Genomic DNA, 72089 nt, shown 5'->3' on the forward strand with positions numbered 1-72089 from the left:
TGCCATAATACACAATATGTTTGGAGGTCAAATGGCACTGCACATCACCCCAAAAACACCATACCAACAGTGAAGTTTGGAGGTGGGAACATCATGGTGTGGGGCTGTTTTTCAGCATACGGCACTGGCAAACTTCATATCATTGAAGGAAGGATGAATGGAAAAATGTACCGAGACATTCTTGATAAAAATCTGCTGCCATCTAGCAGGATGATGAAGATGAAACGAGGGTGGACATTTCAGCAAGACAATGATCCCAAACACACAGATAAGGAAACTCTCAATTGGTTTCAGAGAAAGAAAATAAAGCTGCTAGAATGGCCCAGCCAATGACCTGACTTGAATCCAATAGAAAATCTATGGAAAGAACTAAAGATCAGAGTTCATAGAAGAGGCCCACGGAACCTTCAAGATTTGAAGACTGTTTGTGTGTAAGAATGGGCCAAAATCACACCTGAGCAATGCATGCGACTAGTTTCTCCATACAGGAGGCGTCTTGAAGCTGTCATTACCAACAAAGGCTTTTGTACGAAGTATTAAATAAATTTCAGTAAGCGTGTTCAATACTTTTTCCCTGTGTCATTCCATTTTATTACACATAACTTAATTTCTGAAGTTATTTGTTTTGTTTTCTTTGTATGTATGGATTACTTGGGTTGTTACCGACATTTGATTTACTGAGAAAAATAGTGACGTGTTCAATACTTATTTTACCCGCTGTATATAAATTCTTACACTATGGCATACAATGATGAACGTTTGAGAAAAAAAAAACTCTGGCCTTGAAAAGTAAAATAAATAAATGTATTATCAAGATACGTATTTATGAGCAGTTTTTTGTCAGAATTCTTCCCTAACTTATTTGCTGCAAAAGTGTTGCTTTTTGCTGTAGTCATGTTTTAATATTCTGTTCCTCTTGACTGACCATGAATTGCCATGCCTTTCTGTCCTCACTTCCTGTTCTCTCCCCACAGTTGACTTTGTAGTCAAGTTATATAATTCTTAAAAAAAGAGACACAATCCAAAGTTACTGGCACAATAATGATAGTTATAAGTAAACCACTGCCCTCAATACAACACAGGGACTTATTGTATCCATAACTCACTTATGCAATTTTAAAAAATATATATATTCTGTTTTGATTGAATCAGTCATTTTGACTGCCTTACAGATGCATCTGCTGCAGCAGTGACTAAACTCAGATTAATGACAGCAAAGTCTATGAATACACATATAAAAACAGATCAACAAGTACACAGGACTAGCACATTTTCAGTATTTTGTTTAATCTATTTTGTGCAAAGTTGGATCAATCTGACTGGGAACAGTCAAGAGGACTACCCACCAACGTACATTTAAATCTCTGCAAGAACATTCATGGCCCGAATAAAATTGGTTTGCCTAATTTGTTTGACAAAATTAGTTGCCTGGATTTCTCCTTCCTTGTATGTCTTTCTCACGTTAGTGGGACGAGCTGAGGAGCAAGAGGTGACTGAAGGGAATGAGGACACATGTCTACATGTGAGAGATCAACCCAGGATCTGTCTAATGTTAATAATCATACACAGTTTGAACATGTATTCAAACATTCCACAGCCGTTGTGTGTCAAAGTGGTACATGGTTTGGGCCAAATCCCGAAAATGTTGGTGCAGCCCAAGAAAAGCATTTGATCAATGAGGAAGCCGTTTGTTTAGATATGTCTTCTATATTTACTTATTTGGAAACTGTACAGTATTTTGTGCCAAAAGATTTGTTTTCACTTGAGTCATGTTACATGAAAAAAAAATTAGGACTGGGACTTCACAAAACCCATCCATTTAATTTATTAACAGTCCTACTTGTCGTTTTTCTTAAAGAATCAAAATTGGTTTTAAGAAAACCTGACAGCCAATAAAGTTATTTACAAATTGTTTGCAGTGAGTTTCTATGACATTTCTGGAGATAACTGGTTACAGGTACATGCAATTTTGCGTAAGAGACAAATGCATTTGACTAACATAACATACAATCAACATAACAGACACCAACCTATATAATAGATACTAACTCGCAACCTTTACATGAAATTCCACTGGAGTAAAAATATAAAAATGTAGGCCTACTTCACTTATAATTCACAGTAAGAGTGGCCTGTCAATCATGACTTATGTGTTTTGATATGAACCCATGGAAGGTGCGATAGAGATAAAATAGGGTGTTTTTAGAAGGAAGAATATATTTGTTAAAAATATTCACAAAGCTTTTAAAAGGGTACACTGATCTTTTTATGTCAAACATTTGGCTATTTGCACTGAACAGAAAAGAAAAGTGTCAAATATTAGCATTAGAAACTGACATTTCAAATGACAATTACTAAAGTGACATTCAGTCTTCCATCTACTTTTGTTACAAAATGAAAAATAATCTCATCAAAAAACAGCATTGTTTCGTCTTTCAAGTACTAAACTTCGAAACATTTCCAAACAAAGGTACTTTTGAGTTTGCATTGAGTCATAACCACTCCTGGTACACCAGTAATGGCTTTTCAATGTGTTTTTTCAATTGTTTTTAAAGCCACAATTTGGAGAATTTGGAAACTTACAACTATGGCACCCTCTTGACATTGGTGTATACACATTCCAGTTTACCTAGGAGTTGTGTCAACACATCACCTGATTTACAATGAATTTTAATGCTCAGTGCCAGAAGTAGTGTTTCCTTTATGCAGCTATTCAAAAGTTAGGGCTACAGCAGGGTGATGGATGGCAGGTGTGTGACTGTCTAAGACATAGGAAATTCTATCCCATTCCCTATTCAATTGACATGTGCCTATTAACTAACGTTATTCTGCCACATGTAATAATACATTATTAATTATCTTGCGATGAGGGCTGACATGGAGATATAACACACAAAAACTACTGTCGCCTGTTGGCCACAGGAAGCTCAATGGCTCGTAACTGCAGACTCTTGGCTGTGTATGTTAGGACCTTTTTGATGTTGTGCACAATTTCTGCAGCTTGCTCACACTTTAACGCTAATACAATAAAAGGGTGAAGTTACTAAAAAAATAACACACTGTATGGGATGAATGTGTAATAGTCCGTATAAACTACTGCTCTCCTGAATTTATTACAGCCAAACATAATTTCAGATTAGTTGAGTTAACATATTAACAGCCTTGTTGAAATCCTGCAGCCTGAAGGACAACAATCCCATTAGGCTACACTGTCAACATGAAGCACAATCTCTCATCTCCAATCCATGTCATGAAGATTTCAGGCTCCTCTGGGTGGCTTCCCAGAACTAGAAAGGTGTGCCCAATAAAGTGGTCACTGAATGTTTTTTATGACTGCATACATTTGTTATCAGTAATACTGTTAACAGTGGTTTGTCACAGGACCCCACCAAATCTAATATCTCATGTTAATCCACCTCAGTACATTTCAGACTACTCTGTAAAAGTAATATTCTGCCACTAGAAGCATATCATTGTTCTAGATATGCACACTGAATTGTATATGACTACCATGCTATATACCCAACTATGTTGGTGCAGACAGCGCTAGCTTAATCTGTTTTGAAAACCTTAATAAAATAATCGCCACTTTGGTCTGTGAATAAAATGCAATAATCCTTTATTAGTCCCACAGCAGGGAATGCCTTTGGAGACGCCAAACCTATTGACGGAGAAGGACGTAACAGCCCCTATCCTTTCCAGGGAGATACCTGGTTGTTTCTCCCACATGTCCAACAGCCCCCCCAAGCGACTGGATGAGGAAGTGAGTGCAACTCCTGCTCATGCCGCCTTTTGAGCACGTGGACTGACCTACATCCTGATCTACCAGGAGACATGACATATTCACAGAAAAGACTGCTGAGGATTTAATCTCATATGAGATGACTCCACACACACTAGCAACAATTTTCACCAGCTGTTGAGTTGTAATGGAGTGTTATTTCAAATAAAAAATGTTTTAAGTGTTATACGGGAGAGGACATGAGTGAGACGGAGAGTGAAGTACAAGCTGAAAATAAAACTGGCACTGTTTTGCTAATCCAAACAAATCTAAAACACCAGTGAATGACGCAATGTTTCACTGGATAGGATTCAACACATTGAAACAATCCACAAAGGTTTAACTATTGGCAGTGATTTGACATTGAAATTTCCTATTTGGCCAGAATCACAGCTGCTGGTAATAGGCCATATTGCAAAAGACAAGGGAACTATGGAAGTCTTGAGAAAGTATGATAGGCTGAAAGAAATAGAAAAACAAATTGTAACCTAAAGGCCTTTACACACATTGGGCTTTTTTTGTGCAATTAATTGCACACCAGTGACATTTTCCCAACTGTTGTTTTTGTCATGAAAACTTTCACACAGCAAATATTATGCAGCAAGAAAGCAGTATACTTTTTGGGGAAAATAAGGTTGATTTTTCTGAGCTTCGGCGCTGCAAATAAAGGCATCAACCAATTAAATTGTCGAAACAATTCAGGAAACAACAACATGGAGGCTCCTTATTCTGAACCAAGATGGCAAACTTTATTACTCCTTTCAACCTTGACAAAGGCAGCGCAGAGCAGATCTACAATATTCCCAGGCAAGTATTCTGAATTTTTGTGTTGTTAACCCTGGTGTGTAAAAGCCTTAAGTCCTACGGTCTGTGCTTTTCTATGACATACAAACCACTCTCATCATTGGGTTAATCCAATCAATCTGTAATGTACCTGAAAACCTGGGGAAAAAAATTAACCAGTTTGACAATAAGGTACAACTCCCACTGGGAGTAACTTTTCAGCATTTTTCCTGTATTGAAAAAAACTGGACTTTGAACAGGGTGTGAAGATCATCTATCATTAGAACTAACAAAAGTGTTACAATGAGCAAATATACCAGAAATAAGAAATTAGTTAAATTATATGCACGCATTAATCAGCATTCTCCTCCGTGAAGAAAATTAGATACCCTCGCATGCTACGCTTCAGGGTGCCAAGTCAATATCCTATGACTTTAGCTTTCAAGGAATCAATGCGGTGTCTAGAAGTGATTCAGTTCCTTTCAGGCACACACTCCAGCACTTTAAACGATATAACCACATCTAATCCTATATCCTGTGGGGGAGGCACAGCAGTTCTGTCTAAGATACAGAGTCTTTGGTAGCTCCTGGTGGGCTCCCTCCACTTGTGACCAAATTACGGAGCAGTTTACGTCGACCAGCCTGATAGTCCTCCTCGTCAACATTGACCAACAGTTTTATAGCTTCATGGCCCACAGCCTGTTTTAAGGAATCTGTGATAAAGACCCCTTTAAGGGCTTCCAGCAATGATCCATTGATGTAGTCCCTCCAGAAGGCATCCAAGTAGGTGAGCTCAGAGAACTTGATGTCACAGATGATGGAGCCCAAGTCTCTGGATTTGAGGATAGTGTTTGCCTGGTTGAAGCGTTCAAACTGTCTCTCCACTGCCTCTTGCTTATTGGAGAACACGTTGCCCTGAAGTGCAGACTCATGTTGACAGTATTCAGCACGAACCCGGAGGCGGATATCTAAAGAGGAGAGCACAAAGTGAGAGAGAAAAGATCAGCAAAGTATAAATCAGCAAACAAATAACACCAACATTTTAAGATAGAAATTATTCCAATCATAGTTGAGCAATAGGCTGCACGGTGGTGTAGTGGTTAGCACTGTCGCCTCACAGCAAGAGGGGCCCGGGTTCAATTCCCGGGCTGGACAACCTTCTGTGTGGAGTTCGCATGTTCTCCCCGTGTCAGTGTGGGTTCTCTCCGGGTTCTCCGGCTTCCTCCCACAGTCCAAAGACATGCAGCTTAGGTGAATTGAAGACTCTAAATTACCCGTAGGTGTGGATGTGAGTGTGAGTGGTTGTTTGTCTCTATATGCCAGCCCTGTGATAGACTGGCGACCTGTCCAGGGTGTATCGTACCCTGCCTTCGCCCATTGACAACTGAGATCGGCTCCAGCACCCCTGCGACCCTTAACTGGATAAGCAGGTTACGGAAAATGGAATGGATAGTTGAGCAATAGCTGGCAACCAGCAAGCCATTGGACAATTGCCTAGTGTATGTACAAGCCTTAAGACCCAAGGCTTGGGCATGCTCGAAATAAGCTAGTTGTACCAATTGTCATCTGATTTTGTTTGAAGGCTGTTCAGAACTGTCACAGTATCACACAACAGCACACACTTTTAGACACTGAAAATGTAAGAATGGCTAAACTGGCACATATGCTGACCTTTTTATGGATTGTTTAGCAGTCAAATGTGGTGAGTAAAGCTCAGTTATGGAACATACAATGAAAAAAAAGCCATTAATGTAGACTTCCTTTTACGTTAAATCTGATTACTTTAAAATGTCAGTATTAATTAATTAATGAAAATGTTGGTATGGCTCCCGCCCTTTGAGACCATTTTTAGTGTTATGTTTGTATGCCAAGTAGGATAGGTGGTTCCCCAAGTGAGATGGGTCCCAGATGTCCATGCTATTTCCTGTTTGGCATCAAAAGATTCTGGTTGGCACAGTACCCGGTCCAGCTCTCCCATTTTGGTGATGAAATTCAGGAGACAAGCTGCATAAACACAGTTGAAGCGCTGCTGTGATTTACTGCGAACAGCATACCACTATGCCTCTCCATTTGGTTGTATTTGATTTGATAGAACGGTGTAGGCTTGTGTTGCGAGTTAGAACTGAGGCAATCACTTAAATACCTTGGGGACTAAGCTAGATAAAGCGTTGTTAACGAAAGGAGTAAACTTGTATAGAGACTCCGAGCAAGGGTGCTTTTTGGAATGTTGTTGGTGTTTTGACAGATCAGGTCAGTTAGTTGAGGTTTTATTTCCCTTCTGGTTTTTCCTGTGCCAATGTGAGGGAAGAACAGAGGATGTCGCATGTGCACAGATTGTAAAGCCCTCTGAGGCAAATTTGTAATTTGTGATTCTGGGCTATACAAAATAAACTGAATTGAATTTAATTGAAAGTTCTTTCATTAAGTTGGTTCTTTTTGTTTGGTGATCTGGTTTTAGAGTCCTTTTTGAGCAGCATCCACAGGTGCTCTTCCTCTGATATTTTGCACCTTTAGCTTTTGGCTGATTTGTAAATCCAAGTCCCTTGCCTTTTTGATTTTTGCTCCATTTTCCTTAGAGCTTGGTTGTTATAGAGTGGAGCTAAGAGAGTTCATGAAACAACACCCTGCTGACAAGCTTTCCCATTGCTCAGGGCAGGTTGCAGGCCCGGAGGATGAACCAGCAGCTGCTGCTCCTGCTCTCTCTCTGTCCACCTTGCACACCTTCTCTTCCACCTAGTCTCTCTCCCCTCTCAAACACACACACAGTGCTCAATCCTTGTCTCCGCCCTCTGTCGTCTCGACAATTGTGTTACTTAAATGCATAAAGTTGGCAAATTCTGGTCGGCTGTCATTACTGGTCGGATTGGTGCAGGTATTAAAGAACCCTGACCCCTGAATCATTAGTAGATCATGTAAAATAAACATGACACGAGAGTGAAAAGTAGTACTGCAAAAAAAAAAAAAAAAAAAAAAAAAAAAAAAAAGAGAGAAAGAAAGAAAGAGAAAGAAAGAAAGATACATATATATACATATATATATATATATATATATAGATACATATGAATATACATAAATGCACATACAGTGGGGGAAATAATTATTTGATCCCTTGCCGATTTTGTAAGCCCACTGACAAAGAAATGAACGATCTATAATTGTTATGGTAGGTTTATTTTAACATTGAGAGACAGAATATCAAAAAAAAAAAAAAAAAATCCCCTAACAAAACATGACTCAGTACTTGGTGGAGAAACCGTTGTTGGCAAGCACAGAGGTCAGACGCTTCTTGTAGTTGGTCACCAGGTTTGCGCACATCTCAGGAGGGATTTTGGTCCACTCCTCTCTGCAGATCTTCTCCAAATCCTGAAGGTTTCGAGGCTGTCGCTTGGCAACTCTAAGCTTCAGCTCCCTCCACAGATTTTCTATGGGATTAAGGTCCGGAGACTGGCTAGGCCACTCCATGACCTTAATGTGCTTCTTCTTGAGCCACTCCTTTGTTACCTTGGCCGTATGTTTTGGGTCATTGTCGTGCTGGAAGACCCATCCACGACCCATTTTCAGTGTCCTGGCTGAGGGAAGGAGGTTGTCGCCCAAGATATAACGGTACATGGCCCAGTCCATCCTCCCCTCGATGTGGTGAAGTCGTCCTGTCCCCTTAGCAGAGAAACACCCCCAAAGCATAATGTTTCTACCTCCATGCTTGACGGTGGGGATGGTGTTCTTGGGGTTATAATCAGCATTTCTCTTCCTCCAAACACGGCGAGTCGAGTTGATGCCAAATAGCTTGATTTTGGTCTCATCTGACCACATGACCTTCTCCCAAGCCTTCTCTGAATCATTCAGGTGTTCATTGGCAGACTTCAGATGGGCCTGTACATGTGCCTTCTTGAGCAGGGGGACCTTGCGGGGCTGCAGGATTTTAATCCATTACGGCGTAGTGTGTTACCAATGATTTTCTTGGTGACTGTGGTCCCAGCTGTCTTGAGATCATTAACAAGTTCCTCCCGTGTAGTTCTGGGCTGATCCCTCACCTTTCTCATGATCATTGATACCCCACGAGATCTTGCGTGGAACCCCAGACCGAGGGCGATTGATGGTCATTTTGTGTTTCTTCCATTTCCGAATAATCGCACCAACAGTTGTCTCCTTCTCACCAAGCTGCTTGCCGATGGTCTTGTAGCCCATTCCAGCCTTGTGCAGGTCTACAATCTTTGCCCCGACGTCCTTAGACTGCTCTTTGGTCTTGCCCATGGTGGAGAGGTTGGAAACTGATTGATTGATTCTATGGACAGGTGTCTTTTATACAGGTAATGAATTGAGACAGATGTCTTTCATACAGGTAACGAGTTGAGATTCGGAGTACTTTCTTAAAGTGAGAGGACTAATCTAACCGGTCTGTGGGAGCCAGAATTCTTGCTGGTTGTTAGGGTCTCAAATACTTATTTCACTCAATCAAATGCAAATCAATTTATAACTTTTATATGATGTGATTTTCTGGAATTTTTTTTTGATATTCTGTCTCTCAATGTTAAAACATAACAATTATAGACTGTTCATTTCTTTGTCAGTGGGCAAACTTACAAAATCAACAAGGGATCAAATAATTATTTCCCCCACTGTATACACACACACACACACACACACACACACACACACACACACACACACACACACACACACACACACACACACACACACACACACACACACACACACACACACACACACACACACACACACACACACACACACACACACACATTCAGACCCCTTTAAATTTTTCACTCTTTGTTTCATTGCAGCCATTTGCTAAAATCGAAAAAGTTCATTTTTTTTCGCATTAATGTACACTCAGCAACCCATCTTGACAGAAAAAAACAGAAATGTAGAAATTTTTGCAAATTTATTAAAAAAGAAAAACTGAAATATCACATGGTCATAAGTATTCAGACCCTTTGCTGTGACACTCATATTTAACTCACATGCTGTCCATTTCTTCTGATCCTCCTTGAGATGGTTCTACTCCTTCATTGGAGTCCAGCTGTGTTTAATTAAACTGATTGGACTTGATTAGGAAAGGCACACACCTGTCTATATAAGACCTTACAGCTCACAGTGCATGTCAGAACAAATGAGAATCATGAGGTCGAAGGAACTGCCCAAGGAGCTCAGAGACAGAATTGTGGCAAGGCACAGATCTGGCCAAGGTTACAAAAGAATTTCTGCAGCACTCAAGGTTCCTAAGAGCACAGTGGCCTCCATAATCCTTAAATGGAAGAAGTATGGGATGACCAGAACTCTTCCTAGACCTGGCCGTCCAGCCAAACTGAGCAATCGTGGGAGAAGAGCCTTGGTGAGAGAGGTAAAGAAGAACCCAAAGATCACTGTGGCTGAGCTCCAGAGATGCAGTAGGGAGATGGGAGAAAGTTCCACAAAGTCAACTATCACTGCAGCCCTCCACCAGTCGGGGCTTTATGGCAGAGTGGCCCGACGGAAGCCTCTCCTCAGTGCAAGACATATGAAAGCCCGCATAGAGTTTGCCAAAAAACACACGGAGGACTCCCAAACTATGAGAAATAAGATTCTCTGGTCTGATGAGACCAAGATTGAACTTTTTGGCGTTAATTCTAAGCGGTGTGTGTGGAGAAAACCAGGCACTGCTCATCACCTGCCCAATACAATCCCAACAGTGAAACATGGTGGTGGCAGCATCATGCTATGGGGGTGTTTTTCAGCTGCAGGGACAGGACGACTGGTTGCAATTGAAGGAAAGATGAATGCGGCCAAGTACAGAGATATCCTGGAAGAAAACCTCCTCCAGAGTGCTCAGGACCTCAGACTGGGCCGAAGGTTCACCTTCCAACAAGACAATGACCCGAAGCACACAGCTTCAAGTCTGTGACCATTCTTGACTGGCCCAGCCAGAGCCCTGACCTAAACCCAATTGAGCATCTCTGGAGAGACCTGAAAATGGCTGTTCACCATCCAACCTGACAGAACTGGAGAGGATCTGCAAGGAAGAATGGCAGAGGATCCCCAAATCCAGGTGTGAGAAACTTGTTGCATCATTCCCAAGAAGACTCATGGCTGTACTAGCTCAAAAGGGTGCTTCTACTCAATACTGAGCAAAGGGTCTGAATACTTATGACCATGTGATATTTCAGTTTTTCTTTTTTAATAAATTTGCAAAAATTTCTACATTTCTGTTTTTTTCTGTCAAGATGGGTTGCTGAGTGTACATTAATGCGAAAAAAAATGAACTTTTTCGATTTTTAGCAAATGGCTGCAATGAAACAAAGGGTGAAAAATTTAAAGGGGTCTGAATACTTTCCGTACCCACTGTATATATACACACACACATATATATACACACATATATATATATATACACATATATATATATATACATATACACACATATACATATATTGGTTGTAAAATATTATACAATTATATAATACATACACATATATATATACACACATATGTATATATACACATATATATACACACATATGTATATATACACATATATATACACACATATGTATATATACACATATGTACACATATATACACACATATATACACACATATATATATATACACATATATATACACACATATATACACACATATGTATATATACACATATATATATATACACACACATATATATACACACACATATGGCTCAGTGGAGAGCAGGGTAATCACATCCCTGGCTCCGGCATATGTCGATGTGTCCTTGGGCAAGACACTTAACCCCAAATTGCTCACATATATAATACCTGATGGTCAGGTGGCACCTTGCATGGTATCCTGTGATTGGGTGAATATTAGTAATGTAAAAGCGCTTTGAGTGGTCGGAAGACTACATATATATATACACATATATATACACATATATATATATACACATATATATATACACACATATATATATATACACATATATATATACACATATATGTATACACACATATATGTATATATACATATATATATATACATATGTATATATATACATATATATGTATACACACATATATGTATATATATGTATATATACACACATATATATATATACACACATATATATATACACATATATATATATATACACATATATATATACACACATATATATACACATATATATATATGTATATATACACATATATATATATACACATATATACATATATGTATATATACACATATATACATATATATATATATACATACATATATGTATATATACACATATATACATATATATACATACATATATGTATATATACACATATATACATATATATATATATATATATATATATATATATATATATATATATATATACATACATATATATATATATACATACATACATATATACATACATATATGTATATATACATACATATATGTATATATACACATATATATATATATATATATATATATACATACATACATACATACATATATATATATACATATATACACACACACACACATATATATTATATAATTATATAATATTTTATGATAAATAGTTAACTGCAGGGCACTTTAACATTAACTACACTGATGGAAGGCTAACATGGAAGGCGTCCACCATCCATCAGGGCTACTTAACCCTAAATCACACACCGAGGCAGGGAGCAATTTTGGGTTAAGTATCTTGCCCAAGGACACACGACCCGCCATACATCTGATTCACAGCCGCCTTAAGTAATACTTTGTAGCATATATTTACATAGTAGTAGTATACATGTAGTTCCAGTTGTGTGTCGTGCGTCTTTTATATGTCACGGGTGCTGAAAAGCCAACACCTGTGTATACTCGCTTACAGCTCATCTGGCAAGCCTCCTTTCCCCTCGCTCTTCGAGATACATTTGAGGAGTTAGAGTTGGAATGTCCATTAAGATGGAGCAATGAGATTAATTCACATCTCACAAACTTGAGTATTGAGTGAGGAGGCACAAAATTGAGAAAATTCTGAAACAAGTTATGTGATTGCATCTTACACAAATTTGACACTATTGCAGTGACATAATCTGTCCACAGACAGACGTATAAACACCTGGTAACTCACACACAGACAAACTAGGTGATAACAGTGTTGCTTTGGCAGCTGATAAATTCACTTCTACGTTTGCACTCAGGTAGTTTCAGTAGTAAGACAATTTATGTGGACTGGGTCAGGATCGGTCATTCAGTGCGATTATAGGCACTGTTAACCAGGTTACGTGTACTGTAGGAGCCTGATCTCCTTTGTTACTTTCAGTGTTAGTTGGAATTTGGGTGTAAACATATTATTATGAGGGTGCATCACTACAATGTGATCTTTGCATCCACCTGCTCCTGTTACTTTCCCATTCTGAAGACATGGTCATACACATGCATACTTGTAAAAAGACAGTTACACATGTGTCCAGGATTAATCTAGCTGGAGAAATCACTTTTCCCTAAACCCTTAACTACAATTACTGAAACCAGGTTTCTCATTAAAATGGTATTTTAAAGTCAGCCTACTAAAACAAACCACTGTAACCTGGTTACTTGTAATTTGTTCCTGGATTGGTCCAAGCCAATGTCACTGGACTGGTCAAATTTTTTTTGCAATGATTCTCTTTCAGGCCAGACAAAAATGATGATCCCTCTTCATGTTGCGTTTGTTTTTACCACATGTTTGCTTCTCTCTGCAGTCAGCTGAGGAATGACTTCTCCGTTTGCGGTTTTGTACAAGAGGAGCTGGCTTTGCTCGAGGAGGTCCAACATGGGGTCCTGATGGGGAACAGCAAATGATTGGCTGATGACCTGGAAAGTGACATTAGTTTAAATGTTAATCAAGCTTCTGTATCACGGTGTGCAGTTACTTATGAGGACATTTAATTGGCTGCAGTTATCAATATTCTTAGTCTTATCCTGTTGAAATTAAATATTGTAAAAGAACTTGAACACACACAATTACACAAACACACACCTGTTCTTCTATGAGGCACAGTATCCTTGCTCTGCACTGCTCCTCTTGGAGAAATGTAGCGCACTGATGTTTCTTCCAGGTACTTGTCAACGGGATCTGGGCAAACTGAAAACAATAGTCGATTTATTTTGGTATCATTAATTACAGTGATAATCATCACATTCAAACCACTGGAATACATCATACTGAAATGCAGAGATGATGTTGCGACAGTCAGTTTTTGTGCACTGCCATAGTAAATACATGAGCGTTAACCTCCTTCAAGTACAAACCATGTTTATCAATTATTATTTATATAAATGTTATTTATATTATTACTATTTTTACAGCAGAGTAAGATCGGCATAAGTCATCGGGTGACAACAGGTGGACTAGGACAAGAATCATCTTCAATATGTCACTATCTTAACGTAGGGAGGCTGACTGCTACACGGTAAACTAAATATTGAGTTAGTGTACTTTAGTGTGACACTAAGTTAGACTCCTGTTGGACCTATTTAGAATAATTAATGACAGACCGTTTCTCCTTTTTTGATAAGCATGTACAAGGCTAGGAAAAAAAATAACATGCTGTTGGACTAATGGATTTGTATCTAAAACTCAGGAACTGCATTGTTTAGAAAGGGGGCAGGCCTTTCAAAATCGCTGTGACACCATTTCTCTTCTCCTGTCCTCCCACTGCTGGAAAGGTTCAGTTGGTAAACAGAGGGGGTCTGGTTGGTCTCAGCCCCACTGTCTATGACAATTCAACATATTTCAAGGTACTTAGCTAATTATGCTATAGGATTTACATATCACACAAGATATTCAGTGTGGGTGTTTGTACATTCTGGGCAGTTGTGCCATAGAGTTGTTTTACCATACATATGCAGGAATACATCCTAAAACTCAGAAATGAGTGAGCATTTTTGCACTTCTGGTTACCTTGTCTCAAATGTTTTTTTGGTTAGCTCCCTTAAATAGATCTTTGGTTAACACAACCTTAAGAAAGTTTAATGTTGGTTCTAAGACACAAAATACATCAGTGAATACCCCACTCACTGACCAGAAGTCGTGCGACCTTGGATCGGATTGTTTATAGGTTATAGATTACACTTTAGCTTGTTACTTCTGGCAATTGCATTTAAGCTTCAACAATCATAAAAGTTGTGTTTACTTGTGAAGATTATCTTGCTGAAAATGTGTAAGTATCATACATTGCCACAGAGCTTCTTTTCTGCATATTCCAAAATTCATTGGAAAAATCTTATTGGCTTTTTGGCAAGGGAACCAGGGGTTTCCAACCTTCAGGGTTGGCGTTCAAAAATACTTCATCCCTGCAGCACTTTATATGCTGCACAAAATAAAACTAAATTACCTTCCTTCATGAGTTCTAAGAACAGAGTGACTCCCAAAATATCTAGACTATAATTTAAAAACGTAAAACATTTAAACCGAACTGTCCATTAACTTTATTTTTAAAGCCTAATGTGACCATAGTGATGAGAATGCATTACTCACCAGCCTGCCGTTTCCTGAGTGTGACATAAGGCAATAGGTCGTGGCGGGTGATAATCCTTAGAAGCTGAAGAACATGTCGGAAGTTGGTCTCATCACAGCGACCTTGGCGCTCTAGGGCTAGCAGGAAATCCCGTCCACTCCTGATGCCACCACGCTCATATTCGTCAATCACGTCAACAAACAGGAATGACAGTACCCTGACATCTCGATGGGTTAGCTGGGCTCCAACGATGTCAAACATGCGATGAAGTGAGTAAAGCCCATGGGAATTGTCCACTGCTTCCTCAGGCCATGGCTCGAAGCCCCCATCTCTTTTAGACAAGCTGGAGTTGGTGCAGGAGGCAGGAACGTTCCTGTTGGCCACTTCCCCGCTTGCTGCTGCCACACCTGAGCAGCCTGGCCTACCCGTCAGCGCTCTATGATCGAGAGGCCCAGGCGCTGCACTACTCTGACTCGAGTCCAGCTGATTGGCCTGAATGTGAGGTCGGGCCTGCTGAGCAGAGGAGTTCTGGGCAAGCGGGGGAGGAATAACAGCATTGGGAAGTTGTGGCTGCTGTGATGTCATCGCAGGGCCAGATGATAAGGAATGCTTGAATCCCCGCAACTCCTGCTGTCTTCGTCTGCTCCAACCGATGAGCTATGTACGGAGAATGGGGGGGGGGGGGTAACATATGATTTACAATCATCCTAGTAGCCATCATCATGGATCAATTACTAACAACATGATACAACTGCAAACATTTTTATTTCCATAGCTTATTATAGAGGAAGTGAGCCACCTCTGCTAACATCAGAATTTTAAACATTAACGGAAAGACAACAGAGCCTCAATACAAAACAGTAAATTACACCTATTTTAGGTAATTGTGTAGACTAAGGTTGGGCGATATCACAATGTATACTGTGAGATACTTTTATCAACTGGCAGTTATATGTTTTATTTTGTGGTATACCTTTTATATATATATCTGGCTGTACAAGGCTATTGTGGGCAAGGACAAATCAATGAGCAGGACTTTTTGATGTGAGATTTTTAAATGACTTTGCATCACCTATTTACAGTAGCAGGATTAGCCAAAAACACTTTTATCAGTGTAATACAAATGTTTATGATTCATATTGTATGAAATTAAGTCTGTCTCCCTACAGTCCATCGCAGTGTATTTCACTCACACGCACACGGTGGAAGAAGTTCTATTTTTTTAGTTACAAGGCTGCAGGTCTTGCTTTTACACTCAGAACACATCAAATTTACTTTAAAAATGAGCACTTTCATATCAAAGTTTAACCAGATTTGAATATTAAGAAATTTGGTCAACACGTTTCTCACTCGTTCCCCCTTGATTTTGCGGTTTCTCACTCCTAGCTCTGCCGGGTGGCTGTAAGTCCCTGTCTTACTGGAGAGCAATTATACTTGTGTTCATGTAACTTCTTTGTGAACTTCAACAGAGTTGTGGAGATCAAATTAAGCATTGATAAGAAAAAGAAAATCTTCCATATTATCTCCATCGCCCTCTTCAAAGCCGCAAACCGTTCAGTGCGGACGAGTGATGTAGTGAGGCTGTATACAGATCTGGTAGAGGCAGCGACCTGTCATTTACAGTAAGCCCGCCCTAATGCATACTCTGCTTTATGGTCTATTTTACTGGAATCAGGGAATGACACGTCATGACTGCTAAGACCCAATTAATAGCGAACCACCTTTTCAAAGTCCCCGTAATAGAGTAGTGTGGGTGCTAGGTTTAAACGTAGCAAATAATATAAAAAACAAAAAAAACGTAGTGTGTAGGTAGCTTTAGTATCCCAGTATGCAGGGTTTCTTGTGGTTCCTAGAGTCTCCAAATGCAGAATGGGAACCAGACCATTTAGCTACCAAGCTCCTCTCCTGTGGGACCAACTTCCAGTTTTAGTCTGGGGGAGAGACACACTCACCATATTGTGGTGCCGTGGTTGGAGCATAAGACCTATGATCTTCTAATGGATACTTTATATTAGGGCCCAAGCACCACAAGGTTGGAGCGTAAGACCTATGATCTTCTAATGGATACTTTATATTAGGGCCCGAGCACTGATTCATTTTAATTTGCCATGAAAAATGCTCCAAATGCTTCATTCCCCATAATATTCTAACCTTGAAGACATCTAAATGAAAATTTAGAATCATAGTACCGTATTTTCCGCACTATAGGGCGCACTGGATTATAAGGCGCACTGTCAATGAATGGTCTATTTTCGATCTTTTTTCATATATAAGGCGCACCGGACTATAAGGCGCATTAAGCGAAACAAAACAGTCAGCCAGTCAAACTTCCTCCACTTCCGTACCATTGATTCATTAATGTTGAATTCTCTCGCAGCTGCTCTATTCCCATGTTCTACTGCGTGACTGACAGCCTTGAGTTTGAAGTCCGCGTCGTAAGCGTGTCTCTTGACAGGTGCCATGTTGGGTCCTTATACACACACACTAATATTATGGTGAAGCACAGTATGTATTACTCCGCGACGCTCCTGACTACGGTAGCCGTAATGCTGCTGCGGTGCGGCTTTGTAGTTTACCAAAGTCGTACTAAAACATTTTGACAGAGCGCCGTGTACCACACAAAATCGCTTCGAGGTCAGTAAGCACAACCAGAATTAATCCATATATAAGGCGCTCCGGATTATAAGGCACACTGTCGTTTTTTGAGAGAATTAAAGGCTTTTAAGTGCGCCTTATAGTGCGGAAAATACGGTAATAGAGCAACCTAGTGGCATCAGGAAGTAAAAATGTGTGTCTTTTCCAAATTTCACATGATTAATGAGACTACAGGCCTGTAGTCATCTAAAGGCCAATTTTGATTTAAAGTCATAGCACCACCTACTGGTAACGGGGAGTAACAGTCTCAATACTATGGCTTTCTGATCTTAGGTGAATCAGATCTACATAGAATTTGTTCTACACATATGTAAACTGTTCATAATGCCAGCCCACAAAGCTTTTGACCTTTCATGGAAAGCTGTTGCCTTGGCAAGGCATTCTTCACAATGAAAATAAATGGTTTTGAGGGCCGAGAGATGCTCGAAAACAAAACCAAACTTGGCACACACATTTAAAGTCCAAAATGTTGTTATTTGATGTGGAATTTGTAAGGCGACTCCATAACAAAATTTGGTATGCTCATGCATTAAATGTAGACAAAAGTCTGTTGGGGCCATGCTCTGAACCAAACCCTAAATTTGAAGTCATTTTGAATTTCTTGTGTATTTTTGGCAAAATTTGGAGTCAATTTGGCTAAATCTAGGCCACGTACTCGTTAAAGTACGCGGCCAAATTTGGTCAGTCCAATCTGAAGACCGTTGTGTTGAAAAGTTATCAAAAGTGTTGGGTTTTGTGGAACGCCTTCACCCTGGTGAAACATTCTACGCCATGAAAAACAAAAGGTGTTTTTGAGGGGCTAAAAGTGCTCGAAACATAACCAAACCTTGGCACACACATTTAAAGTTCTAAATGTAGTTACCTGATATGGTTGTGGTGTTAGGGAGTGGCAAAAGGGGTCGACAGCACCCCTTACAAAATGTTGATGAAGCAGCCCTCACAGTAGGTTTCACCTAGATATATGTATGACATGTAAGCTATAAAAAAATATTCTGCAGCCAGGCTCTTAACCCAAAAGGTTAAAGGTAAAATGTAACTCCACTGGCCTGAGGATGTCTACAAACCAATTTTCACACAGGCAACAGGAAGTCAGCGTTCCTGACCTTTCAATGATGTTTTCTACACTTGATATAGAGCAACATAATGCATTCTTGCGCATATTCCCTAGGGCCACATTGTGGATAAAGGAAGTGGTGGAATATTTCCAATACAAAATTTCAAGCGTGGCATATTTTATGACCCCATTACACTAAAAACTGAAAAACATGATTTTATGTTATTGTTATATGAAAGTAATTCATGGTGTTGTTAGATTTCTGCTTGAACTCCCTGTTAATCCAAGCGGGGGAGCAACGTTTTTTGTCCGCAGTGAAAATGTTCGCTTTGAGAGGTTAAAGGCTAGTTATAGATTAAAGAAGAATTTGTTAGATGGAAAACCTACATTTTGGAAATGATCACATCGGTTTGTTTCAATAAATGAGACTTCAATAACGCTGGAGTTATTGAAAATTTATTGAAAAGCTTTTGTCTAAATTTCTTCAGTGTTTTTTATTATTAATATTTAAGGGGGTATGCTTTACGTTTAATGGCTTCAAATAGACCACCTGATCGATCATCAGATCAGCGGATTCTGCTTCCAAAAATACTCCTTTAGAATTCATGTTATGCAACACTGTGGGGATATCAACTAAATTGAAAGTTGAATCATTTAAATATACTTCTTTTGGAGCCAGAACTATTTCAAATAACAAATACATTTAGTGTCTGAATTAAAGATTACAGATAAAACATTAGTGTTATTTGTTAAAATATATTAGAATAGATTAAAAGAAAGCAGAACATCAATAAAACAGCTAATTCCAAGCTTTTCAATGGCAGTGTACATAATTAGCAAATTCCCCTCATATCCTAGCCCCAGGTACTAGACATACTGTGTACTGGTGCATTTGTTGACATAATTTGTTTCGCAGTAAGATGTAACCCTCTTTTTGTAGCCAAAAATAAATTGTGGTATATGTGACACATTTTAAATGTAATTACACATTATATTAGTTCGACACTGGTGACAGTGTTGACTTACTGTGGTCAGTCAAGGTGAAAGTTATGAACGTCTAGAAATCAATACAATGTAATAAGAAAAGTTGTGAAACCCTATGACCTTAAACTTCAGTTTAACTAAGTCCTCAGCAGGTAAAATTAAACCTTAGGTATGCTGACGTGATTTGTGTGATCTACATCACCCAGGTGGAAAAAAATATATATATTGTTCACCCTTGTTCATTACTCCCTACATAACAAGAGACTTGCAAGTTAACTCCATATTAAGCAGTGAATTGAGATTTCGGGTAGTTGTGAAGCTGCATCTTTTTGAGTGATTACTGTAATTACTGTGTAATGTTGCACAGCTGTAATTGCAATGTGAAAGTCTTGATGAATTTAAGTTATGGGGTCTATGTTTGACGACAGTAGAATAATTGACCTTTTTCTTTGCCTGAAGTCGGACACTTCTCCATTGTGTTATTTTGTAATCTTACTCCCAAACACAAACTGTCTGTCTACTAACTAATGTAAATAGCTGTCTAAAAACTAAAAACACAGAACGAATAGAAATGCTTTTAAACAGGAAGTGAAAAAATGTGCGGACAGCCTAAAGTCATCGGGACTCCACTAGGTATTTAGTATAGAATAAGTAAAGCGTTGGAGCAGTAATTCGGGCTTCATTAACTGGCCCAGTCCAAACTTCTGTTATCCAACATTTTTGCGAGCCAGCCCAGGAGGTTTTGAAGAACTTCTGCCTGTACCAAAACCTGGGTGGATCAACCTGCATCTCAGAACATTATTTGCCACTAAATTCAAAAGGTAAGCAGAGCCTTTCATTTCTGCTAATTCTGATTGTGTCTCTGCCCAGGTGAGGCAAATCAGAGTGTTTTCCAGCCTAAAGAACCTAGCTAAATCATTTAGAGTAATACAATGCATAAAGAGAACCCAGAAATCTAAATATCACGAAAACTAATGTCACTTAAACGTGTTTAAACTAAGAACACTGATTAAACAGACTTGGATGTAAGTATGTGTGTCTAAGTCTAACATAGTATGTGTATGAAATGTCTCATCATGAAAGAGAGGATGAGTGGAATCCATGCATGTTGAATATGTTCATAGTGTGTTTGCTTGTTGTTGGTTTTGTAGCAGTACATGCCTCTATGCAAGATAAACCATTAACAAAGATAATTAACGAAGACCATAATGAAGCACGTAATAAGGAAAAGTGTGCATATATGAAAGCGGTGAAAGCAGATCATAAGTAACGTAGCAAAACTTTCAATGAAATTATTGAAAAACTGAGAGAACCCAGTTTTCCTCGGGCCATTATCAAATACATTTTTGTTTTGTGTTCTTTAAATAATATTTTTAAATTTGGCCTGATTTTGTTAGCTCAAATAAAAGTAATGTAACAATAGTGTTATGCCAGCAGCTATTACCCGTTAACAATCAGTCGCCAGTTGAAAATATTTTGTGTGTGGTGCTGCTGCTTGTGACAAGCACTCTGGTCTGGTGAGTAAAATTTATGAGATTTCAGTTATCTTTTGTCAGGCTTAGGCACAATAAGGCTAAAGCTAGCTTAATTGAAGTTAGCTGGCAAATTTCAGTTCTTGAGTTGTTGAAGTCAAACGTGTGTGTCACACATCCAGTTAAATAGGTACACCTAGCTAAAACTAATGTTGTCCAAAACAAGTCCTGTAATGAGATTATATCGGTTAATAAGGTTAAACTGTTCAGCTCTTGTTTAAACTGTTTCAGAGAGTTGTTGATTTCACTGCAGTACAATTTTTATTTAATTACTTATTTTATTTTGTACACCTCATTGATGAGGTCAATCAATAGATGATGAGTAGACACCGGTCTGTATAATACAGAGTAAGTTTTTAACTGGGATGCACAACAAAATGCAGATATACAAATATAAATGATTACTCACAACTGTGGTTTTACATGGTCATTATTTTGTAAACTAATTTTAAAAAAGTGTAAAAAAAATAATTGTGTACACATGTAGGACTATAGAAGGTGCTGCCAAAGGCAGTTCAGTGTGTTTAAAATTAGCTGAATCACCAGAAAGCAGCTATTGTATTGCTGTGCCATATAAATAGTAACACTTTTTTGTATTAATCAGCATTTTATTATGAGTTCTTGTTGACCTGAATTTTAAATTGTTTTTGTTTTTTAATTGTTATATTCTTGCAAGATCAAATGTAGTATGGATTGACACCACCCTTATTGTTATTCTTTATTCTATGAATGATGATGTCAACATGAAATGCACTCTGGCCTTTAATGCCCTCCCAATGTATCTGCACGAGGATGACTCTGCATTCCTCAAGACCTGCCATGTAACTTCTCACTAATTGAAATGTCAATAAAAATCTACACAACTAGAATAAGTCCTGCAACATTTTACAGATTCAAATAGATTAAGACATAATAGAAATTACAGTTTTTGGCAACTGTGGCTCATTGAAGAGCAGGGTCGTGCTCCGATCAGAGGATTGGCGGTTCGATCCTTGGCTCCGGCAGTCCATATCGATGTGTCCATTTAACCCCAAACTGCTCCTACAGGCTGTTCCTGCAGCGTAAGAATGTGTATGAATGTGTAAGAATGTGTATGAATGTGTATGAATGTGTATGAATGTGTATGAATGTTAATTAGTTGCCTGATGGGCAGGTGGCACCTTAGTAGCCCCTGCAATCAGTGTATGAGTGGTCGTGAATGGGTGAATGATTAGTAATGTAAAAGCACTTCGAGTGGTCGGAAGACTAGAAAAGCGCTACACAAGTACAGTCCATGTACCATTTATTTTAAGTCTCCAACAATACAGCACTTACATTGTTATATATACAATGAAAGCGTTATTGTCTGTAATCATCCAGCCTCTCCATACTAGCAACAAAGCAATCCTTTCATAGAATGATCTAACTAACAAATTTGATACAAATCCACACACCTGCAAAATGTACTTGTTAATTCAGTTGAAGCTCATATGAGGCTTCAGCAGTCTAGTATAAAAAATAAAAAAATCTGGTCGTGTATGTTCACTATTTGTATACTATATACAGTAACTGTGTCAGTAAGAAAACACTGAGTGTAGGTACACAATGAGGAAGAAAGACTAACACACCTACACTATTTGTCTAGGTCAGATTGCTGAAGCCACATAATAGATTCTAGTGAACTTTTAGTGAATTTTTACACAGAATGAGGACTCTAAATGTTGTCCTTCATCTCTCTCAGTGAAGTCACATTAGGAAGGGATTACACAGCCAGTATGGAGAGAGGGAAACATTACAGCTGACAGTAACTCTCAACATACATATTGTGAGAGTTGGATCAATACATCTATACTATCCTTTTAAGAGTATGGAGAGCACACATCTCCATACTCCATACATATGACTTGCAACCTTACATCTGGAATTATTCTCATAATTGTAATATTTGTATTTTGAGCTAGATAATGCGGACACTCCTGTGGTACTACTCTCTGTGGTCCCTGACAATGCTACTTGTGCGGCCATCTTCAGACCAGAGGGCATTTCTGTTGTTGTTGAGGATGAAATTGTTGTGTCTGGTTGACGTGTTTGTACTGTTTTTTGCTTTTATATAAAGACTTTCCAAAGAAACTCATTCACACATGCACCTTCATTTAGAAGATACTTATGTGTCCTTATGATAGCAAACCACCGAAACCGTGCCTTCTGAATCTGAAAAAATTACTTGTTCAAAGAGTAAACAAAGATGTAAACAAAGCAAGAAGTTTGAATGCACATTGCATAAACAGTCCATCCACATATATGCTGCTGTGAAGCTCAGTAACATTGTTTGTGTGCCAGTTAAAGTAACAGCAGTGTATTCAGTTTCATAGTTTACAAGTGTCTGATATTTGAAAAAGTAGTTGACTGTAACATGTACTAATTTAAGTTATTTTTTGACAAAGTTGCACAGTAATAATTTGACGGAATATGAAAACTGTTGTCATCAAATGTGTGTGTTACAATGAATACCCAACTTCCATAGATCCCCCAAAAGCACCTAGAACTGTTTATCCATATGTTTCATACAAGGTTACAGAGATGTACTACTGTGGGGCAGCAGAAAACGCATTTTATACACCTTAAAGAAATGCTTTCCAGAAGAAAGATGTTTGAAGCAACTTTCACTGTGACATATAATATATTGTTTCTCTAAAATGTAGATACGAATTGTTATTGCTGTTTTATTGCTTAATATAAAAAAAACTGAATTGTAATAATAGAGTTGTATTCATATTTTTGAGCATTACGAACTAAAATGTGACATCTTGTAAATTTTAAGTTGATTAGTTGTAATAATGTTGAACTGGTTTCCATAATTTTTTGAGCTTGGCACAAACTAATCTTTTGAGTAGACTTCCCCTAGGCTATAAGATTTAAGGATTAGTCAGTGGAAGTTAATACTAACAAGTGTCATTGATTTAACTTAACTGAGTATGCAGCAATTAAAAAGATATTGGAAAATATAAATATTTGATTAAAGTTCAGAGAACCTGAAAAATAAAATATTACCATTACTTAAATATTCTAAGGTGATAAGTTTCCTCAAACATTTTGAGTACTGTGAACTTTTTTAGTGTACTTCTCTAGACTCTCATTGGACGAGTCTATAACACATTTTAGTGAGTATAAGACTGGATAAATGAAATATGGATTATACTTCAAGAGTTGTGTGTTTGCCAACTGATGTCATAAAGTTTTACTGTTGTTACATGCAACCTCCCTTTACTTTAATTCATCAAAACGTAACTCCATTTTTGGATTCCTCTTTCACTGTGGAAGCATGCGACAAAAACCTTATCTACAAGAATTCAGGGTAACACACCGAGGGTAATTAATAAACATTAGGTAATGTTAGGGGTGATGTATTACTCTAAACAAAACAGTCTGAGGGCACAGAAATTGGGGTTAAGAGACCACATGAATGCGTTTCAGACAACACTGGTTTATATCTTCTTGAACATAAGCCACAACTAAGCTAATGACTCTGATGTACCCTTCACAAAGCCATCGAACCTGCATGCACAGATGTCATTTCCGTTGATATATCAATTTGTGATTCTGAGGATAGGCCCTTTTCACTGTAAAAATCACTGTAAACATTATGACCTGTCACCAGGAAACAGTTATTAATAATAACTAAATATTAATGGTGAAACAAAACAAAACAAAAAAATCACCAATATCATCATAAAGCCGTTTGGACTACACTTTCTATAATGTCAGCTAAGGCTAATTTAGCTAACTAAATCAGAGTTTAAGTAGACAGCCGAAAAAGTTTCAATTAAAGCCCGAACAAACAAGCACACACTCAATAACACAGTCAGCTGTTTAGGAAGATGGATGAAAAGCTAGCAGCTAACGTTAGCTTACGTTAACCCAACGGAAGTTAGCTAGCAAGGTAATAAGAGTTTCCTAAAAAGCAGATTAAAAGCAGATGCAAGATATTGATGTGTGGTCGCTAGCGTTACAAACTGGTCTCTGGTCTGTGCCATGCTACTTGTGACTATATAGGTAAGCATGTTAAACGGTACAGTGAACCTGTGTGCACAGTAACACACCCTTGATTTGCGTCTTGGTTTGTTGTGATTGCTAAGTCCAGCTTCCCCGTCAGCGCTAACGTTACCCAAACGAGCTTTGTAAATCAAAGTAAAGCAGAGAAATACAATAACGATAACTTACATTAGCTCCTGTCTTCTGGGATATTCTTGACGAGTCCGCCAGTATCAGTTCGGTAGACAGCTAACGCAATGTTAGCTTCCCAGTGCCTGATAGCACAGCAGAGCGTCTTTCAGGGGCAGAAAACGGCTCCGTTTGGTTGTGTTGATCGAATACCCGATAAATGCTTAACGTATTACGCTATGTTTCCGGTATCTCGGTGTGCAGCACGGCTTATTTCAGGCCAGATGTGACCGTTCGTTAATGGTTTTGGTCCTCAGACATACATCGTGGGAAAAACAAGCAAACAATTTTCGTTCTTCAGCTAAAATGAAAGACCTTCCAGATCACAGTTCAGTTCAGTTCCGGTGTTCCTTTTCTTCTTCTTCATGTAGATTCTGTCGGAGTAGACGCTGTGGAGCGTAGTACTGCCCTCCGCAGGATGCAGAGTCGAGTCACACTTATTTTCACATACTGCCCTGAATCATGCAGGGACTTTTGAGATCAGATGGTGGTTCTCACTGTGGCCCAAAAAGTTTTTATGGACAATGACCTAACTTTGAGTCTGATCATCTAAAAGAAATAAATTAAAATAAGTTAAAATAGTTTTTTCTGTCTGTAAATATAATATTTCAGTTATTGTTGATGTTCTACTGTTTTTTATTGCTTATTTATAATACTTGTTTTTTTTTTAATTTTAATTTTTAATTTTTATCTTGTCTTTCTTCTACTATGTCTCTTGTGTGCACTTTACTCTATGCTGCTGTAAACCTGCAAATTTCCCCGCTGCGGGACTAATAAAGGATTATTTTATCTTATCTTATCTTAAAATAAAATGTGTGTCTGTCTGGGTTATATTATACATGACAGTTTCAGTCCATGATCACATAGTCCATGGACATGCCTTCCTAGAATTTGCAAGCACTGATTGAAGCCGCAGTGTCCAAGTCTCAGCCTACACAATCTAACAGAGTCTCTCTGGGTTCCTGAGCGGTAGCTGATCTTTTTAACCTGGGGTTAAATAGAGAAATAGTCCCTCCCTTTGAACTCTTTTTCCCATAATCCCTGCCATTCTCTCTCGACTCCCTCCTTAATTATTCCTCTTAGCTCTACTCTTCCCAAGAATGCAGTACCAGTCAAAAGTCTGGACACACCTTCTCATTCAACTACTATGAAGAATCTAAAATATAAAACATATTCTGGTTTGTTGAGCATTTGTTTGTTTACCACATAATTCCATATGTGTTCCTTCATAGTTTGGATGTCTTCAATATTAATCTACAATGTATAAAAAAAATTTTTTTAAATAAAGAAAAAACATTGAATGAGAAGGTGTGACCAAACTTTTGACTGGTACTGTATATGTAGATCTATGTCTCCTTTCTTCAGGTTTGATTTTGCAATAGAATCAACAATTTCATTGCCCTCAACTTGAGCATGCCCAGGAACCCAGCAAAACTTGACCACGGAGCCAGCCCTCTGAGTTCTAAACACAACAGATAAGATCTCAATCAATAAGATTGCAGTTAATAAGGTTAGGTCAAGCTTTTAATTTACCCCCTTTTAAAGCCATCAGAGCATCTGCTGAATCCTGAACAAATGAGAACCCCAATTTCTCAAACAATCCATCTATCAATCCCTTCTCTTCAGTTTATCCGGGGCCAGGTTGTAGGGGCAGCAAGCTTAGGAGGGTATTCCAGACATCCCTCTCCCCAGCAACGCTTTCCAGCTTTTCCTGGGGAAACCCTGAAGCGTTCCCAGGCCAGCCGAGATATAAAATCTCTCCAGCGTGCTCTGGGTCCGGAGTTGGATCCATAAAACTACTAAAGGGAGGCGTCCAGGTGTCATCCTGATCAGATGCCAGAACCACCTCAGCTTGACCCTTCCGACACTAAGGAGCAGTACTTGCTCCCTCTGGATGTCTAAGCCACTCACCCTATTGCTAAGGCTGGGCCCAACCACCCTATGAAGGAAGCTCATTTCGGCCTCTTGTATCTGCAATCTAATTCTTTCTGGCACTACCCAAAGCTTTGACCAAAAGTAAGGGTCGAAACATAGATGGACTGGTAAATTGAGAGCTTTGCCTTCCTGCTCAGCTCCCTCTTCACCACAACGGTCCATTACAATGCCCGCACCACTGCTGATGCCAGCTGTCCATCTCAGGTTCCCTTTTACCCTCATTTGTGAACAAGACGCCGAGATACTCAAACTCCCTCGCTTTGGGCAGTGTGTCACAGTTCTGCTCTCATAGACTCCTGTCACTCTGTCTCACACTCACCTCTCAGCCACTCCCACTTCACCAGCCTGTCACAGCTCTGCCCCTTCTCTCCTGCCACTCCATCTCTCACTCACCTAATCAGTTCATTCAGTGCACCTGTCTGCCACACCTACCTCATCAGTTCAATCACTCTCACCTGCCCACTCTGCGGCACCTACTCACCTCTGTATTTAAACCCCAGTCACTCACTCACCCATTGCCAGATCGTTCTCCGCATTATGCCAGACTTTCCTGTGTTTACCCTCCGATTGATTTCCTGTTGCCGACCCTGCCTGTTTGGACTTCTCTGCCTTGCCTCTGCCCCGGTAAACGACTCTGTCTTCCGTCCCCGACCACGAGATTCTTGCCTTGCCTCTGCCCCGGTATAACGCCATAGCCTTCTGTCCCCGACCACGGAATTCTTGCCTTGCCTCTGCCCCGGTATAACGCCATAGCCTTCTGTCCCCGACCACGAAATTAGCCTCGGCTTCCTCTGGTTTCTGTCTGCCTTCTCCCCTGACGGCTTGGCTTTCCACCGAGCGGATTTCTCCACGTGAGTTTACCCGAGACTATTTGCCTGTTGTGTTTTCTGCCTGGAATAAAGCTTCGTTCAACGATTCTGTGTGTTCGTCGTACTGCTTCTGGGTCCTTACCACACCCGTTACACAGTGGCTCACTCCCAACCTGGAGGGTTCAATTCACAGTTCTTTGGCAGACAACTATGGCCTCAGAAAGAAATCTAATGTCCTCTAAAGATGTTGAATCCAAACCAACACATGGAGGAAACAAACTAGCTTTAAAAAAAATAAAAAAGGTTAAAACACTTTTTGATCGATTTACCACACAACAGGAATTTTTCCACTTATACATTTTCATATACAAAGTAAAATTCCCCCCTGTCATTTTGTGAGTAATCCAACCAGTAATCCAATGCATATGACTCTGACATCGGTCACAACATAATGGGAAAAATATACTAGACTAAGGAATGCCACAAGCAGGGTTCTGATTGGATGGTTCTGATTGGATGGTGAGATTACTGGGTACATTAACTCACGCCACAAGCAGGGTTCTGATTGGATGGTTCTGATTGGATGGTGAGATATGTCATCCAGAATTAGGGCAAAACTTTATACATATTTCAACTAAGCACATTTACCTCAATTGACTGAGACATTTCAACATTTAAGAGCTAGGGGTTATTTAATTTTTTTCTAATACGGAATTGCACACTTTTGGGGAAAAATATCAATTTTGCAATAATAATGTATTTACAAATCATACTTTATTATGGTGTCATAGTTAAAGCTAGTGACAAGGGTTACACAAACTACTGGCAACAGGAAATTCTAAAATCTCTCCTTTAATATACTCTTCCTAGCAGGTTAACCAGATCTCTTCAAATATGGTCAGAAAGTCTTAAGTCCTTGATGATGCTCAATATTAAGGCGTTTCAGTTTTTATGGAACACCATTGCCGGGGCAATGCATTTTTCACCCTGAAAAACAAAGCTTTTTTTGATGGCTAGATTTGCTTAAAGGAACAGTGTGTGAGATTAAGTGGCATCTAGTAGTGAGGTTGCAGATAGCAAGCAACAGCATACCCATCTGCTCATCCCTTCCTGTCCAAGGGTGTTTGAGAACTACGGTGGCCTTCAGGTAGTAATAAGTATCTTTAGGATTGTATGACTCCTAGGTGCTACTCTTATTGATACTTAAATTATTTTTGCCTGAATGAATAATTGCTTTTAAAAAGCATTTATTTTAATTTGACAAACAAATTCAGAACAGTATTAGAATTTAATTATATATTTAAAATAACTAAATATTCTTTCTAAAGCATCAACAATAATGTTCATTACAGCATAGTCACCATACAAAGTCATTAACATCTCAATGGAAACAAATCTAAAATGTCAATAAAATAAATATTCCTGAGTGAAATTAATAAAGAATGAAGAACTCAAATATCAGTCAGTCCTCCTGTCCTCTGTCCTCCTCCCTCTGCTGAATCACTGCCTGCAGGTACAGCTAGCAGGAGGAAGGAGGAAGACAGCTTTGTCTCAGCCAGCAGAGAATCTTACACTACACTAACAAAAGCAAAGAAAATGTTTAGATCCCCGTGAGATTGTTGGCCCAAGTTTTTCTCTTAGCTGCAAATATACACAAAGCACCGAACCTTAATTTTATTTTCAAAACATCATCTAAACAATATGTCAGCCAAATACACTTTATAGGGGTTCATAAATAGCTATCAAATTGTATTAATTTCTTTAATAAAAAACAAAACAACTTTATCATCAGTTTTATTAACTGAGATCATAAATAAATCTTTGACATTCATTCACAATCATATTAACAAATATGACAAGTCAAAGGAGATCATTCTGTTCTTTTGCATATATTGCAATATTGATAAATACCAGTTTCAATATCAAGCAAAAATACTTGACATACACAAAGCTCATTTCTTTACATAGCTATAAAATAATACTGTATGTGTTTACAAATGTGTCTTAAATCCATCTATACAAATTGTTTTTCAGTATGGAACTTGTTCATACTCTTGCACATGAAGGTCAGTAGGTGATTAATGAACTCAAATTTGATTTAATTTAATTTTACATTTTTGGATGCATTCTTCTGTTGTACTTCAGATATTTCCAGCCTGGTTCTGGATCACAGAGTGGATCTTTCTTAGGTTCTGTCGGACTCTAACAAACTCCATTAACTGGGCTTCCTCTTGTACCTTTTCCTCTCGCTCCTTCTCCCTCTGAAAAGAGAAAAGATTAAATCATTGGCACTCCATATTTATGTAAAGATTGCAAAAAGTATTTCTTCAAGACAGACAAAAATGGATGATTTTGTGAGACACATAATGGACAGAAGAGGGCTCTATTACACAGTTACTTAATTTTCAATGCTTATTCAATACTCTACCGTGGCTGTAGTGAGCAGTTAATGTATTCTGTTTTTGCTTTTTACAGCACACATAACACTTAGACATCTTCACATATTATTACTGTGTGATTGCTTCAACTACTCATATTTTTTGATAACTCTAACCCTTCCTTTTACAGTATGTATACAATAATTATATTGCACATAGTAATATATTATTGTGATTTTAACTAAGTAAGTAAAATGTATTTATATAGCACTTTTTACAGACATAAGTAACAAAGTTCTTAACAGGAGAATAAGAACATAAAAGCAAGAAAACATGAAACACAAGCTAACCATACAAGGGCCACTAGTTTAGGAGAGCAGTAGTAAATGAGGTGCAATAGACAATAAAGTGCACAATAAATATAAACATGGAGTGCAGACCTGGTACATAAAGCTCACCCAAACGCCTGTCTGAACAGGTATGTCTTAAGCAGATTTTTTAAATAATTTACATAATAAGCATCCGTAGGGGTGCAGGCAGAACATTCTATAATTTAGATGCTACTGCCTATAAAGCTCGATAACCATGGGTCTTGAGGCAAGTGCGTCTGACGGACAGAAAATGTAACGTTTGACCTGAGAGCACAAGCTGGAGAATAATTGTTAAGCAGTTGAGCAACATACCCAGGAGTATGACCTTGTAATGCTTTGTAAGTTATTGTGAGAATTTTAAAGTGAATCCTATACCAGGGGTCCAGTTAGAGAAATTTCCTCATGTAAATGTCTGGAACATAATCACTGCGCAGGTTGATTTGAGTAATGTATGTAAACTCAGACACCAGCTAAACTGACCCAAGCTGCTGTTGTGTAGGGGGGCGGTCCACTGATAAAGACCTGATTACCGTCCAACCTGGAGCCCCTGCGTTGAAATTGTTTAGCAGAGGTGATCCATAGAGAAGACAACAGGCAGCAATCAGCAGTGACAGCAAAACTGACCAACACAGGTCCAACAAGTGGACCCGCTGATGGAATCAGGCTACAGTCTGCAGATCGTAGCTTGAGTTGACCCAATCTGCCAAGTACAGCCAACTTTTTGTTGGGTTTAGAGCATGGCTTTTTGACATTTTGGACTTTAAATGTGTGTGCCAAGTTTGGTTTTGTTTCAAGCATTTTTAGGCCCTCAAAAACATATTTTTTTCCAGGCAAAGAATGCATTGCCACAACAACAGCATTCCACAAGAGTTCAAAAGCTTTGTGTGCTGGCATTATGAAAATCTAACATTTGTGTGGAACACATTTGATGTGGATCTGATTTACCTACAAAGAGTAGCAAACCAAAGTATTGTTACTTCCTATTACAAGTAGGTGGCACTATGACTTTGAGTAAAAAATTACCTTTAGATGTCTTCAGGCCTGAAGTCACATCAAAGATGTAAAATTTGGAAAAGATCTGACCATATGGAGTGGATTTACATCAGTTTATTTGTTCAAGGCGAGAGATCGAAATTCGCCGAGACGCCTCATCCCCGCCCTTCAACGAATTCTTACAATCTTTTCAATGCAGCATTATCAAGGTCTTAAAACTTTTCTGACAAAATTTGAGAGGGATCTGATTAATCTAGGAGGAGGGGGATGTAAAAGACCTGTAACTTCCTGTTGCTACTAGGTGGCGCTATTACTATGATTCTAAATTGATACATAGGCGTCTTCAGGGTCAGGATGGCATGACACACAAGAAAGTTGGAGCAGATTGGACAATGCAAGGCCGAGTTACAACAACTTCCTGTTTCATGGCGAATGGTGATTTTTTTGCCACCATGCCACGGATACATAATTCTATAACTTTTTGATCTTTGATAACTTTTCATCGCAAAGGTCTCAACCTTGATAATGCTTTACAGGTAATTTATAACAAGATCATACTCACTCAATTTGAAATCAATCGGGTCAAATCTCTAGGAGGAGTTCATTAAAGCACAGCCTTTAAATGGTCCAAAAATATCATAAAATTAAAAATGGCCGACTTTCTGTTGGGTTAAGGGCATAACTCCAAGAGGATTTTTTTGTACGTAACATCATTTTTTATATACTTACCAAATTTCAAGCAGCTATGTCAAACCCAACTTTGGTGCAAGTATTGAGCCAATTTGACCGACCTCAGCATAACACCCCTATAAGAGTGTACTTATATCCAAAGCACCTCTTTTCTCGATTGAAAAAAGGTAAATAATAATGTAAATTAAAGCTGCAAGCAGCGACGATCGGGCCCTCGCACTGCGCGCACGTCAGGGTACCGGCGGGATACAGGCTCAAGAGGCAGCGAATGCCTGCAACAATCGGACACCGCATCCATAGTTAGATGTATTTTTCTTGCTTGGAGTACGTGATGCTGGAAATTATGTTCAGGAAAAATTCCAACACTTCCTGTATCCACGATAAAGCCAAAGTGAACACAGAAAATGCATTATGTTGTTCTATAACAACTGTAGACCACATTATTTGTCACATAAGATTAGATAAGATAAGATAAGATAAGATAAAATAATCCTTTATCAGTCCCGCAGTGGGGACATTTGCAGGATTACAGCAGCAGAGAGGATGCTGCAAACTAGAGACATAGTAAAAAACAAGCTCAAAACAAGTATCAACACAGTAAAGAAGATAAAATAAGTTAAAAAAGTAAAAAATCCAAAATATTATATAAAAGACAAAATAATTGTAGTATTGTACAGTGTATTGCACATATTTTTAGATTTATATAGTTATTTTTTAATGATGTGTAGTCTACTGGGAGCAGAGATGGTTGTGCAGCCTGACAGCAGCAGGAAGGAAGGACCTGCGGTACCTCTCCTTCACACCGGGGTGGAGCAGCCAGTGGCTGAAGGAGCTGTACAGAGCGGCCAGAGTGTCCTGCATGGAGTGGGAGGCGTTGTCCAACAGGGATGATAGCTTGGCCACCATCCTCCTGTCTCCCACCACTTCCACTATATCTAGTGGACACCCCAGGACACAGCTGGCCTTCTTAACCAGTTTGTTCAGTCTCTTCCTGTCGGCTGTTGAGATGCTGCTGCTCCAGCAGACCACTCCATAGAAGATGGCTGATGCCACCACAGAGTCGAAGAAGGTCCTCAGGAGTGCTTCCTGCACTCCAAAAGACCTCAGTCTCCTCAGAAACTGCGGCAAGATGCTTTGGATTTCAAGCTGTATTATCTATTTTTCTTTGGACGGACAGCGGTGATCCAGCCGTTATGGTTTGTGCTGAGCGACTGCTAAACAGATAAGTAGCCCAGCGGCCTGCTGGACTCGCCAAGCTCATTGCTGAATTCAATTGAAATGGGTGTATTTTCCTCTTTCTGTGCTGTTTGCTCTCTGCTCTCGGAGAGACACAGCTACGGCGGTGAGTACATCGTTAGTTGGTAGGTTATTGATGTAACCTGGCCACATTTGTTAAGTTAAGCATTTCTGTAGTGTAAAGCTGCAATATGATAGCTGCAATATCATCCATTGTTTGAGGAACTATCCGGCGCGGTAGTCTATTTTATTTACAGGACGGCACTGTGCTTTTGCAGTGGCTGTCTAGCATTTTAAACATTTCTGAATTTGTGTTGATTTCAAAAATTGTCTCAAGAGGATGATGTATTATCAACTGCAGCCTCCTGCAGTTTGTTTACAGATGAGGGGCAGAACGATTATAGAGATACAACCTCCAGGGCATCTGAGGCTTTTTCTAAGGGGTCTGATGGTGGGTCTTTACATGGATTAGAGTATTCATATGGCTTTAGCACGCCTGGGGCTGGATGAAGCACCTGTTGCAGTGGCTCCTTCCACTGCTTTTTCAAGCAGATTCATCAGCCCTCTGTCTTTTCAGTACTTCCTTCTTAGCCCTATATTGAAGAGCTCTATAAGTACTGGTTAGATCCAAATTAGTTCTCCTATCCCACCAGCGATTGCAGGAACTTGGCTGCTATGCAGGACCCAGGAAGCTATGGCTTGGATCATATGGCCCCAGTCAAACCATTGCTTCTCTGATTGTGTCACCAGATGAGGCTCCCAGACCTGATGCCCGCTGCCCCCGCCCTCAGTGTTGACTGACTGATGATCTCCTTGCTAGGAGGTATAACATAGCAGCATGCATGGGACGTATCAGTAATTCATTTTCTGTCCAGAGCCTCCAGGAATATGGTGTGCACTCCTCTGCCCAGACCCTAAGTGATGCATCCCTTCAAGCTTTTACTTTCTTGTCAAGGGAGCTTGGGAGGTTGATGTCACAGTGACAATGGGACGGTGCAAGGTGTGGCTAGCGCAGTCCCCTCTGTCGGAGGGTTGTCGTCTCACCCTTCGTTAACTTTCAGTGGTTCCAGGTCAGATGTTTGGGCCAGCTTCTCAGCAGTGTGCAGGCAGATCAAGCCAGGCAGCGGTTTGCAGGACTGCTACAGGGCCCGGTTCCAGTTCTGAGGCAAAGGCATCTTTTCCCACTTCATCCTAGCTCTAGGTTGTCACCTGGGACAACCTTGAGCCCCTCGCTATCCTGGGCAAAATTGGCTCCTTCCTTGTTGGCTTTTCAGGTGCCAAGAGCACCAGCTTGTGGTCAATAGACCTCAAGGATGCCTATGTTTACTTGCCTATTGCACCCCACCACAGGCAGTTCCTGAGGTTTGCCTTCCAAGAACAGGCTTACCAATTCAAAGTGATGCCATTCGGCCTCTCACCGGCCCCTCGTGTGTTTACAAGGTGTGTGGCAGCCGCCGTTTCTCCCATGCAAGCCAGAGGTTTAACAATTGTACCATACCTGGACGATTGGCTACTCCTTTCTCCAACAGGAGATGCAGAGATGCTCCTTGGTCATGTAATCGAACAGGGCCTTACAGTGAACTACTCAAAGAGCAATCTTACACCCAGTCAGAGGGTAGGTTACCTGGGCATGACACTCGACTCATCTTCAATGAGAGCATTCCTTTCCCAGCAGAGAGTGAAGGCTATTCAGCAACGTATAGGTCGCATCCAGAGGGGCAGGGTGACAAAATATGGCCTCTTTCTCAGTCTGCTGGGCATACTGACAGCAGCAACCATGGTCATCCCTCTGGGTCTTCTTTCCATATGACCCCTTCAAATATGGGTCAACGGGCTGCACTTGGATTCCAAGTGGCAACGGGTCAGGAATGTCAGGCTGTCCAGCTTTTGTTGCCAGACATTGAAGCCTTGCTGAAGATCGCTATATCTTACCAAGTGGGTTCCTTGCCTCTCTATTAGGCTGGGGTGCAGTCTGGCACCCTGTATTCCCTGTACTATTACGCTTATTGGCTTTGCTTCTACCCTGGAGTCTTTGTGCTTTCTCGCCTCGCAGGTTTCCATCAATCGTGGCTGTACCTGGACTGTGGTCGTGCCTCCTGCTGTGGCCCTGCTGACAGCCACTGCTACTACCATTATTATTATTAGTCACATTACTATTACTATTCCCTGTACCAATATGCATATTGGCTTTGCTTCCACCCTGAAGCCCTTTTTGCTTTCTCGCCTCGCAGGTTTCCACAAATCGTTGTGGTACCTGGACCGTGATCATGCCTCCTGCCCGGCTGACCCGGCTGACACCCACTGCTACTTCGATTATTATTATTAGTCACATTACTAATACTATTCCCTATATTATTTTAATTCTACTATAGTCATTGCTGCTTTTATAAGTAGTCTTAATTTTTTCCTTCGCTACTCTGCTTACTACTGTGATTATATGAATAATTTATGTCATATACATTGAATGTGTTGTAACTCTGTTATGTTGTTCATTCTGTACACATGACATCTTTTGCATTCTGTCCATCTTGGGAGAAGGATCCCTCCTCTGTTGCTCTCCCATAGGTTTCTTCCTTTTTTTCTCCCTGTTAAAGGTTTTTTAGGGGAGTTTTTCCTGTGCCGATGTGAGGGAAGGACAGAGGATGTCGCATGTGTACAGATTGTAAAGCCCTCTGAGGCAAATTTGTAATTTGTGATTCTGGGCTATACAAAATAAACTGAATTGAATTGAATTGAAAGTTCTTTCATTAAGTTGGTTCTTTTTGTTTGGTGATCTGGTTTTAGAGTCCTTTTTGAGCAGCATCCACAGGTGCTCTTCCTCTGATATTTTGCACCTTTAGCTTTTGTCTGATTTGTAAATCCAAGTCCCCTACAAAATAAACTGAATTGAATTGAATTGGCAGCACAGGGCCATCAAGGGCTGATGGAGCGCAAAGCAGAGGTTAGATCACATAAATGTGCTCTGAGACATTTTCTCCCAGCACTGAAGGGCCAGCTCCGCGTTGTCCAGCAGGGGGGCCACAAACTACTGCTAGTAGCCCTGTGACGCCCTCAATATATGGACTGGATATATTTTGGCTATAAGCTAAACGCCTTTTGTTCATCAAAACTCTGGAGACAGTCATCCATTTGCCAACAGGTTTATTGACTAGAAAAGGGTGAAACGACGATGCTACGTATGGCATGAGATGTAAGCAGATGTTTACTGATAGAAACAGACAGTTGATCACTAGCTGTTCTCTGCAATGTGCCTCATTTTCTTCCAAAACATGTCTTCCTGTGTCAACTTCCTGTCTTTCTTAAAGGGACCACTGCCTGACATAGAAAACAGTAAATGTACTTAGAAAACCATTAGGAACTAAAACTATGGTAACAGAACACTCCCCGCCTGGCGGGATTATACCGCCACCACTCAATAGTCCATAACCATTACTATGGCTTGTTCTTGGGAGCTAAGAGCAGGACTACCTCGTTAACAGGCCGCATTAACATTTTAGTCCCGTCTTTCCTGGAGACTTTGATCTCCACCTTCCGTACTCTGCTGTCTTTGCTGGGAAAAACTTGAGTGATAAGTCCTAGAGGCCATTCATTTCTCTTTAGTTGGTCGTTCTTGAGAAGCACAATGCTTCCAGGCTGGAGGTTTGGCTGGGAAGACTGCCACTTCCTTCGTGGCTGAAGTGTAGACAGATATTGCTTCTTCCATCTATCCCAGAAGGTTTGAGCCAGATGTTGGACTTGGCACCACTGGTGTTTATGGAGGTCTTTGACCCAGTCACCAACTGGGGCAGAAGGGAGGCTTACTTTCTGAGTGAGGAGGGTTGCCGGTGTAAGTATGAGTGGATCGTCTGGATCTGTGGACACCGGTATGAGAGGTCTGGCGTTGATGATAGCGGCCACTTCCGCCATCAGTGTGGAGAGTGCTTCGTGGGTCAACTTAGATGTCCCAAGCTGCAGAAACATAGAGTCCAAAATTTTCCTTGCTACACCAATCATCCTCTCCCATGAACCACCCATGTGAGAGGCATGGGGAGGATTGAAGATCCATGTGCAGCCTTGGTCCAAGAGGAACTTCTCCACAGAACTATTGTTAATGTTTGAAGGAATCTTGAGCTCCTTGCATGCACTGACGAAGTTGGTTCCTCGATCAGAACGGAGGAGTTTCACTGGGCCCCTGGTTGCAAGGAAACGCCTCAGAGCGTTAATGAAGCTCGACGTATCTAGAGACTCGATAACCTCTATGTGCACAGCTCTTACACTCATACAAGTAAATAACACCGCCCACCGTTTACTTTGAGCAAGGCCACCCCGAGTGCGACGTGAAGACACTTCCCATGGACCGAAAACATCTAGGCCGACATTTGTGAACGGAGGTTCTGTCGACAGGCGATCCGCTGGAAGATCTGCCATCTTCTGTGTCTGAGGTGTGCCACGAAGTTTACGGCATGTGACACACCCATAGATAACACTACTCACTCGCCTTTTCCCACCAACTATCCAGAGACCGGCAGAGCGTAAGGCGTCTTCCGTGAACAGTCGTCCCTGGTGTTGCGTTTTCTGATGGTAATGTCTGACCAAAAGCGTTGCTATATGGTGCTTGCCGGGGATGATGAGAGGTGTTTTTTCTTCTGACTGGAGTTCTGCTTCTCTGACCCGACCTCCGACTCTCAGGAGGCCATTAGTATCGATAAAGGGATCTAAACCTTTGAGAGGACTGACTTTAGGGAAGTTTTCCCCCTTCCTTACACAGACGTACTCTTGAGTATATGTCTCTTCTTGAACTGCATGGATGACGGTTCTCTTAGCCTGCGAGAGGTGCTCAACTGAGATTGCTGTGTGGCAATGATGCCAGCCTTTGCAGCCACTGGCTTTGGTTGCAGGATTCTTCTTGAACAGAAGGGCAATATGAGTAAGACGAGCAATAGTGTGGATCAGTGAGTTCCAGCTAGAGAACTTGGAGAAGCGGTGAGACCCCAGTTGTTTGCTCAACGTGGTTGTTTTCAGTGTAGAGACCTGAGGGCGGATCTCTGCATCCAAAGAGGGCTTCACGAGCTCGAAAATGCTTTCCTTAGGATGGGCTTGCAGAGGGCGTTTCAGAAAAGCTGGTCCATGAAACCAGCTGGTGCCTGAGAGATGTGCAGCAGTGACGGACCGTGTGGCAATGTCAGCAGGATTTACATCTGTTGGTACATAATGCCACTGCTGGGGATGAGAGAAGCCTCTTATCCTCCGGACTCGATTACTGACGTAAACATAGAAACGTCTGGTGTCGTTACTGATGTAGCCTAATACTACCTTGCTGTCACTGTAAAAGGTAATGTCATCCAACTCCATGTCAATCTCTGAGGAAATTAACTCGGCAAGTTCCACCGCCAAAACTGCAGCACACAGCTCAAGTCTTGGAACTGTATGTTCAGGGAGGGGAGCGAGCTTGGCCCTGCCCATGACGAAGCCCACATGAATGATTCCGTTGATATCTGTCAGTTTGAGATAGGCAACAGCCGCGATTGCCATTGTGGAAGCATCGCAAAAGACAATTAGCTCTCTACATGATGCCTCTATGGGAGAGATGTCTGTGTAGGGCCTTGGGATCTGGAGACTGGCCAAATCGTTCAATGAGGATCGCCAAGTATTCCACCTGTCTTCCATCTCCTGAGGGAGGGGTAAGTCCCAGTCACTGTTGTCCTGAGTAAGCTCTCTTAGGATTGCCTTGCCTTGAATGGTGACTGGGGCTATGAATCCCAGAGGATCATAGATGCTGTTCACGGTCGATAGGACGTCTCGACGAGTGAAAGGCTTCTCGTCGTTGGCTGCCTTGAAAGTAAAGGTGTCAGACATCAGGTCCCAGTTGAGACCCAGGCTGCGCTGCATAGGAAGCGCATCAGAGCCGAGGTCCAGGTCTTTGAGGTCGTTGGCGTGGTCCTGAGATGGAAAGGCTTCCATTACCTCTCTTTTGTTTGACGCAATTTTATGCAGTCGCAAATTAGAGTTTGACAGAATATCTTGTGTCCTCTTGAGCAAGTCCACTGCGGATGCGACTGTAGGGAGAGACTTTATGTAGAAGTTGCAGTTTACAAACTGCTTGACATCGGGGTCCGCATCCTGTACAGACTGCCTTAGACAGTAAATCGCCACTGCTGGGGAGGGACAATTCCCAAAGACATGGACCCTCATGCGGTACTCGACGATGTCTTTGGATGGGTCGTTGTCCCGAAACCACAAAAACCTCAGGAAATTGCGGTCCTCTTCTCTCACCAGGAAACAGTGGTACATCTGCTGGATGTCTGCTGTTATGGCTACAGCTTCCTTGCGAAATCTGATGAGCACCCCGAGAAGGGTGTTGTTCAGGTCAGGTCCGGTTAAAAGAACATCGTTAAGTGACACTCCGTTGTGCTGGGCACTAGAGTCGAACACTACTCGGATATTTCCAGGTTTTCTAGGATGGTACACACCAAAAGCAGGCAAATACCAGCACTCCTCATCTTCCTTAAGTGGGGGTGCGACTTCAGCATGTTTGTTCTGGAAAACCTTCTCCATGAAGCTGAGAAAGTGCTCCTTCATCGCTGGCTTCCTCTCGAGGTTGCGTCTCAGTGATGAGAGTCGATTTAGAGCCTGGGCCTTGTTGTCTGGGAGACGACGCCTTGGGGTTTTGAACGGCAGCGGAGCTACCCAGCTGTTGTTTTCGTCCTTCTTTAAGCTTTGTTCCATTATTTGCAAGAATGAGATATCGTCGATGGACGGAGCTACTTTGTTATCATCCTTGGTCTGCTGAAACACTTTGAAGCCTAACTGCTCATCTCTTTCATTACAGGTAAGTTTCTCCGCAGGGCGCCCCGTGAGATAATTGGGACGCTGGAAATGGCTGTATCTGTCCTTCACATGGAAAACATTTGGGCAGGGCTCAAAAATGGAGGGGCGTTCCTGTTCTGTTGTGCTGGTATAGTATGTATTCACTGTGGTGGGCTTGTGAACACCTCCTAAGCACACGCTACCTACTATTACCCATCCCAGGTCGAGTTTCTGGGCGTAGGGAGCATCACGAGAGCCGTTCAGCTGCTTGCGCACTTTGTGGACCAAAATTATGTCACGCCCAAGGAGAAGCATGATTGGAGCTTTTGGATCGAGTTCTGGGATGAGGTGAGCCACTGATTTCAGGTGAGGGTAGTTAGATGCAGCACTAGGTGTTGGAATCTCCGATCTGTTGTCAGGGATATCATTGCATTCCAAGAGACTTGGTAAAGGAAGACTGACTTTCCCATCCATGGATTCAATTTGGTAACCTAGAGCTCTTCTCCCGGCGGTCTCTGTCACTCCAGAGCAGGTCCGGAGAGAGTATGGAGAAGTAGGGCCTTTGACATTGAAGGCATCGAAGAACTCAGAACGAGCTAAAGATTTATTGCTTTGCTCATCGATGATGGCATAGACCTTCAAAGCTCTATCACGATGGCCGACAAGGTAGACCTTGATAAGGCAGATCTTTGAGCATGATCTGTCACTCTGACCGGCACCACAGACTTCGGTGCAGCGAGTTGTGACTTCTGAAGATGGAAGGGGGTCTTGCTCCCCGCCATGCTCTTCAGAGGGACATGGCTCTTTGGTCCATGGTGCTGGTCCGGGGTGGAGAGCAGAGATATGCTTTTCACTTCCACACTCAAGGCATGTTAATGAGGACTTACAGTTCTTGGCCATGTGTTGTGTGGATTTGCAACATTTAAAGCAAATCCCTTTTTCCTTCAGGAATGCCTTACGCTCCTCCAAAGGCTTTTCACGGAAAGCCCGGCACTTCTGGAGTAGATGAGGCTTTCTATGGATGGGGCACAATCTCTCACAATCATCAGCTTTATTGTCGAATCTGTCTGAAGGAAGAGAAGCTGTATGAAGTACATCTGTTTTGTGTACTGAGATTTCCCTCTGTCTATTTGGTCTCCAATGAGTTTTGTCTGCCTTTGCAGGAGCATCGGCTTGCGCAGTAAACTTGAAGCTTGGATCGTTTCTGACTATAGCTTGTTGTCTTATGAAGTCAACGAAAACTTCAAAGGGAGGGAATGAGATATGATGCTGTAGTTTGTAACTGGATCCGAGAGAAAGCCACTTCTCTTGTAGATTGAAGGGCAACTTTTGGACTAAAGGGTTTATTCCTCGTGCTGTGTCCAGGTATTGGAGACCTGGGAGATCTCCGTCTGCCTTAGCTGCCTCTAGTTCCATAAGGAGATCACTTAACTCGTGGAGTTTGAAATAATCTTTATTGGACATTTTTGGGAAGTCATTGATGCGTTGGAAAAGTGCATCCTCGATCACTTTGGGGGCTCCGTAACATGCATCCAGTCTATCCCATATCATCTCGAGTCCCCTGTCTGGGAAGTTAACATGGACAGCCCTGATCCGTTTAGCATGCTCCACCGAATCTTTTCCCAGCCACTTGACCAACAAATCCATTTCCTCGCTGGCTATCAAATCTAGGCCTCTGACTGCATTCTTAAAGGACCGTTTCCAGGCTCTGTAGCTTTGTGGTTGGTCGTTGAATTGAATCAAGCCTGTAGTGACCAGCTCGCGGCGAGCGAAATATCTGACAAGGTCAGTCACGTTTGATTGGTCATTGTGAGGATATTTAGCTGCGTGGCTAGGCATGGAGGAAAAAGGAGGACTGTGGTTTCTGGACCCTGCTCCATATGTGCGATGAGTATCTTGCCTGTTTGTTGAGTAGAGATGCGTATCTGGAATGAGCCGAGGCTGCTGAACCGTTACCATTTGGTTTGGTGTTGTAGAACAGACATCAGTGTCTGCTTTGATAGCCTCTACTTCGAGGTGTGGGTTTTGGATAGGATACGCTGACGCTGGCTCTGCATGTGGCTGTTTGATCTCGTCTTGAGATGGCTGATGCAGTGCTGGTGCAAACTGTATTTTATTTTGCTCTTTGGCCTGTTCAGCAACATATTCTTCAGTACGCTCCGTAGGGTCGTGGGGAGTTGCAAATAGTTGGTCGAAGTGAAATTGGGAGCTACTTCGGTCACTGCAATCCACTGCTGCCTCTAAGATTTCTGCTTCGGCCACGGCTGCGGCCGTTTCTTGCTCCAATGACAACATATCCATCTTTGCTTCTAGTTGTGCTTTCTCTACTTTTAGGGCCATTTCCTTCTTTGCGTAATGCAAACGTGCCTTGGCTGCCTCTGCTTTCGCACGAGCCATGGTAGCTGCAGCTCCAGTTGAAGAAGCCTTTGACCTTTTTGTAGAACATGATGCAGAGGATCTAGTACGTAGTGTACATTCTTTGCTTTCCATTGTCTGTGTTCAGCATATGCTGCGTTATCTGCTGCGCTGAAGCCGTCGTTTCACTGTGACGCCCTCAATATATGGACTGGATATATTTTGGCTATAAGCTATAACGCCTTTTGTTCATCAAAACTCTGGAGACAGTCATCCATTTGCCAACAGGTTTATTGACTAGAAAAGGGTGAAACGACGATGCTACGTATGGCATGAGATGTAAGCAGATGTTTACTGATAGAAACAGACAGTTGATCACTAGCTGTTCTCTGCAATGTGCCTCATTTTCTTCCAAAACATGTCTTCCTGTGTCAACTTCCTGTCTTTCTTAAAGGGACCACTGCCTGACATAGAAAACAGTAAATGTACTTAGAAAACCATTAGGAACTAAAACTATGGTAACAGAACAAGCCCCAAACTGGCCGAGGAGGCTCCTCCCGAAGAGACCAGACATTCTCCCTCAGCTGGAGGGACACATATGGCATCCAAATTCGGATCGCCTTCAGCTATGCGTTTTGCCATTGGAAGCCAGGACTCACTCCTGGCATCCTGTGATTAGTCAGTGATCCATACTTGTGCTAAGTTTGAGGGCTCCCTCAACTAGGTCCCTCTACGCTAATCGGTGGAAGCTTTTTTCAAAGTGGTGCATGACACATGGTGAGGTACTAGAAATAATTTTGCATTTGATTCAGTCATTGTTGGATGGTGGTATATGTGCATCGACCTTGAAAGTATATGCTACTGCGATTTCAGCAGGGCATATTAGAGTAGACAACCATAGAGTGGGGTCACACTTACTGGTTAGTCAGTTCGTAAAGGCACACAGAGGTTTGGACCATCAAGAGTCACTGTCGTGCAATCATGGGACTTGAAACTGGTATTGAAGTATTTGTGTATGCCCCCATTTTGGCTGTCACATCAGCAAAGAGAGTGGGTGAACTCCACGCCCTATCAGTGAGCCAAATGTGCATGCGTTAGTACCCGGAGGGCTCAGGGGTTACTCTCCTACCAAATCCATCCTTCTTGCCAAAGAGAGTGCTTCCCTCACATGCAAACCACCCATCAACTTGGCTGCATTCAGTCCAGCGGCTTCATCCGGCGGGGCTTCACTCAAGACATACGTATGTGGAAGCCACTGTCAATTTATGTAAGACTGACAAACTTTTGGTTTGCTATAGGGGTTGTAAGCGCTGTCAAAACAGAGGCTTTCTGATTGGATTGTGGACGTGATTCTCCATACTTATAAGTCACAGGGCCTACCTGCCCCTAGTAATGTGAAGTGTCTCTCTACTCAGAGTGTGTCCACATCCTGGGCAGCCTTGAATTGGGTCTCTCTACAAGAGATCTGTGCGGCTGCAACCTGGGAATCTTCATGTACCTTTGCTCTCTTTTACCGTGTCAATGGGGCTGCTCCTCATGCCATGACAGCGGCAGTCCTGTCAACGGCTTCCCTTTCTTAGTGCGGTAAGCATTGCTTGTGACCTTGGGGGTATAAGTCATCCAGTGCTAAAGCACCACCATCTGGCAGTCAGGAAGAATGAAATAGAACGAGAGATACGTATCTAACTACGGTTCTATGAATTATGGGTGACCCTTGTGTTCCTTCAATTATATGAAGTTTGCCAGTGCCGTATGCTGAAAAACAGCCCCACACCATGATGTTCCCACCTCCAAACTTCACTGTTGGTATGGTGTTTTTGGGGTGATGTGCAGTGCCATTTGACCTCCAAACATGGTATGTATTATGGCATCCAAAGAGTTCAATTTTAGTCTCATCTGACCAGAATTCTCCCAGTATTTCACAGGCTAATGTTTGTCTAAATGTTGTGCAGTAAACTTTAAACGAGCTTCAACATGCTTTTTCTTCAGCAATGGAGTCTTGCGTGGTGAGCGTGCATATAGGCCATGGCGGTTGAGTGCATTACTTATTGTTTTCTTTGAAACAATTGTACCTGCTAATTCCAGGTCTTTCTGAAGCTCTCCACAAGTGGTCCTTGGCTCTTGGACAACTCTTCTGATAATTATTTTCACTCCTCTGTCAGAAATCTTGCGAGGAGCACCTGGTTGTGGCCGGTTTATGGTGAAATTATGTTCTTTCCACTACCGGATTATGGCCCCAACAGTGCTCACTGGAACATTCAGAAGTTTAGAAATCCTTCTGTAACCAATGCCATCAGTATGTTTTGCAACAATAAGGTTGCGAAGGTCTTGAGAGAGCTCTTTGCTTTTACCCATCATGAGATGTTTCTTGTGTGACACCTTGGTAATGAGACACCTTTTTATAGGCCATCAGTTCGGACTGAACCAGCTGATATTAATTTGCACTGACAAGGGGCAGGATTGCTTTCTAATTACTGATAGATTTCAGCTGGTGTCTTGGCTTTCCATGCCTTTTTGCACCTCCCTTTCTTCATGTGTTCAATACTTTTCCCTGTCATTCCATTTTATTACACATAACTTAATTTCTGAACTTATTTGTTTGGTTTTCTTTGTATGTATGGATTACTTGGGTTGTTACCGACATCTGGTAAACATGTCATGTCAATAGCACCTTTAAAAATGTATTTACTGAGAAAAATGGTGACGTGTTTAATACTTATACCCTCTGTATATAAGGTGAATAATATTGGTCCAAGCACAGACCCTCATGGAACTCTGTGACTGACTTTGGTTTTCATAGAGGTTTCATTGTTTACATATACCAACTGAGATCAGTCGGATAAATACGACTTAAACCAGCTAAGTGCTGTTCCTTTAATGCCACCCAAATGCTCCAGTCTCTGTTATAAGATTTGAGGGTCAATGGTGGTGGAAACAGCACTAAGGTCTAACAAGACAAGTACAGAGACAAGTCCTTTGTCTGATGCAATTATAAGGTCATTTGGAATCTTCACCAGTGCTGTTTCTGTGCTTGATGCACTCTAAATCCTGATTGAAAATCCTCAAATAAACTATTGTCTATTGAAAGTCACACAACTGATTGCAACTGTTTTCACAAGGATCTTAGAGAGAGGTTAGATATAGGTCTATAGTTAGCCAACACCTCTGGATCAAGAGTAGGTTTCTTAAGAAGAGGTTTAATTACAGCTACTTTGGTACATGGCCTGTTATTAAAGACGGATTCATAATTTCTAATTAAGAATTGCTAACTAAAGGTAAAACTTCCTTAAGCAGCCTAGTAGGGATCGGGTCTCAGTGACAGGTGGAAGGTTTAGATGTAGAAATTACACGGCTCAATGGAGCTGTGACTCTCTGTCAGCCTGGCTACAGTGCTGAAGAAAAACCCGGGGTTTGTTTTGTTTTTCTCTATAAATGCTGAGGAATAGGCTGCTCTGGCATGTAACCTTCTTATATATTTTAAGACTATCTCATCAGACAAACCGAGATTCTTCCCAAATGGTGGAAAGCCATATCCTTTCAAGTTTTCGCAATGTTTGCTTTAAATCACAGGTTTGAGGGTTATACCCTGGCGCAAACTTTTATTATCTTCTGTTTTAAAGGACAATAAGTCTAGTGTAATTTGCAGTGAGCCTGTAGCACTATCGACAAGGACATCAGAGTCCTCTGTTATATCGCGATATGGTATTGAATTAAATGTAGATGGAATCGCTTCTTTTTTTTTCTATTCTAATGCTATATGCCAGGTGGAGGGTGTGGTTAAAACAGAGAGTGGGTTTCTGTACACTCTGACAGAAGCCAATCAAATCTAATAATGAAATGTAGTACTAAGGCTATCATTATCAACATTCACATGAATATTCAAATCACATACAATAATTACTTTATCTGTTTTGAGGACTAAACTTGATAAGAACTCTGAAAATTCCGATAGTAATTCAGAATACAGACCTAGACCACTATAACAAATATAATTGGATGTAATGCTTTCCAGGTTGGGTTTGAGTCAAAGATGGCTGCTACTCCACCTCTTCGGCCTGTGCCTCGAGGAATATGAGTATTAAAATGACTTGGAGGAGTGTGTTCATTTAGGCAAACATATTCTTCATGACACAGCCAGTTTCAGTTTATTAAATAATTTACTAGTACAGCTAGATGACAGATCTGATATTTAAGAGTCCACATTTAATTTTTCTATTTTGTTGCACTGTTGCATTGGTGGTTTTAACTTTTATTAGGTTCTTTTGTATAACCCCTCTTCTTTTTACGTTTGATTGAAATAATTTAAGTGGCCGTGGGGCAGACACATTCTCTATAGGGTATTGTGTGGGTAACTGCTCTAATGGAAGCGTAGTGAAGTGTAAGACTGGAACTCTGCTTCCTTGTCTCAACTCTGGGTTGTCATGGGTCAGATTTCTAGATATGATATCCGCTCCATCCAAAGTGGGATGAATGCCGTCACCCCTTAACAGAACAGGTTTTCCCCAGAAAGTCTGCCAATTATCTACAAAGCACACATTGTTTGCTGGACACCACCTCAACAGCCGGCAGCGGAATTATGACATGTGCCTATACATTTCATCATTGATCAGGTTTTGGAGGTGGCCAGAGAAAACTACGGAGTCTGACATTGTCTTTACGTATGAACACACCAAGTACACATTCATTTTAGTGACCTCCGAGTGGCGTCATCGGGTGTCATTACTGCTGCCGAAGTGAATTACAATCTTACCATATTTATGCCTCCCCATAGCCAGCAGTTTTCAATATGATTCAATGTTGCCCGCTCTGGCCCCGGGAATTCATGTGACTATGGCCCCTGTCTTCGCTAACTTCACATTTCTCAAAATGGAGCTGCTGCTAACAACAGTTGGTTTCTCAGCGGGTGTGTCGTTGGGTGGGGGGAACCGGTGAGAAACGTGAAGTGGTTGGTGGTCCGCTTCGATTTCAACTTATTCTTCCTTCGGACAGTCACCCAGCCTCCCGGCTGCTTGGCTAGCAGATGTTATGTCTGGTCGGCCCGCACCGGCTACAGGGGGGGACTTCGTCGGTGCTCGGGCCCAAATAATGGGTGAATTAATGTGTTCTTCTCTTTAATGTTGCAGCTGGAAAAGATGGAGCTCATTCAAACTACTTTATATACTTCTGGGTATTATAATATTTAACAATACATCATCATTAGGGCCCGACTTGGTCTGTGTGTTCTTAAGACCTGTACAAAGAAAAGTTATCAAAATCTTGAGTGCTTGAAAATTTCCGCTATTTATAATTTTGGGGAGAAAAAAATAATTGTGAACTCTTTCTAAACCATTGGACCGATTGCTCTCAAATTTGCTGTGGAGTATCAATAGAAGGAGGCAATCAAAGTGTATCAAACACTTTTCAATATTTCATTGCTTTAAAAAGGGCCTGGCTCCAAATATCAATAGACCTAATTCCACATCCATTTTCCCAAACATCAGCAAACTTGCTGCTAATGTCCACAACAGTACCTGAAACAGACCTTGCAAATTCCATTCAAATACACTAATAGGGGGCGGAACAGGAAGTCAGCCATTTTATGTAGTTTTTTTGGCATTTTTTACCACTTTGTCTTTTACAGGGGATGTTCTTTACTTTTGTCATTTACAGGGGATGTTCTTTAACAAACTCTTCCTACAGATAACGTACAGACACAGGTGATCTTGTGATCTTACAACTGAACAAGTTTGGGTTGATGATTATTTGAAAGGGGAGCAGCCTCCTGCTACACCAACAGGCAGAGTATCGGGGGGTTGTGCTTGACATTTAAATGCTGCCAGCCGCTCTGTTTGACCACAAACTGAGGGACCTGCTGCAGGCAAGGGTGTAATGGTGACACTGTTGACCATCATGCAGGTGCTGGAGTTTGTGGCAGCAGGAGCTCAAGCGGGTTGTCAGCCTTTGTTTGGATGCTATGAAGCACTAGATGCTTGGTTACCATTGGTTGGTTGTGTCGCACCTAGTACTGCTACTACTATGATTACTAGTTACTGTACTACTACTACTGCTGCCTCATCTGCAGTTGCTACTATTGCTACTACTGCTTGGTGCTGCTTACTGCAACTAGTACCACTACTACTCTAAATGCTATGGCTCATGTTGTGTTCAGCAGGGGAGGAAAACTGCAGACCTACACCTCTTTAGTGTCGTGTGGAGATTGGGGACAGTGCCTGCGAAGTGGCAGACCGGGGCGGTGGTTCCAATTTTAAAAAAGGGGGACCGGAGAGTGCTACAATTATCGGAGTATCACACTGCTAGACAACAGAGAGCAACACATGATAAAGATGGAGCAACTCCAGGACGAGATCATTGCAGTGTTATGGACACTTGAGAAACCGGAACTCATCAATGTGTGTCAGCATCTTAAGTGCAGTGAACCAACAGGGGAGGGATTCAGAGGACAGTCCTATCGGGCCTTGATTCGGCTAACAGAGAGCACTTTGGATGATATTGAAGAGGCTAAGGAATCTCATGTGTTCCAGCAGTTTATCAGTGATCTCCATCAGTCTTTACAAGAACATGTAATTGACATTACAACAAACGATATACAACAAACTGATCGTAGTGAAATAGACATCCTGAAACAAGAGTAAACACAGCTTTAGCAGGCTCAGGCAGAGGCACGCCGTGTTCTAGAGGAGAAGATTGAAGCTTTGGGGACCCAGTTTAGCACAACAGCGGTAAGAAAGAGTGAAGTCAAGCAGACTGCCGCCCTCACGGCACCAGAAGTCACTTTAAGAAAAGATTTCCGGATCTGGGGTCAGATAGGGGAGGCCGGACAGAAGGACAAATTATCTTTCACCAACCTGACCTCCCACTTTCCACATCAAGAACCATTCTGAGAGGACATTATTAGGTGGACTCATCATCTGATCTGCTCCATAGACTCATATTCCAAGACACTATGGAGTCTGTTGAAGGGTTTTTGTTCAGGGCAATAGAGCTCAGAGAGAAATTGCTCTGGAAGTCTTGTGATGAAGATGAAGGGGAGCAGTTTAGCCCAGACTTAATCCAGCGTAAATTCCTGTGCTCATTAGAAACTGGTCTGCTTAGTGAGGCCGTGAAGTTTCAGTTAAAACCTCACCTTAGCAAACCCCAGAGTTACAGATAAGGTTCTGATAGAAAAGATAAATGAGGCTACCAGTCTTGAGTTAGAACGTCAAAACAAATTTAAGAGAAACATTTCAATTAAGCCACCAAGAGCAAATGAGAGTCACACAGAGCTGCAATCCATCACCAGTCAGTTGCCTCTGAACAGTGAAATAGACATAAATGATGAAACACAGACGAAAGGGGGTGTGGTAGTCTCCACAAAGATAAAACAAGGACAGAGTAAAGTACCTGATCCTGAAACTGTTAAGCTGATTGAAGGCCTCAAGGCTGATGTTCTTGAAGCGAAGACAATGTTCGATAGAACATTAGAAGCAACAAAGTCAAGGCCCAATTCAGATCCCCTGCCATCAACAGCAGCAAGATGGGCTAGAGGATGCCAGGTATGCAGAGCAGCTCAGATTGGGGACACATGTAGACGCTGCTATCGCTGTGGGCAGGAAGGTCATCTTTCTCGTGGCTGTAGACAAAACAGATTCACGCAGGGAAACGGGAGAGGGCTGGGACCCACAGTAGCCCATCCACTCTCCAGGTCCCAAGTAAAATTAGTTTCTCTGCAAAACAACCCTTCACCTTCACAAAACCCATAAAATTGGCCCTGTTATGCGTTTTTTTGCCTTTCGTATGTATATATATATATATATATACATTTTACATGTAAAAGGTCCGTAGAGTGTAAAACCTGAACTCCACGCCTAAAAGGAGTTACCCTCCCCCTCAGAATCACTGCTCCTGAGCTGCCAGAAACGGCTCGATTGAATCCTCTCCTTCACTTCTGTAACATTATGAGGTCATAATGTTACAGAAGTTACGTAAAACTCCTTCCAGCTAGTTTGACCCGCCCTCAAACAACAACTCCGAAGGAAGAGGTTTTTTTTTGCGGCCGTCATGTCGAGAATACGCTGAGCTCTGCTCTGCGAGGGGAAATGTCCTTTGTTTGGACTTCCAAAGGCAGAGGAAATTAAAAAAAAAGTGGCTACATTTCATTTTTGACGCCAGAGCAATACAACGAAAAATTAATGTTGTGTTCGCTGCATTTTGCCGAGGACAGCTTCGACAGTGTTTTGAACAGCTCTGGAAGACTGGGCTGAATTCTGTTTGTAAGGGGTGGGACATTTCCGACGCAGGCAAAACATTGACCAATCACAACAAAGCAGGCTAGCTGACCAATCAGGGCAGACTTTGCTTTCTGGAGGGAGGAGCAAGCGCTACAACGGAGCATTTCAGAGAGAGGGTGAGAAGAGGTGCTGCAGGACAGCCAGGATAAGAAAAACAAGGTGGATTATGAGTTGTGTTGTAACTGTAACTTGAGATAAAAAAAATGCATCTGGAAAATAGCATAATAGGGCCTGTTTAAGGGATCACACAAACACTTTCTCTGCCACCCAACAGCCAGATAGTGATACATCTACCGGCTATTTGCCCTCACAAACGCAAAACCAAGCTCATCAGTCTCATCGGAAGAAGATGCATGGTCTAGTGCCACCTAGACAATGTTCCAGTTGAGGCTCTGTGGGACACTGGAGCTCAGGCAAGTCTCATCAATAATGAGTGGTGGAAACAACATCTTCCATACAGCACTGTCAGGCCACTTGCTGAGCTTTTGGGGGTAGAACCACTGGTAGCATTAGCTGCAAATGGGAGTGAAATTCCATATGACTGATGGGTAGAGACAGAGTTTTATTTGGACTGTGACACTCACCCAGAAAACATAGTCCTAGTCCCCATGTTAGTATCCAGTGATCCTAAAGTTGCCCATTATTGGATTCAACGTGATTGAACAAGTAGTGGGTAAGTGGGGTAAGCGGCAGCCAAAATCACACAACACCCAGAAAATCAGCAGAATCTTATCTGTGTCAGTGAAAACAGCCAAATCGATGCTAACATTACTACAAACACCAGACCCAAACCAAAGTATGGGGACAGTGCTGACAGGAAAGAGGGGGATACACTTGGCTGCTGAACAGATGACCACTACGTATGTCCGTGCACATGTTGGAGACAAGTTTGCAGAACAAAGCCTGCTGTTTGTTCCAGATAAACTGTCACAGCTACCCAAAGGTCTGGTCATCCAAGAAGGACTGGTCACTGTCAGTAAGGGAAGGTCAGTGTACATCCCAGTCTCAGTAGCCAACACCAACAAACTTGAAGTCACTTTAATCCCTCGCACCATTCTGGGACACTTGGAAGAAATAAAAGCAGTGTATCCCATCACAGTGGAGTCCTCTGATAAGACACCAGGCACAACTGGACAAGACACCTCACAGCCTCCAATCCAGCTAAGTGAAGTGACCAGCAACCCACAGCACAGCCAAAAGCCATCTCAGTGGGATCCTCCTGTTAACTTAGATCATCTTAGCGAAGACCAGCAGCAGATTGTAATACAACTGTTACGAGAAGAATGTAATGCTTTTTCGTATGATGACAAGGACGTTGGATGCATTCCCACTTTAAGTATGCACATCACACTACATGACATGACACCTGTTCGCAAAACATACATATCAGTGCCAAGATCTGCTGAATCGTGGACAGATTTCAGAGTCAAGGTCACCTTACTCCTCTCAGATTGTGTGCGTTCGGAAAAAGTCAGGTGAACTGAGGTTGTGCTGGGACTACAGAGAACTCAACAGAAAATCTCTACCAGACGGGCCCCTAATTATCAGAATCCAGGATATGCTAGACTCCCTGCATGGCAGCTCCTGGTTTTCAGTGCTTGATCAGGGCAAAGCACATCACCAGGGGTTCCTGGACCCAGAAAGTTGCCCCCTCATAGCCTTCATAACCCCATGGGGCTTGTACCAGTGGAACCGCATACCATTTGGCCTCAGCTCAGCACCGGCACCGGCAGAGTTCCAAAGTAGTATGGAGGACTGTCTGAGGGGCCTTCACCTGCCAACCGTATTTGGACGACAACCTTGTCCATTCTCCTTCGTTTGACAGTCATGTGGGCCATATCCGGGTTGTCCTGCAGAGATACCAAAAGCATGGTGTCAAAATCAGTCCACGAAAATGTGATGTCTTCAATCGGAAAGTTCGCTTCCTCGGGCGGATGGTGTCTGAAATGGGGTATACCATGGATCCAGCTGAATTAGCTCCTGTTCAAGCCCTCAGAGAGCAACCACCATCCACTGTAGGGAAGTTGAGCCGAGTTCTTGGTTTCCTCTCCTACTATAGGGCCTATATATTGCAGAGCCATTCATACTCCACTGTGAGGCCTCGCAAGAGGGCCTGGCGGCTGTCTTGTACCAGACACAAGCAGACAAGATGAAGGTGATCACACTTGGTTCACGGACATTAAGAAAAATTATCATATGCATTCCGGAAAGTAGGAACTTTTGGCCTTAAAGTGGTCAATTTGTGAATGCTTTCGGAACCATCTTTATTACGCTCCACATTTTGTTGTCTTCACAGACAATAACCCCTTAACATATGTCCTCACAACATCAAAACTGAATGCAACAGGCCATCGGTGGGTTGGTGAACTGGCTGACTTTAACTTCACGATCAGATACCGACCAGGCAAGAGAAATGCAGATGCTGATGGGCTATCCAGGTTACCACTTGACATCAACCAGTACATGGCCCAGTGCACAGCTGAGGTAAAGCAGGACGTCATCAGGGCTGCTGTGGAGAGTGCAGTGCTACAGAGGGGGAGCACTTTTCATGAGACCACTGTAGTTAGCCAGAGTGCTATCAGGCTAGTGCAAGACACCACATAAGATAAGATAAGATAATCCTTTATTAGTCCCACAGCGGGGAAATTTGCAGGATACCAGCAGCAGAGAGGATAGCGCAAACAAGAGACATAAGTAAAAAACAAGATCAAAACAAGTATTTTAAAAAAGTAAATAAGTAATAACACAGTAAATAATGATAAATAAGTTAAAAAAAACATTAAAAATCCACAATAACTAAAATATTATATAAAGAGACGGAATAATTTTTTAGTATTGCACTTTTTTTTTTTTTTTTAGGTATGTGTGGTCTACTGGGAGTAGAGTTGGTTGTGCAGCCTGACAGCGGCAGAAAGGAAGGACCTGTGGTATCTCTCCTTCATACACCGGGGGTGAAGCAGCCGGTAGCTGAAGGAGCTGTACTGAGTGTCCTGCATGGGGTTGGAGGTGTTGTCCATCAGGGATGATAGCTTAACCATCATTCTCCTGTCTCCCACCACTTACACTGTATCTAGTGGACATCCCAGGACACAGCTGGCCTTCCTGACAAGTTTGTTTGGTCTCTTCCTGTCGGCTGTCAAGATGCTGCTGCCCCAGCAGACCACTCCATAAAAGATGGCTGATGCCACCACAGAGTCGAAAAAGGTCATCAGGAGTGCTCCCTGCACTCCAAAGGACCTCAGTCTCCTCAGCAGATAGAGTCTGCTCTGACCCTTTTTGTAGAGTGCATTTGTGTTGTCAGTCCAGTCCAGTTTATTGTTCAGGTGAACACCTAGGTACTTATAAGATTTCACAATCTCAATGTCCATTCCCTGGATGTTCACGTACCAGATGAGAGTGTTTACCCTGGCGGAAATCCACCACCAGCTCTTTGGTTTTCCCTGAGTTGATCTGGAGGCGGTTCCGCTAGCACCATCCTATAAAGTCCTGTTTCAGATGATTGCACAGTCATCAGAGAACTTTTGCAGGTGACAGTTAGCAGAGTTATGTTTGAAGGTGTAAATGGTGAAGAGGAAGGGAGCCAGAACGGTTCCTTGTGGGGTGCAGGCAATCTACAACAATCAGCTGTGGTAAAGGGGGTGGAGGAGGGGCAATCTACAAGGGGTGCAGACAGTAGGGGTTGAAGCAGCAGGGATGACTGGATAGGGGGAGGGGTGGGTGACTGATCAAATCTGTTAAAGATTCAAGTTCAGGTCATTCACCCACTTTTGGTCCCCTGTAGGCTGTTGGTTGGGTCCCTTGTGGCTAGACATTGCCTTGAAGCTGTTTCAGACCCCGTTGATATTTTTCTCCTGCAGCTGTTCCTCAAATTTCCATCCTATAGTGTTTTTTCCCTTTCCTGATCCTCCTCCTCAGCTCCCTCTGCAGTCTTCAGCTCCTCCTTGTTTCCTGACCTAAATGCCCTCTTTTTCTTATTGAGGGGGGCCTTTATTTCAGGAGTGATCCAGGGTTTGCTGTTGGAAAAACACCTTACAGTCCTGGTGCGTGAGGTGTTCACACAGAAGTTAATGTAGTCCGTTATGCAGTTTGTGAGACTGTCGATGTCCTCCCCATGGGCATCACTAAAAACTTCCCACACGGTTGAGTCAAAACAGTCCTTCAGAGCCTCATAAGCCTCATTGGACCATCTTTTCACTGTGCGAGTCACAGCTGGCTGCCTGTGTACAAACCTCTTTGGGGTTTGTACACAGGCAGGAGGTCCAGGCGGTGATCGGATCTTCCCAGGGGAGGGAGAGGTGGTGATGTAAAATAAGATAATCCTTTATTAATCCCTCAGTGGGGAAATTTACATGTATGCCTCCTTGGTGTTGGCATAGAACAGATCCAGTGTTTTATTGTATTGGGTGTGGCATGTGACATATTCAGTGAATGTGGGCAGAGTGGAGGATGGAGGGGCATGGTTAAAGTCACCAGAGAGAAGGAGGAGGGCATTGGGGTGTTGTGTCAGTAGCCTGCTTGTCGCCGAGTGGATGACGTCACAGGCCGCCTCAGTGTTAGCAGAGGGGGAATATACACAGCTATCGCGATAACATGCGAGAATTCCCCTAGTAGGTAGTGAGGCCTTATGCTAACGGCTAACAGCTCAATGTCCTTAGTACAGGTTTGTTCTTGAATAGTGATGTGCCCAGAGTTGCACCATCTATCATTAACAAAAACTGCCAGACCTCCTCCCTTCCTCTTATCGCTCTCCGTTGTCCTGTCCGCCCGTATGATACGGAAACCGTCTAGTGCAGCATTTGTGTCCGGAGTTAGCTCCGTTAGCCATGTCTCTGTAAACACCATGATGCTACACTCCCGGTATTCCCTCTGATGGCGAGTCAGCGCAGATAACTCGTCCATCTTGTTGGGAGAGACCTCACATTTCCCATGATGATGGTGGGGAGGAGGGGTTTATAGCGTCTTTACCTGGCGCGACGCTCTGACCCAGCACGGCTTCCCCATCTCTTCCTCCTCAGTTTGCAGGGAACCTCAGGTCTCTCCTCCGCTAGCAGCACTGCTGTGTTACAGAAAGCTAACAGATGATCCCTGGTGTAAACAATCAGACCATGGTCACGTGCTGGATCCCCGGACAAGGTTGTGAAAAGTGCAAAAACAGTATGTAAGTCAAAGCGAACCCGATGTATCTAGTGTCCATGGTGCACAAAACGTTTTTAAAAATATTTAAGTGAAAGAAAGGTACAAAAATAGCACAAATAAATAGATAAAAGGAGGAAAATAGCTCAGTTTTGAGCAGGAGCTGCTGTAACAGGCTGCCACTGGTGCGGCGCCATCTTTATCATCAATTCAATTCAATTCAGTTTATTTTTATATAGCCCAAAATTACAAATTTGCCTCAGAGGGTTTTCCAATATGTACACATGCAACATCCTCTGTCCTGGAACCCTCACATTGGCACAGGAAAAACTCCTTCAACAGGGAGAAAAAGGGAAGAAACCTATGGGAGAGCGACAGAGGAGGGATCCTTCTCCCAGGATGGACAGAGTGCAATAGATGTCAGACGAAACTAACCAGTTCTCTAAACTTCAAGCATGTCTTACGGACATAAAAACCTGGATGACCTGTAACTTTTTAATGTTAAACTCTGAAAAAACAGAAGTTATCCTACTAGGCCCAGATCACCTTCGAATTCAATTATCTAACAATATAGTTTCTCTAGATGGCATTGCTCTAGCTTCCAGCACTACCGTTAAGAACCTTGGAGTTATCTTTGACCAGGATCTGTCTTTTAACTCTTATATAAAACAGATCTCAGGGACAGCCTTTTTTCATTGACGTAACATTGCGAAAATCAGGCAAATCCTGTCTCAAAGCGATGCAGAAAAACTAGTTCATGCATTTGTTACCTCTAGACTAGATTACTGTAACTCCTTATTATCAGGCTGCTCTAATAGGTCTCTTAGATCTTTACAGTTGATCCAGAATGCTGCAGCACGTGTTCTAACAAAAACTAAGAAAAGAGATCATATTACTCCAGTATTAGCTTCTCTGCACTGGCTCCCTGTTAAATCAAGAATAGAATTTAAAATTATTTTACTTACCTACAAAGCTCTAACTGGCCAGGCACCGTCTTATCTTAAGGAACTTATAGTTCCATATTACCCAACTAGAGAGCTGCGCTCAATCAATGCAGGGTTACTTGTGGTTCCTAGAGTATATAAAAGTAGGATGGGAGCCAGAGCCTTCAGTTATCAGGCTCCTCTTCTGTGGAACCAGGTTCCAGTTTCAGTCCGGGGGCAGACACACTCACCACTTTCAAGAGCAGGCTTAAGACCTTCCTTTTTGATAGCGCTTATAGTTAGGGCTGGTTCAGGTTCGCCTTGGTCCAGCCCCTAGATATGCTGCTATATGCCTAGACAGCCGGGGACTACCTAGGATACGCTGAGCTGCTCTCTCCTCTTCTCTCCCTCCATCTTTATGTATTAATCCCCTATTTATGCACATTACTGATTTTGCTTCTTCCCCGGATTTCTTGTGCTTTCTCGCCTCGCAGGTTCCCAGGAATCGGGGTTATATTTGGACTGTCATCGTGCCACCTACTGAGGCCCTGCTGACACCCACTACTACTACCACTATCATTATTAGTCACATTACTATTATTATTGCCTGTACTATTACGCTTATTGACTTGCTTGTACCCTGGAGTCTTTGTGCTTTCTCGCTTCGCAGGCTTCTATAAATCGTGGCTGTACCTGGACCGTGGTCGTGCATCCTGCTACGGCCCTGCTGACACCGACTGCTACCACCATTATTATTACTAGTCACATTACTATTACTATTACCTGTACCATTAAGCATTTTAGCTTTACTTCCACCCTGAAGCCCTTTTGCTTTCTCGTTCTGCAGGTTTCCATGAATCGTTGTGGTACCTGGACCGTAGTCGTGCCTCCTGCTGTGAGCCGACTGACACCCACTGCTACTTCGATTATTATTATTAATCACATTACTATCCCTATTTTCATAACTATAATTCTACTGTAATAATTGCTGCTGTTATTATAAGTAGTCTTATTATATGAATCATTTATGTCATATACATTGAATGTGTTGCTGTTCATTCTGTACACATGACATCTATTGCATTCTGTCCATCCTGGGAGAAGGATCCCTCCTCTGTCGTTCTCCCATAGGTTTCTTCCTTTTTTCTCCCTGTTAAAGGGGTTTTTTAGGGGAGTTTTTCCTGTGCCGATGTGAGGGAAGGACAGAGGATGTCGCATGTGCACAGATTGTAAAGCCCTCTGAGGCAAATTTGTAATTTGTGATTCTGGGCTATACAAAATAAACTGAATTGAATTGAATGTCATGTGTACAGAATGAACAGCATAACAGAGATACAACACATTCAATGTATATGACATAAATTATTCATATAATCACAGTAGTAAGCAGAGTAACGGTGGAAAAATTAAGAATACTTATAAAAGCAGCAATAACTATAGTAGAATTAAAATAATGATATAGGGAATAGTATTAGTAATGTAACTAATAATAATAATCGCAGTAGCAGTTGGTGTCAGCCGGGTCACAGCAGGAGGCACAACCACGGTCCAGGGACCACAACGATCCGTGGAAACCTGCGACGCGAGAAAGCAAAAGGGCTTCAGGGTGGAAGCAAAGCTAATATGCGTAATGGTACAGGTAATAGTAATAGTAATGTGACTAATAATAATAATGGTGGTAGCAGTTGGTGTCAGCAGGGCCATAGCAGGAGGCACGACCACAGTCCAGGTACAGCCACGATTTATGGAAACCTGAGTGGCGAGAAAACACAACGACTGCAGGGTAGAAGCAAACTTTGAGGTTCTTAACGGTAGTGCTGGATGCTAGAGCAATGCCATCTAGAGAAACTATATCGTTGGATAATTTATTTCGAAGGTGATCAGGGCCTAGTAGAATAACTTCAGTTTTGTCGGAGTTTAACATCAAGAAGTTGCAGTTCATCCAGGTTTTTATGACCTTAAGACATGCTTGAAGTTTAGAGAACTGGTTAGTTTCGTCTGGCTTAATCGATAGATATAACTGTGGCACATGAGGTAGAGCGCTTGTCCCATAACCACAAGGTTGGTGGTTCAAACCCCTCTACCGGCAACATGCCGAGGTGTCCTTGAGCAAGACACCTAACCCCAAGATGCTCCCCGGGCGCTTCATTGCAGCCCACTGCTCCTCCGGGATGGGTTAAATGCAGAGAAATAATTTCCCCATTGTGGGACTAATAAAGGCTTAATTATTATTATTATTATTATCATCTGCATAACCATGAAAGTTTATTGAGTGTATTCTGATAATATTCCCTAAAGGAAGCATATATAAGGTGAATAAAATTGGTCCAAGAACAGACCCTTGTGGAACTCCGTGACTGACCTTGGTTTTCATCGAGGTTTCATTGTTTACATATACAAACTGAGATCGGTCTGTTAAATACGACTTAAACCAGCTAAGTGCAGTTCCTTTAATGCCTATTAGATGCTCCAATCTCTGTAATAAGATTTGATGGTCAATGGTGTCGAACGCAGCACTAAGGTCTAACAATACAAGTACAGAGACAAGTACTTTGTCTGAAGCTATTAGAAGGTCATTGGTAATGTTCACCAGTGCTGTCTCTGTGCTATGATTCACTCTAAATCCTAACTGAAAATCCTCAAATAAACTATTGTTATGCAGAAAGTCACGCAGCTGATTCGCTACTGCTTTCTCGAGAATCTTAGAAATGAACAGAAGGTTAGATATAGGTCTATAGTTGGCCAACATCTCTGGATCAAGAGTAGGTTTCTTAAGAAGAGGTTTAATTACAGCTAGTTTGAAGGCCGGTGGTACGTGGCCCGTTAGTAAAGACAGATTGATAATTTCTAATAAATAATTGCTAACTAAAAGTAAAACTTCCTTAAGCAGCCTAGTCGGAATTGGGTCTAAGATACAAGTGGAAGGTTTAGACTTAGAAATAGTTAAAGTCAATTGTTGAAGGTCGATGGGTGAAAAGCCATCTAAATATATTTCAGGTTCTACAGCTGTTTCTAAGGTTACTGTATTTGAGGATCGATCGGTACTGGTTGAGGGCAGTAGATTATTAATTTTGTCTCTAATAGTTAGAATCTTATCATTAAAGAAGTTCATGAAGTCACTACTACTGAGGTTTATAGGAATACACGGCTCAACAGAGCTGTGACTCTCTGTCAGCCTGGCTACAGTGCTGAAGAGAACCCTGGGGTTGTTCTTATTTTTCTCTATTAATGCTGAATAATAGGCTGCTCTAGCATTACGGAGTGCCTTCTTATATATTTTAAGACTGTCTCGCCAGACTAACCGCGCTTCTTCCACATTGGTGGAACGCCATATCCTTTCAAGTTTTTGCGATGTTTGCTTTAATTCGTGGGTTTGAGGGTTACACCATGGAGCAAACCTCCTTTCTTTTATTAGCTTCTTTTTTAGAGGAGCTATAGAGTCTAGTGTCATTCGCAGTGAGCATGCAGCACTATTGACAAGATGGTCAATCTGAGATGGACTAAAGTTAGCGTAGGAGTCCTCTGTTATATTGAGCAATGGTAATGAATTAAACCCTGATGAAATCGCTTCTTTAAATTTAGCTACAGCATTATCAGATAGACATCTAGTGTAGAAACTTTTGCCTAATGGCGTACACTCTGGTTGTAAAAATTCAAAAGTTATTAAATAATGGTCTGATAAAAGAGAGTTCTGTTGAGAGACAATTACATTTTCTATTTCAATACCATATACCAGAACAAGGTCGAGGGTATGGTTAAAACAGTGAGTCGTTGAGGGTACTTTCATCACTTTCAGTTGGAAAGTGTCTCTCGCAAGAGGACATCAGGGTGAGTCAGGAGCAATATGCTGTGATTGGTCGAGTCCTGCAATACAAAACCAAAGACTATCTGCCAAAAGGTCGCGCTCTGAAACTAGAACCATCTGATGTCAAATTCTTGCTGAGACAATTGGGAAAACTGCATGTAAATGATGATGGAGTTCTTCACAGGAGAGCCAATGGCAGAGATCAGCTTCTCCTGCCCAAAGAGCACCATGACACTGTATTCAGAGACATTTAGGGGCAGAAAGAACTCTGGGGCTAACAAGAGATAGGTTCTACTGGCCCTGAATGCAAAGTGATGTGGAGCACTTTGTAATGCATGCCTGCAAATGTCTGAAGAGAAAACGGCCAAGTAAGATCACTAGAGCCCCACTGACGTCCATTACCACTACTTACCCCTTCGAGCTTGTGTCCATAGACTTTTTACATCTTGAGACTTGCAAGCATGGCTATGAATACATTCTGGTGGCCATGGACCACTTTACACGCTTTGCACAAGCATATGCAACAAAAAACAAGTCAGCAAAAACAGTGGTGGAAAAAGTTTTCAATGACATCGCCCTCAACTTTAGCTTTCCAGCCAGAATCCCCCACGACATGGGCAGAAAATTCAAGAATCAGCTGTTTTCCCAGCTGCAAAAGGTCTGTGGTATGTGTAGCTCTCATACCACCCCGTACCACCCGCAGGGAAATGGACAGGTGGAGCGCTTCAATAGAACTCTCATGTCCATGCTGAGAACACTGACTGACACTGAGAAGATGGATTGGATAACTCACTAGCAAAAGTGGTTCACGCCTACAACTGCACTAGGAGCGAGGCTTCTGGGTTTTCCCCTTACTATCTGCTGTTTGGCCGCACTCCTCGACTCCCTGTAGATATTTTGTTCAATTTACCATTAAAGGAGCAGCAAGTAAGCTATGAGGAGTATGTGGGAAAATGGCATTCACAAATGAAGAGGCTTATGAGATTGCTTCAACGACAGCTCAGAAAGAAGCCACAAGAGGTAAAATGACAACGGAGCTCAACTTCATCAGGGCAGCAGAGTCCTGCTCCGCAATCTCAAAGAAAGAGGAGGGCCTGGCAAGCTTCGTTCATACTGGGAGGATGCAGTGTATCTGGTGGTGAGTCAAAAGAGCCCTAACATTCCTGTTTATGATGTCAAACCAGAGAGAGGAGGCAAAAGTCGCACAGTACACAGAAATCTGTTGCTTCCTACTCGGGAAAACTCCGAAAGAAATTAGCTGGACAAAAGAAAGAAAATAATGATACAAAACAGAGGTAAATCTCAGCAACAGTTACTACCTCAGGACACAGATATGGAGAATGAGGATGAAGGTGAACTGGTGTGGAGGTTTTCACACCGAGGCAACCTTGATGGCACTCCTGACGTTGAGACCTGTGAACAACAGGTGTGGGAACATCAAGCAACAGACTGTGAACCAGATCTACAATATTTTGGAGGGGAAGAAGAACAAGAGCAGCAGTCAACACAGGACCATCCCGACCCACAAGAGCAACAGACTGAACAAACGTCTGATGAAGAAGAACAACACCAACAAGGAGACAGAGACTCTGACACCGAAAAGGGGTCAACATCTCTGGCACAGAATAACCAACGTCAGACAGAGCGGCGACCGCCAAGGATGCTGATGTATGACACTGGGACAACCTACTGTCAGACAAGTTGATATGGACAGTATTGAGGTGGGCGAACCAGCTCTTTGCATTCAGAGACTGTGGAGACCCCTGGGCGCCCACCGACAATCTGCTAGAAACTATAACAGTGATACAGGTTAAGGACACTAAGATTCTGATGAAAAAGAAAAAAAAAAACATACTTTAGTTACTTAACAGTTATGCAAACAACATACTTAAGTGTCACAAATTGAAATTAGAGAGTGACAAACACATGCTATGGTGTCTTAATATGTAAACAAGGAAACAGTGGTAACAGACTGAAGTGAAGTGGTGGCTGAATATTGAGTCTAGTTACAGTAGAGAATGCATCCTAGTGGGGTGAACGGGTTTATGCATCTTGAAGGTAAAATAAGGGTTACTCTCCACAAGACTTGGTATTGTGTATCAATAGAGCAGTACTAACTTATACTATGGGTTTAAATGTAAGTATCATAACATAGTGTCATGAGTGCTTTTATTGGAGAGGTAAATGCCATTAGTGTATCTAACCCTGGCGATTATTCAAGTATAGACACCATCAGAACAGTAATAGTTGTGGAAAAAATAACCCTTTTTAGTTTCCCTTCGTTTTACTAATTGGGGAGGGTGTGGCTCCCTGGACATTTTAATGGCTACAATTATTTATTTATTTATTATTCATTTATTAGAGATTATAGAGAGAGCAAAGAGGTGCTATACTGAAAAGTTGGTTTTCAGCCAACGACCCTGCATCAGTGTGGAGAGGCCTACAGGAACTCAGGCTTTAATAACTGAAAAACATAGGTACCTGACCCTGGTGAAGTAAACCTTTTCAAAACATTGCCTCTTCTTTGTGCTCTGAAGCTTTCCTTGCTGTGAACATAGCTAATACTGCTGACCTGCATGCTCTTCACAAAACCCCAATGAATCGGACGATGCAAGATTGTGGCACCTCGCCCAGAATAGGGAAACCGGGGCACCCTCCTGGAGCCAGACCTGGGAGGGGAGCTAGCCGGCGAGCGTCTGGTGGCAGGGCCTTGTCACATGGGGCCCGGCCGGGCCCAGCCCGAAAAAGCTACATCGTGCCGCCACCCTGTGGGCCCACCACCCGCAGGGATAGGCATTGGGGTCGGGTGCAATGTGAGCTGGGCGGCAGGCTGGGGCGGGAACCTGGGCGTGCTGACCCCCGGCATCACAGACTAGCTCTAGGGACATGGAATGTCACCTCTCTGGCGGGGAAGGAACCGGAGCTGGTGCGGGAGGTGGAGCGGTACCAACTAGATATAGTTGGGCTCACCTCCACGCATAGCACCGGTTCTGGAACCAAACTCCTGGAGAGGGGCTGGACTTTTTCCTTTTCCGGAGTTGCCCAGGGTGAGAGGCGCCGGGCGGGTGTGGGGATACTCACAAGCCCCCGGCTGAGCACCGCTGTTCTGGAGTTCTCCCCGGAGAACGAGAGGGTCGCCTCTCTGTGACTGCGAATCGCAGGGGGAAAGTCTCTGACTGTCATTTGTGCCTATGCACCAAACAGCAGTTCGGAGTACGCAGCCTTCTTGGAGTCCTTGGGTGGTGTTCTGGAAAGGGCGCCGACTGGGGACTCCATAGTTCTCACGTGGGTAACGACGGAGAAACCTGGAGGGGTGTGATTGGGAGGAGCGGCCTGCCCGATCTGAACCCGAGTGGTGCTTTGTTGTTGGACTTCTGTGCTAGTCATGGATTGTCCATAACAAACACCATGTTTGAGCATAGGGAGGTTCATAAGTGTACTTGGTACCAGAACACCCTAGGCCAAAGGTCTATGATCGACTTTGTAGTAGTGTCATCAGACCTGCGGCCATATGTCTTGGACACTCGGGTGAAGAGAGGAGCAGAGCTGTCAACTGATCACCACCTGGTGGTGAGTTGGATCAGGTGGCGGGGAGGCTGCCGGACAGACCTGGTAAACCCAAAACGTGTAGTGAGGGTGAACTGGGAACGTCTGGCTGAGGATCCTGTCCGCAAGGTCTTCAACTCCCACCTCTGGAATAATTTCTTGTGCATCCCGGGGGAGGCTGGGGACATGGAATCCGAGTGGGCCATGTTCAAATCCTCCATTGTGGAAGCTGCTGCTAGAAGTTGTGGCCGGAAGGCGATCGGTGCCTGTCGTGGCGGCAATCCGAGAACCCGCTGTTGGACACCAGCGGTGAAGGAGGCCGTCAAGCTGAAGAAGGAGGCCTTTCGGGCTTGGTTGGCCCAGGGGTCTCCTGAATCAGCAGGCAGGTACCGGTTGGCCAGAAGGGCTGCAGCTGCGGCAGTTGCTGAGGCAAAAACCCGGGTGTGGGAGGAGTTCGGCGAGGCCATGGAGAAGGACTTTCGAATGGCCTCAAGGAAGTTCTGGCAAACCGTGAGACGACTCAGAAAGGGGAAACAGGGCTTTTCTCAGGCTGTGCTCAGCAGGGGGGGAGAACTGCAGACCCGGACTGGGGATATTGTCGAGCGGTGGAAAGGACACTTTGAGGAACTCCTGAACCCAACCAACACGTCCTCTGTGGAAGAGGCAGAGTCTGAAGACTCAGGGGAAGACTCGTCCATATGCCTGGTGGAGGTCGTTGAGGTAGTTAAAAAGCTCTTCAGCGGCAAAGCGCCAGGAGTGGATGAGATTCGACCGGAGATGCTAAAGGCTCTGGACATTGTTGGGCTGTCTTGGTTGCCACGTCTCTTCACTGTCGTGTGGAAGTTGGGTACAGTGCCTGTGGAGTGGCAGACCGGGGTGGTGGTTCCCATTTTCAAAAAGGGGGACCGGAGTGTGTGCTCCAATTATAGGGGCATCACACTGCTCAGCCTCCCCGGGAAAGTTTACTCCAGGGTGCTGGAAAGGAGGAGCAATGCGGATTCCGTCCTGGCCGTGGAACAGCGGACCAGCTCTTTACCCTTGCAGGTCTGTTGGAGGGGGCATGGGAGTTTGCTCATCCAGTCTACATGTGTTTTGTGGACTTGGAGAAGGCCTTCGACGTGTCCCTCGGGGAGTCCTGTGGGGGGTACTGCGGGAATATGGGGTACCTGGTTCGTTACTATGAGCCATTCGGTCCTTGTATGACCAAAGTGAGAGCTGTGTCCGGATACTCGGCACAAAGTCGAGCTTGTTCCCAGTGAGTGTTGGCCTCCGCCAGGGCTGCCCATTGTCACCAATCCTATTTGTGATTTTCATGGACAGGATTTCAAGGCGCAGCCGGGGGGAGGAGAGTTTCCGGTTTGGGGACCTCAGAATCACATCCCTGCTTTTTGCAGATGATGTGGTTCTGTTGGCTTCTTCAGAACAGGACCTTCAGCACGCACTGGGGCGGTTCACAGCCGAGTGTGAAGCGGTCGGGATGAGAGTCAGTACCTCCAAGTCTGAGGCCATGGTTCTCTTCTGGAAAACGGTGGATTGCACCCTCTGGGTTGGGAGTGAGTCACTGCCCCAAGCGGGGGAGTTCAAGTATCTCGGGATCTTATTCACGAGTGAGGGCAAAATGGAACGGGAGATGGACAGGCGGTTCGGTGCAGCGTCAGCAGTGATGTGGGCATTGTACCGGACCGTTTTGGTGAAGAAGGGCTGAGCCGTAAGGCAAAGCTCTCGATTTACCAGTCCATCTATGTTCCAACGCTCACATATGGTCATGAGCTTTGGGTAGTGACCGAAAGAATGAGATTGCGAATACAAGCGGCCGAAATGAGCTTCCTTCGTAGGGTGGCTGGGCTCAGCCTTAGAGATAGGGTGAGGAGCTCAGACATCCGGAGGGAGCTCGGAGTAGAGCCGCTGCTCCTACGCGTCGAAAGGGGCCAGCTGAGGTGGTTCGGGCATCTGATCAGGATGCCTCCTGGATGCCTCCCTTTAGAGGTTTTCCAGGCACGTCCAACTGGTAAGAGGCCCCGGGGTAGACCCAGAACACGCTGGAGAGATTATATATCTCGTCTGGCCTGGGAACGCCTCGGGGTTCCCCAGGAGGAGCTGGAAAGTGTTGCTGGGGAGAAGGATGTCTGGAGGACCCTCCTTAGCTTGCTGCCCCGCGACCCGGCCCCGGATAAGCGGAAGGAAATGGATGGATGCATGCTCTTGGACCCTTATAGTACTTGCTATATTTGTTTAGGTTATGTGTGATCTCTTGAGGCGGTTAATTTGATAGTTTCATCCATCCATCCATCCATTTTCTGTAACCTGTTTATCCAGTTAAGGGCCGCAGGGGTGCTGGAGCCGATCTCAGCTGTCAATGGGTGAAGGCAGGGTACACCCTGGACAGGTCGCCAGTCTGTCGCAGGGCTGACATATAGAGACAAACAACCATTCACACTCACATCCACACCTACGGGCAATTTAGAGTCTTCAATGCACCTAAGCTGCATGTCTTTGGACTGTGGGAGGAAGCCGGAGAACCCGGAGAGAACTCACGCTGACACTGGGAGAACATGCAAACTCCACACAGAAGGTTGTCCAGCCCGGGAAATGAACCCAGGCCCCTCTTGCTGTGAGGCGACAGTGCTAACCACTACACCACCGTGCAACCCTTGATAGTTTCAATGAGTGTTAATTTAGGTGAAAGCCCTTTATAATTCTATAAATACGATGTGTTACCTCAAGTTGTTTCTGTTGACGTCTGAGCAGCACATCCTCCAGAGGTGTCCTACTCTGTCCCTCCTCTTCCCGGTCACTCTGAACCCTCCTCCTTCTCTCCATTACACGCTGAAGTTCTGATCTGCTGCTCAGCACCACACCACTTAGCCCATAGAGGAAAAGCCAGAGCATGTGTTAGATATGGTTGAAAAGTCTAATAACAGGTGTTTTATTGACAGTACAACAGGTTCTACTTTTTTCAAATTTGAAATAAGAAAAGGGAACCCAGTAAACTGTAATAATGCAATCCTACTTACAGACAGTGAAAACAAATTAATCTTGGCCTTTAACTCACCTGTTCTAATTAATAACATGTCAATATATAACCAAAATCAATATGTCTCCACCAGATGTGTTGTAAACAAGGTCATTGATGATATCAATATATTTCATAAAGCATGTATTACAGCTAATCTTATAAACTAAACAAAAATGAAAGCCTGTTAAAAGGCAATCGCTGAAAGGTGGATTGGTCAAGACTGCAAGACCTGAGAAAAATAGAAAATGAAAAACGTCTGCAACTAAATAACCTAGCCCTATGCTTTAGGCATTATGACATTTTAAACGAGCATAAAAGTACAATTGGGAACAAAAAACAAGATATTGCGAATGCTCTTAATCAAAATTAATTCTAGGATATGTGAAACAACTTCAATTCAAAACAACCACAAACATTACTTATTCAAAATGGGGATATCCGGAGACAACATTTTGAAAATATGTACAAAGACATACCAATAAATTGAATAAATTAAGATCAATGTGTTATGAAAGAAAAACTCCAAACATTAGAAGAAACAATTAAATACAACCAGATCTCCTTGATTTCCTTATTACCTAGAAATAATTGACCACATCGGCCAAGGTAAGCTTGTGGCCTGGACAAACTTAAAACAGAACGATCAAATGCAGAACCCCGGACATGCAGGGTGTAGTGTTGAAGTTGTTCAATATTGCATTGCAGTCAGGATATTTTCCTGACATCTAAATGACATAAGGGCTCATTTCCTTCATTCACAAGAGTAGGGATTAATCAAAAATTCTCACATACATCTGTGAAATCTGCACCTTTGCAGATAAACCTTTACAAACAAGGTTTTAATGTTAGCAAAAAATATTGCCAACTTTTCGAGAGTCCTAGTTTGACTCCCACTTCAATGCATTTGAATTAATTGTTACCGCATTAGTCTGGCCTAAGGACATGTGGCCTATCCTACTTAAATTCAATCATTTTACTGTACATCTGAGTCTTCTTATGAGTCCAAGTAACTCTGCTGAAATGTAACAGAACAATCTGGCCTCCATAAAGCCACAGCAAACCTCCACCATGCCCTCCCGAATCAAGGTAATCTTCTTGGACATCAAGATCTAGCCCTATGTGTGACGTAATAGACTCATTAAAAGGACTAAGTGCAAGAGTTTCTGGGATTGAAGGCCAACTCATCTCACCTTCTTCTTAGACAGCCCATCCACCTGCAACTCCGGCTTTCCCACCCAGGGAGCCCTATGTATCCACACCGATGCGTCATGTAGCGAGACTGGATGGACCTTGGTTGATCTAACACTGCAGAATTTTGATCTGACCCAGAGACATCCAATCCCCCCCCCCCCACTCCTTCACCCTAGTATTTCATCTCTACAGATGATACACTTTCACAGAGACACTAAGTCTTTAGAGTATTCAATAACCCCACTCAAGTTATTTCACATTTGATTTCAGGAAAATATATGGGAAACAGAGTTAAAATCATTTCATGTTTTTCAAACTAGACTCATCATGTGACCATACTGTCAATCAGTGATAACACCGATATGTGGCAAAGTGACGAGATGTTGTGACGCAGTTAAGGTGACAGTACATATTAATGATAGTTAATAAAATATAAAATGTTTACATGCTAGTGAGTCACATGACCAATGCACATTTCTGATCCGCATAATCTTTGTTAAATCCTGTGTATTAAGTGTATGTAACTGAAATTGTGTGTAAGGTTTATTAATCTCATAGTGAAGAAAAGTATGTGGTTTATTTGTTTAAAATGTTAGATTAATTCATTTACTAAACAAGAGCACGCCAACATTAGGAGACAAAGGAACCTAAAATCGTGGCAAAAACAGAGTCGTAACTCAGGCCGCACCCTACGATCTGACACCTCTCTTGCATAGATAAAACTGGGGAACTTTCTTTGTCCCTCCTCTTATCTTTTCATTTTTCGTTTATGTTGGTTGTGTGTCTTGTTAAGTGTCACAGAGCTCCATACATGCTCTCGTTAATTTTAATTTTAGAAATTTTGTTTTCATTTATGAAGTATTGGAACTGTTCTCTAAAATGTTTTCTAAATGTGGTATATGTAAGTCAGTAGGCAAGAGGTGGTTCGGTTCCACCTCTGAGGCCATCAGGTTTATCCAATCTCTTTGGCATCGTAGTCCAGACCGCTCGGAGGACAATAGACCAATCAACCTGACAGTTACGGGGTTAAGGGATGAGCTCATAGTGCTAGACCAAAGGGACTTAATGTTTGAGGTATCTTCATCACACTTGTTGGTCATAATGTTGTTGTGATAATAATGTCATATTCAGTCTGTTAGCTATGTTAACTCTCCAACATTAGCAGATGCTAACAACTGGTATACCTATGATGATTTTCAAACTTCATAATTGTTTGACACAGCGTTCTTGTTCACACAGTGGTTTCTTGTTGTAGCTCACTACTTCACATATAAGATATGTTGTGTTCCAGTTGAAATGTATGTTAAGAACTTAACATACATTTTAATTGTAGAATTTAATTCATATTATTAGAAGTGCCTTTTATTTTTCCTGATGGGCCAGCAAACTGCTTCTGATAGCAGAACTTTGAGACCCCTACTGTTACTATTGAGACAAAATGCAACACCACATCAGAGGTTAACTTCAAATGCTTGCACACCGCACTTCTGTATTTGTTTCATTGATAGGTGTATCAGGATCTTTGTCTATACTTACAATGGGCGCTATGTGATTGTCACTGGGCAACTCTATAAATAGGCAGGTGAGCTTAACCAATGTATACGCCCCGAACATGGATGATGTCAAACGGTTTAAATCACTGACCAGTGAAAATAATTCTCACTCACACATTCTCAAACTGCTGTCTGGACCCTAAATTAGACCGGTCCTGCCCTAAACCCATCTTTCATGAGTGCACCTCTAATGTGACTTAATTTCCTGTTTTGCCCTGGGTTCACCTGGTCCTGCCCTGCGTGGTCACTAACTCTCAATACAGATCCTGTCAACATCATCAGCCCTGCAATCAGCTCAATTCCCTCACCTGAGCTTCCCCACCCATTTCTACATCTGGTTCTTGTCATCCTGATCAGCCATTCTTTTCCTCTACCGGCCCACATTCCCCAACACTATGCTAGGTTTTCCAGGACTCCATGCCTAGCTATTTGGCGTTTCATTAACTATTTGATCCTGCCTGCCAGACAGTTTAGAGTTTGGGCCTGTCCCTCTTCGGTTTTGTCCGCATAATCTGCCTGCCTGCCAGGTTTTAGATTTCTGCTTGTTTTTATGGACTGATTAAAAAGATTTTGGACATTTTACTGCCATTTGAAAGTGTTTTTGGGTTCAGTGATCTCTGTGTCTTTACAGTACAATCTGGCCAGAAGAATGAATCCAGCTGATTCAGATTCAAAAGCAAACAGCACAAGCCGCTGCCATTCAGCTTAATGAGAAATGACTCAACTCACCTCGCTGATTCAACTTACTCATGTTACTCCTGCCAGAGAAGTGGCACGTGGACTGCTCTACCTAGTTGCCAGTCGCCTGGATTGGCATCTCAGAGAGCAGAGAACATAGAGGGCTCGGTCTGTTACTCCCTCAATGCCTGCCTGCCATGGATCCTGACCCAGTCCTGTCCTTTGCTTCGAGCACATCCAGGTCCAGCCCAGCTGCATAGGCTCTGGAGAGTCATAACTCTCCAGAGCCTATGCAGCTGGGCTGGACCTGACTCTCCATGACAGAATGCCAGAACGGTCAGCAATAGAACAGTTGTATGCACTGCGGCCATGTGAGCCATTTTGTTTACCTCTGCCCAATAAAAGAACAAGGTCACCAGTAATTCAGGGGGGGCACTAGTTATCAGAGCCTTTTGTACCAGACATGCCCTCTCGCTCCTTGCTCCATGAACAAATCATGGTGGCTAGCCAGACTCATGTCATGACAGTTTTTATAGATTCCGGAGTGGATGCCAACTTCATGGACAAAGCCTTGTCAGTCCAGATAGGGATTGGTAAAGAGCCCCTGCCTAAATCCATCCTGTCCAGCACAATCAATAGCTGTCTGCCCTGCAGCACTGCCCACCACACAGTCCCCGTTTGACAGAGAATGTCAGGTAACCATCTAGAAACTCTCAAGGAGGTGTTTAATAAGGCTTGTGCCCCATCGCCCCTGACTTGTGCCCCATCGCCCCGACTGAGCTATAGAACTCCTGTGGGCGACTGTGGCTCAGTGGTAGAGCAAGAAGAAGACAAGAGAAGCGCTATACAAGCAGAAGTACATTTACCATTTGACATTCCTGCCTGGCACATCTCCACTGAGGCATAGATAAATCTTTAACAGCTCATTGGCTGCATCCCTTATCTGTCGCTCCTCGTTTCCT

At 42.4% G+C, this 72089-nt stretch overlaps 1 protein-coding gene across 1 annotated transcript; it reads right to left on the reverse strand.

Moving 5' to 3' along the window:
* Positions 1–1349: 1349 nt before the first annotated feature.
* Positions 1350–25871, reverse strand: dedd (death effector domain containing). Its single transcript, XM_054609801.1, has 5 exons — positions 25463–25871; positions 15058–15694; positions 13558–13662; positions 13257–13391; positions 1350–5532 (listed from the first exon to the last, which is right to left on the reverse strand). Exons 2-5 carry the CDS (start codon positions 15620–15622, stop codon positions 5126–5128), a joined length of 1212 nt encoding a protein of 403 aa, XP_054465776.1. The 5' UTR covers positions 15623–15694; positions 25463–25871; the 3' UTR covers positions 1350–5125.
* Between the last annotated feature and the right edge of the window lie 46218 nt (positions 25872–72089).

The sequence above is a fragment of the Anoplopoma fimbria genome, chromosome 12 (assembly GCF_027596085.1).
Source record: "Anoplopoma fimbria isolate UVic2021 breed Golden Eagle Sablefish chromosome 12, Afim_UVic_2022, whole genome shotgun sequence".
NCBI lineage: Eukaryota > Metazoa > Chordata > Actinopteri > Perciformes > Anoplopomatidae > Anoplopoma > Anoplopoma fimbria.

What these genes read in the sequence shown, in the direction of transcription:
- dedd (XM_054609801.1), bottom strand. Translation starts at nt 15,622, where the DNA reads ATGACATCACAGCAGCCACAACTTCCCAATGCTGTTATTCCTCCCCCG. An exon ending in ACTCAGGAAACGGCAGGCTG is followed by an intron (nt 13,663 to 15,057) that starts GTGAGTAATGCA and finishes TATTGTTTTCAG; the next exon opens with TTTGCCCAGATCCCGTTGAC. An exon ending in TGTGCCTCATAGAAGAACAG is followed by an intron (nt 13,392 to 13,557) that starts GTGTGTGTTTGT and finishes GTCACTTTCCAG; the next exon opens with GTCATCAGCCAATCATTTGC.